Source organism: Vicia villosa, linkage group LG2 (assembly GCF_029867415.1).
Source record: "Vicia villosa cultivar HV-30 ecotype Madison, WI linkage group LG2, Vvil1.0, whole genome shotgun sequence".
Classification (NCBI taxonomy): domain Eukaryota; kingdom Viridiplantae; phylum Streptophyta; class Magnoliopsida; order Fabales; family Fabaceae; genus Vicia; species Vicia villosa.
In genome coordinates, this window is record NC_081181.1 from 152,888,032 (window position 1) to 152,960,120 (window position 72,089).

The window sequence follows — 72,089 nt, forward strand, 5'->3', positions numbered from 1 at the left end:
TCCCTTTGACTCCTTCTACATAAGCATTTATGTTTCCATAAAAGAGAAGACTTAAGGGTTTGTCATTATCTTTGATGGAATCCCCGCTAACTTCAGAACTATCACTGAGAACAACAAGGTTTGGAATGGAGTGGGCATCTGCCAAACAATCAACATTCAACATTTATGGGTCTACTATCCCAGTGTGAAACGAAGTGTCGCTTATATCATCGCCACCGGATATTTTTATGACATTCTCTAGTTCACCCCTACCATGGCCATGGTTAGAGTAAAGGAGGTAAAATGGAAATTGTAAATGACAGAGATAGAAGTGGTACTTGGAAAATTGGAAGTTTGAAGGGATAAACACGATGAAAGGTTGCTCTGAAAATTTAACTAACCAAGGATTTGCGGAATCCAAAGGAAGAAAGGAACAAGTAAAATGGGATTCGTTGAGACTCATGAAAGAAGAATCAGAAGTTTAAAAAGGGAAGAGAAAAAATAAAATTTACGCCAAGAGTGGAAATGTTCCCTAAAAGGTGAGATGAAATTTATATAGTAAAGTGAGATAGGTAAATCAATGGTTCAAAATAAAGCAAATCAGATAGATTAAAAGCAACAGTCAGATTCGTCTCAAAAGTATCACAGTACTCGAGTATACTTGACCACCCTAGAGGGGAGAGTCACACCTTACTCTAAGAGCATAAGACCGTGTGTAAGTATAATCATGTGAAGTGTCACAATAATAAGAGTAGCCTTTAATGTGCCTATTTTCATGGTCACTCTTTCTACTTCTGCAAACAAAGGACCCGCCTTGAGGGTTCCTACTAAGGTGACACTGGCCTGGTATTCTTGAAGACTTCCCATTACTAAGTTATGGCAAACCTTAAGGGAAACTATTCTGGAACAGACAAGTTAAGGGAAACTATTCTGGAACAGACATAGACCCAATAACATAAAGGCTCAATCATCGATCCAAAATCATAAGGTGTTGGAGGTACATGCATTCGCGACCTTCAAACTTGTGCATTGAACTGCTAACATTGCAAATCAATCTCTTATTTTTCGTGTTGGAAGCTTACTCAATTGCATTAAGACACCATTACTCATTTCCTCCATTCTTTTTCTCCGTTGTTTTCACTTCGCCTTCCTTCATTCTCCTCCTCCATCGATTCCACATTTTCTCTTCATTCTCTTTCTCCGTCAATTCCATATTTTTTTCTCTCTATATTTTTTTCTCTCTATCGTTGTTCACCCATACTCCGTTAATCATCGTCTACCACCAAAATTTACATATATGAATACATTTTAGTATTATATGTAATTTTACATATATATTTAAAATATTTTACATATGTTTATTGTTACGCTTAATTTTATTGAATAAAATTAATGTAAAAGACAATAAAATCGTGAAGTTATTAATTAATTACATAATATTCTTTATGCAATTTTACATTTATTAGTTATTAGAACAGTTAATTTACTTGATACTTCAAATTTTAGGCTCGGAACAGTTAATTTACTTAATACTTCAAATTTTAGGCTCTCACGAGTATATCAAAGTGGTTTTGATTTCTAATTGAATTGAAATTGAAGGAACGCATGTGAAGAATACCAGAAACTTGTATCGTGTTAGTCAGATTTTAATGTTGGGCAGCCAGGTACTTAACTGTGACTGAAGAAATCAATGTGACTGAAGAAATCAATGAAGGGGAAGAAAATGCATATAGGCCCTTGGAGGAAGAGCGGCTCCATGCAAATGAAGTGGTCAGGTTTCAATCCAACATAAACATATCATCACCATAGACAAGCAAGTAAATCTAAAACTAGCTTTTCAGAAGCTCTTACTGTTATGGTAGCAGTCAATTAAATTGTTTCTTTCATTCCAATTCTAATGGTAGATTTTGAAGGGGAATTTTAGACTGAAGACCTCTTCATCAGTACGTAGAAATCTATGCCTCAAGTATAGGAATATATTATAGAGCATAGTGTAGATTGTAGACCATTTGCAATTCATAGTAATTCCCTTTTTCCACATCTTCATACTTCGACCAAAAGTAAACTGTCTCATGTGAAGAAAAGTAGTCATTGTATTTCTGAAATTTCAAATGCTACTCGGAACTCTTGAAAGATTATTACAAAAGTAGTTATAGTTTGAAATTCATAAGAATGGTTCCCTTAAAGATGGTATGGTTTGAAAAACTGAAAATTCATGTGAAAGTTGGTGGAATTTCTATCACGATTTGACTTGCAATGGAATGCATACAAAGCCTCTCAGGTTGAGGCTACCATTGCATAGAAAGGGATTGAAAACTATCAACCCTAGATAAACCAACTAGTCCTTTATTTTATTTTTTTCCTTTCAGATATGTGCTTCTCATAAAGAAACTTCATGCAATCTATGCGGCTTGGATCGTTTTGGAGGCCACATCATGGAGCAGTCACTCATCACTGTGGTTGAGGTCTCTTGATTAGAGTATGAGCACGATTCTGCAGTCGACACAAAGTCTCTGACAGTGAAGGGAGAAACATAAATGGTGCATGTAATTCACCAATTTTACATTTTTGACATGTTTCCCCGCTTGCAGTTAGTTTTCGCTGGACGAAACATAGGTTAAGTTGCCCGACTTTGGTTGCAGGGGCGTGCAAACAGATAGCATTGATACACAGACGGGAAGAGGGAAGTCATGGAATTGTTACCATGCTAACTAATCCCGGTGTTATTTATTTTGTTGGATAACAGTACAAACAGACATAAGAACTTTATGGAAGCTACGTTCTTTATTAAATGACAAAATTTTCAGTAATTAATTTATATTTGCTTCAATAAAATTCACTAAAACTACATTAGAGGAATTCTTTATAAAAAAAAAACGAACATGAATTGACATTCGATGTGTATCGACTCCTCTAGATTCAGTGAAAACAGTTTACAGTGGAGGGAAAACTCATCTTCGAAAGTGAATATTTACAACCGAAGGCTGCAAGAACATAGTCTGCTGAATAGAGAGAGCAAAGGGCAAAAATGGATGAAAAAGAAACGAAGAGATCTTTTTTGCACGACCATCCATACTACCAGCTTCAGGACCTAAATTTGAAGCATAAAATAATGTGCCAAGTTAATCTTCAAAAAGCAGATCAAAGTTACATGGTTTACTGGTAAGATAACTAATAATATAAGAAAACCAGTACAATTTTACAATTCAATATCAAATAGAACATCGATAAGCATCAACCTAAGGTTGTACCCGTGTCCAGTGCACCACGGGGTCTTCCTGTTTGCACTGGATACTCAATTCTAACAGTAAGACCATGCCTTAAAAGAGTAAAGCATGCATCAATGAGAAAAATAACATGTTTACATAGATCTATAACTGGTATCCAAATATTTGCAAAATATATAAACACGAATAAAGCTATCAAACATATTTTTTTAACACATATTTGTTAACACTATTTTTATTGGCTAAAATCCATACAGATCCCACCAAATTTATGTGACCCGCGAGATTTGGTGGAGTCCGTATATATTTTAACCAATAAAAGAGTGTATTGAAAAGTGTGTATTCCATATATATTTTAACCAATAAAAGAGTGAGTATTGAACAACATGGGAAAAATGAGCACCTGGTTTAATCTTAAATTTGAGTGTGTGTGGAGAATTCCTTAAAATGAACTTGATTGGATGGTCAGTTGACTGCCTATGCCGATCAGTTGCAGAAATTAGCTGCAATATGGGAAGAATTAAAAAGAGGATAAGATGGTAAGCGAAAAATCTTGTAGTACTTTGTAAATATTATAAAGGGGATAGGGAAAGATAAATTAAATGTTCATGAACTTCCATTCGCTGTTCAACAGATCTTGCGAATACTTGTGCATAAGCAAAACCCTTTTATATTTGGGGGCATCAATAGACACGTCAGATAAAAATACTCCTTGGATTTTACCAATGAAAATAAAATGAAATTCAACCCTTTTCTGCATGAGTAACCTGAAGTGTAATGAAACTAGAGAAAATCATTCTTCAACTGTACTTAAAAAACACGACATCAAAGTCTGCCATGATTCCTTAAGCAATAAGCACAACAGAAATATGGCCTGTCTCCAAAGGATGTACAATTGGTTTCCCCATCGCCAGTCCCACTAAGAATTTTTTAACACTTATCTAACAGCTATAACTTCCCTTTAACCAGCCTATACCTAACTCTGAGCCAAATGATTTAAAAAAAAAAAAAAAAAACTTGGATCATTGCAAGGAAACTAGACAAGACAACAAGCATGTTGTATCAACCTTATCATCAAACCGGAAAAGAGATTGGTCGAAATAAGGAGAAGGACTCTGTGATTGACAGCTAAAAGGCAAAGAGGCGAGCATCTTCTTCACAAACTGCAAAACAACAAACAAATTGTATACAAAAAACACATTAGCATGCCATGTACATGATTTTTTTCTTTTTTCATGGAAAGAAAGGAGGGATCATGCAATTACAAGGTTACAACCAGTAACAACAATTCACCTGTGAAGAGTTGCTTGCTTTATCCTTTATGCTCCGTAGCTGTTCCAGTGCATGGATATTATTTGAATGAGAAGATATGAAATTCATATACATTAAATTCCTTGAGGTTACATGAAAGTGATCACAAAACTTCTCAAACAACAGATAAAGCTCGTCTGCTGAATTCTGAAATAATGTAAAGGCAAATCAGGGGAAAAACATAGGCACTGTAACACTGAAAATCCAAGAAAATGAAACACAGATGAAAAGTGAACTTACCTGATAAAAAGATACAATTTCAGTTGTATCCATGTTGTATACAGCAACAAAAGCTGGGTGGTGATCAGCATTTCTTGACACCTGAGGCTTCAAAACATGAATATCAGCACATCTGTCATATTATTATTACCTCAATAGAGCACATATTGATTTCATTCAAGTAACAGATTGAGCGCTAAACCCATTGTTAATAGCTAGATGAAATCATCAGAGATAAAATCTTTCTTGAGCCACCAATTAATAGTTATCAGCTTTTAAGAGTTGTTCCTAACAGGGTATAAGATATCTTGACCTAGTGATAAAAAATTCACCCCTTGTTGCCCCATTCTGATAATTAAATCTCAGTAACAAGTTGGTGAAATGAATCTGTGTTCTGACTCTGAGAGGGCTTTTAAAAGATAATTGTCACTTTAGCAACCAGCTCAAGATTTAAGAAAAGTTAATCCTTGACACTATTTGTTTTCTGTACCTCAGAACAGGGATAGTCATTTAGCAAGGAGCCTCCTACAGAGAGGCTAGAAGTCTACTTCAAGGAAGACTGCCCAATACTAAAGTTATAGCAAAGCACAAATACTATACTGTTCATTTTTAACATTTGGCCTTGGGCCCGCTCTCAAGTTCTTGCAAGTAATTTTCATTTACGTACTTAGGGTCTGTAAATGTTATTGCTACAACAACAACAACAAATATAAATAAAAACAAGTACACAGATAACTTACCCCTCCATCCACACTGCCAAACTTGATCAGCAAGTGGTGTCGGTCCAAAAACTGCACCTGCCCAGGAATAGATGCAACTGGTTACATTCCTCGTTTTATATTCAAATAAATAGTGAAATAATCTTGTCTGGTGATAATCCAGTGATCAAGAACCAGTTAAGATGTATAAAATGTCTTGACGACCTACCTTCCAGATAATTAAATCAACGTAATCTTGAAAATGGAAGTAAAACTTGTTCCTTAGTCTTTGGATCCTCTAGTGAACCGGAAAAAAACAGTATCACAATGATTCATTTACACGTTAAGAAAAGATACCACTTATAAGTGGAGAGTTACACAGCTATATAATACTTACACAACAATTCAGAAACACAGAAGCTAGACACGGCGAAAAAATGCAGAGCAATAATTAAGAGAAATTGCAAGGGTAAACAATTAACAAAGCACCAAGGAGTACTAATTGTCTTTACACTCAGCAACAACCACCAAACAATATTTCCGCTAGGTAGGGTAAGGAGCAATGATCAATTGATGCCATAAAGTCTATACAACAATATTAGGTCTAGAGGCTGACCATTTGCCTCTAAGTTGTAGATACACTCATATACCAAAAACCAATTTTGTTTCCCTACAAAATGAGTGGCTTCTACGGGTCTTTCATTTCAGATTTTAGAATGTTTCTTTTTCCACACAGTCATTCATGTTTAAGAATGTCATAGTAATCTAATAAAAAAAACAACGTCCTAATAATAATAACTTATAGAAAAGGGATTCTTGTTAAAATATTTCTAGTATAGGACTCTGTTGTCAAACTCGGCCGTTCCAGCCGAGATCTCGGCACAGAACGGAACAGTGGAGCAAACCGTGTCGGACCGAGCTGGAACAGAGCGAATGGTTTATTAAGTTAAGAAATGATCATTCAATAACCACCATTTGAATATGGTTAACCACTTAGTGGTTAATTTATCCTAAATTAGAAACATACATATTTAGCAAGAACTCTTTATGATAATTTCAGCTTCTAAATTAATTGCAAAAATGTGTGTACATACTACATAGCAATGGTAAAGCTGAACAACATGCGTATGCACTCACACACATGTATGCCTGTGGCGAAAGAGATATGGATGTACAACACCAAATAATGTCCATAAGAATGAGAGCATGAGACACAAGTTCTCAAAAAAAAAAACTGACGGGAAGAACAATAGAAAAGAAATTGATGCTTTCACCATATCAGAGATACTAGAAAAGAAACAGATATTTATGAATGTGCCTATATAGTATATCCTTCCAAGAGAATATATTATAAACTTCCTGTAACATGTTCGGCATATAAGCAAAGCCAAATAAAACATGGAAAAAGAATACTATTCAATAAGAAGCAAATTTATAAGACTAACCAATGTATCATCTGTTTCTTCATTCCATAATCCCTGGAATATGAATGAAAGCAATCGCTGCTTTATACCACTTAAAAAAGAATTCCCCATATTAGGCTGCCCTTGATGTATGTGATTTTCTACATGGTTCTCTGGTACTTGGTGCTGTTTATTTCTGTTAGACAATGCCATGCCCTGTCAGCAAATGATTGTCTTTTATGAGTTTATCTCTTTAATATTTCCACAAAACCATCAGAAATTTGGTTGGCAAACTATAAAGGTCTACCGTACATGTACACAGATGAAATCAGAGCACATATGGTCTCACAAATCACAAATGATAAAACTGTTAGTTTGAACCCACAATAGATTCAGAAAGCATTTGCAAGGTGTTACAAAAATTCAACTGTGAAGGGAGGACCCACCACTGATGTAAGCCAAGGGGGGAGCCCACATGAGACCATAAAGGGTAGGGGGGAGGGAATGGAAAAAGGGATGGAGTATACTGCATAGGTTTGAACCTGTGCACTCTCAATGCATGTCCCACAATTCAACTGAGCTAAATCAGAGGGGCTTCTAAAAGCATATTCAATTAGAAAAAATTGCAGGTTTTTCTGTCAAAATGCCACAACAATCTATATATCGAATGGAAGACTTAACAAGATGCTTGTAGACTAAAGCTTGCCAACCTGAGCATTTGAATTTAGAAAAAGTTCGTCATCTTCACGGCAGAACTCCCCAATAGCACGCACATGAACAAGGTTCCCAGAGTCCCTAATCTGAAGAATGTGTATAATTTGATAGCGAAGTGATACAATTGCCAATAGATCATCATACAAGAAGACACCCATATTATGAGTCAAATTGACAAAGTCATTACTGAAGACCTTCTTATCCAGGATCTCTCCATCTTCCATTCTAAATATAATGCGTGAGAATTGTCAGCATACGATTTTTCTTAAATGATTGAAGATAAAAAGACCAACTAAAAATATAAAGGAAGATAAGAAAGCACCTCAAAAGATGAAAAGTTATTTTTTCTATTGACGGAACACCCTGAACAGCTCCTCCAACAGCGGGTGCATCATGAATTTGAGCCGTAGAAGTAGCAAACAGTCCAAATTTATTACTCTCCATGTAAAGAAAGAAATCTTTACAGATAAGTTCATTACAAGAAACAAGTGGTACACAATATAATTGGGTGAAAAAACTGTCAAATCTCCTCGCTTTTGCCGGCAAATCATGTTTATCACAATCTTCGTCAGTGCATGAAAAAGAAAGCCATCTAGGTCTATAAACAATCAACTCCTGATGATTTCTGCTGAAACTTATAAGGTACTGACCATCATCTGTGATTTTACGAAATGAATGGTCAGGGAACTCAACCTCATATACTGTGTAACTAGGCACCAAATTTTCATAGAATCGCCGGACATGATGAACCTGCAAGAATTAAAGTACACCTGCAAAAATTATATTCAATTCAGGTTCCTTCAACAGAGGAACAATACAACAATTTTACAAATTTCAAGAAGAACCTACATTAGTGCCAGGAGCAGGAGTGCAAATTTGTCTATCGAAAATCCTAGACGCAATATTGCTGCTTCTGTAGTACATTAAAGCTCGTCCACAAACTCGAAAAAACCTCTTTACCCTAACAAAATTTTCACATCAGAAAAATAATCATTATTTTCAAATCAAAAGTTTCATAATCCAAATCATGAGCTAAATATGAAAATCAAGACAAATAATAACTTGGATCAATTTCCTTATGAAAATGTTAAACTCCAAAACTACATAAACTAAAAGAATACACAGCATGCAGTATGAAAATCAAAATAACTGAATTAAGTAAAAAATAAACTAAGATGAATTAAGATATTATTATTATACTAAACTAAATGAACTAATCATAGAGCATTTCACATTAATCAAACCTACAAAAACTAACATAACTGTAGATAGAAATGAGAACAAAAAAACCCTTGGATTAAGCATAATTTTTAATTATCGTTATTTTTTTATATAAAAGTAATAATTAATAAGAAAATGTTGTTGGAAGCGGAAAATTGGTTGCAGAGAGAATCGGAGAGATTACCGGTGGACACGGCGTTGACGACGACGACGGGAAGAGAAATGCGGTGGTGACCGGAAAGAGTGAGATTTGGGAATTTAATAGTAGAATAGAATGGAGAATAGATATGACACGTCAAGACTGGTGCCACAGAACATATGGCTATTCCCGCCCACCACTTCCAACTTGCTAGTTGCTATCAAACACCCCCACAAGGACACAACTACTATACTTTCCTTTATCTATAATATAAGAAAATGAATGGTTGTGTAAAAGTCCAAAATACCCTTATTTGATTTTTTGCCACCACATTAGAATTGTGGTTTTTTGATCTTCGTACCATAAATTTCTTACTTTTATTATTAAAATAATACAACTCTTATATTTTATTAAACTTATCAAATCTCTCTCTATTCTCTATTTTTTTTCTTTCATCACTTTCTCACTTCTTTCTTCAAAAAAAATCTATCAATATATAATATAAGAAAATTAATGATCGTAGAAAAGTCCAAAATAACCTTATTTTGGTAAATGATACTTAAATAAAAATGAAGTTTGTATACCGAAAAAAAAATATATTATTGACCTAAATATTTTTATATACGAAAAATTGTATTTATGATCAAATATTTTTGATCAAAAAATGGTATACGGGAAAAAATATATTATTGATCTAAATATTTTAATATACGAAATTTTAATATTTATCCAAATATTTTTTGAAATGATACCTAAACAAAAAAATATTTGTATATGGAAAAAATTTTATTATTTACGAAAAATGGTATTTATGACCCAAATATTTTTTATTTAAAAATTGTATACGGAAGAAAATTTATTACTGATCGAAATATTTTTTTATACGAAATTTACTATTGATCCAAATATTTTTGTAAATGATACCTAAACAAAAATGAAGTCTGAATACGGGAAAAAAATTATTATTGATTTAAATATTTTTATATACGAGAAATGATATTTATGATTAAATATTTTTAATAAAAAAATGGTAAACGGGGAAAAATTTATTATTGATCTAAATATTTTTATATATGAAATAATCATTTATTTATCTTTTTTTCTTTTTTAACATTTTTATTTAAAATAAATGATGTATCCAAATTCGCATAACCGAACAGAACCCGTGCGTATGCACGGGTTTGTTACTAGTTATATATTAAGATAAGGTCAGATTACAAAATCTCATATCTCAAATATAAACAACAAAATAAATATTCAAATGACTTCACTTTGTAAAAATATCATTTTATGATTTTTTTAATTTTATTACTATAATTTTTTTCTTCAGAAACAGATGTGAGTATCTAAAGTGAGGTCTTTTAAGTTGGTGAAAACATTGAAAGTTGTGTGTGGTGGTCTTTTTAAGAAATTACAAGACATAAAATATTTACTTTTTAGTAAAAGATCGATATGTCGTGCTTATCTTTTTTTTGGTATTTAACATTTTCAATTTGTTTATGATTGTATTAGTGTGTATTATATTGCATTTTTTATGTCATATTTGTTTAGGTTGTATTGCATCATATTTGTCTTTATTACATCGTATATCGTATTGTGTATGTCAATGTTAAATTAATTGTGTTAATATATATATATATATATATATATATATATATATATATATATATATATATATATATATATATTGTTCTAGACTGGGCCAAGATTCGGCCCAATCTAGCTTCGGCCCACTTGACCTTGGAGGCCCAAAACATCCCCGAACCCATAAAGAGCAAACAGTGCTCTTCTCCTCGAGGACCCAACGGCACTAAAGCAAGTTATCTGGTGCCCGGCATTAGTGCTCCCCGCGAGCACCCCACCTGACGTGGACTTACCTCCTCACCTAGACCCAAGCATGTCAAGCGTGCTCCCCGCGAGCACCTTCTCCGTCGATGACCATTTTCCTCGTAGGGTTCCTTCACATCCAACCCCCAAATAATACGGAGTCCACGTGGTCCCTAAAAGACCGCGTCTCCCTTGAACTTCGGAGTGGTTGACCAGGACGGAGAGCACTCACGCATCTCCGATATTTTCGCCTAGGAAACCTGGCAGTCTCCTAATTGGGACTAGGAATCCAGCCCAGTAGCGAGATCATGGCCCAGCGCTGGGGACTATAAATACCCTCTTTCACTAGAGGGTCAGGTATTCATTCTCTTCTAACCTTTAGCTCGTACTTGCACTCTGATTGTTCGTCTTCTCACTTTAGCATCGAATACCTTGCAGGCACACCCCCTCCACTTCTCAAAGATCCAGTTCCGTGCAGGCCTTAAAGATCCGTCTGATCAGGTATGATCATATATATATATATATATATATATATATATATATATATATATATATATATATATATATATATATATATATATATATATATTGAATCAATATAGTGTATGAATTTGATGGTGTTGCATGTATGTGTATGAAGTTGAATTATATTGTATGTGTGCACTATTGTATGTATATGGTAATGGTATGTACATTGTAATTTCATTTGTTTGCGGTACATAAATTTATTTAAGGTTGTTTTTTGTGCTAATAGTTATTTTGTCAAAGATACAAAATTAATTGACGAAGGTGATAAGTTGTGCGTCTATAATGATTAAGATTTTGACTTCTTATTTTATTTTGAGGCTCGTGACATAACTAAGGTTATGTTTGGGAGTTTGGAAGGGAAGGAAATGCTTCCAAACATAGCCTAAGGGAATGAATTCCAAATTTGAAGAAGATGCATTGAAACTATGGTGAAAACCTGAGAGTGAATCTTTGAATAAAGGCCTTAAATCATTCAAGAATGATATTGATGCACGTGAAATGTCAAAATATATTGAAGACAACAACTGTGATGTAGAACTATATATTGAATTGAAAGTATGCATAGGAAATTCAATATTTATTAATCATGTTACAAACAATAATAAGGAAAAGGGAATTGTTGTTCATGATGGTGATTACTTGAGTGACAGTACAAAAGAGATGATGATGGTTATTCAGTTATAGGTATATATTATGATGACAATGAAGAAGAGATGATGGTTGAAATTTATGAAGGATATGATGATGGTTTCACAGCTACTATCGGTGAAGATTATAGAAATAAATCACATAGTGTCACACCTAGTGGTGTTGAAAATGGTGCTAAGAATCCATTTCATGAAATCAACACTGAACCACTGGCACTTGGCTTTATTACACCAAAGATGGAAAAAGAACATGTGATATAAGATGAGTTGTTCACAAATGGATTTAAAAACCATCAGAGAATGACTGTGATGGTAAAGATAAACATAATGTAATTAAGTTCAAGGAAGAAGATGACTTGACTAAGAATGTCATATTCAATATTGAAATGGTGTTCTCGTTATTTAAGTAGTTCAAATATGCCATACTTAAGCAAACTACGTTGAATGGTGGAAAAGTCATGTTTGCCAAAAATGATGGAAAAATGTGTACGTTGCTATGCAAGCATAAAAAGAAATGTGACTACACTATGTTGATAGTAGAGTAGTAAGAACAACAACATTTAGGGTGAACATTATTTTTAAGCACAAATGTGAAAGAGTATTCCTTAATAAAAATGGATAAGCTTTCACTTATTGATACTGATCCTTTTTTGTTATCTAAAAATTTTGATGTGTACTAACTTACTTTTCATGATATGCAATGAATTCTACCATTAGTTAATCTTACTCATTCACTCAAGTCTACTGAAATTAATATAACTCTTCCAATCAAGCATGTTGTAATTATTCCCAATCCTTTAGTAAAGCCTACAAAATTTAAGCGTACTAGAGTAAAATCTACTTGTGTTGGAACTTTTGTTGTTGTTAGGCCCAAAGTTTCTAGTCATGGTTCATCCAAATTATCTGACCTTGTCAAATATCTCGTAAAAAATTCATGTGTCAGTGATCCAATTAGTTTTATTTCTTATCTTAAAGTTAATAACTATGTTTAATATGATATACATATTAATCTTGTTTTTTTATAGGGAAAGAGATAGAACTCAAAGAAACAAATCACAATTCAACTTAGAAAGAGTGAAAAACTAATGACATTCAATATTTGTGTCATTTTTTTCATTAAAAATATGCAAATCATTCAATTTTAATTGGAGAAAATGATGAAAAATATCTACTTGGAGTAGACCAAAACCAAGAGCCAAAGATTGTAACATGTGTGAATTTTATTAGAAAATTGAAGATTCGGTATGAGATATATAAAGGCTAAAGATGTTTGAGCTTGAATATATTCTTTAACAATTTGTAATATTTTATAATAGTTTGTAATCGTTTATGGATAAGTTGTGTACGATAGACAGTATTTTGGATTTGGTACAAAATTATGATTTTCATGGTCAAATTGTAAAACAATATTCTAGATTTGTAAGACAATATTATGATCAAGTTTATGGGCATAATATGTCTATAATGGTGGTCTAATTTAAGGTCGTGGTATTTTGGTTTTGTCATAAACAAATTAAATTGTTTATATGATTCAACATGTTATATGACAAGAATAAATTTAAGGTTAATTGTCCAATTTTTTTAGAAAAACTATATCAGAATTTAAATCAAATATGATAGGTTTAGGTCAAATTATGGTCATTTTTAGACCAAACTAAGGACAACACCGCCTAAATTCCTAAACCACCAGCCTGTCACGCTACACTTGGTATGAAAAGTTGGCTCAAGCTCTTCTCAAACTTGGTTCCTTGCATAGCATGTGTGAAATTTTTTTATTCATATACTCACATCAAGGAATTATCATGTATGCCTTAGTCTATGTAGATGATATATTGCTCACAGGTTCCTTTTCCACTTTAATACATAAACTAGTGACTCGCTTCATGCCACCTTTGCACTCAAGAAACTTGATTGACCCGAATACTTTTTTGATATTGAGGTAATGCATCTTTCCTTTTGCATCTCACTCGATCTAAGTACATTCGCGACTTACTAAATCGAATCACAATGTCCAATATGGATGGTGTAATTACACCTATGCTAAGTGAGCAAACATGAGTCGATTTTTCTCTCCAATCCTCATTAATACATGTCTCTTGTAGGTGTATTGTAGTATGTTACACTCATAAGGCTCGATATTGCCTTCAGTGTTAAAAAGGCTTGCCAATTCATGGCTTCACCATTTGAATCTCATCGGGAAGTCGTCAAGCGCATATTGTGATACCTTAGAGGAACAATCGCTTACAGTTTGCATCTTGCACCTGCTACGACCTCTCATAAGTTCTCTCTCAGGGCCTACAGCGATTTTGATAGAGTTAGTGACCCTAATGACCGGTGTTTAACCTCAGATTCTTGCGTTTATCTTGGGCTCAATCTTGTGTCATGGAGCTCGAAAAAGCAGCCTTTAGCTGCACATTTCAGCACTGAAGTGAAGTATGAAGCACTTACACACACAACTTCAAAACTTTTATGGATAGAATCGTTACTAGTTTAGCTTTCAATCTCTTTTCTTCCCCCTACTTTATTGTGTTACAACCTGGATGCAGTGTTTCTGTCTCACAATCCAATCCTACATGTTAGAACCAAACACAATGAATTGGATATCTACTTTGTTTGTGAAAGAGTCATTGCAAATAAACTAAAAATTCAGCATGTTTCAAGCAATGTGCAGGTTGCAGATACACTTACGTAACCTCTTGACACTTCAACGTTTCATGAGCTATGAACCAAACTCAAAGTCGTCGCTTACGATCCTCCTGGAGCTTGTGGGGGTATTAAGAGTAGATTATGTATAATATGTAAAAGAAGCCAGGCATATAGGTGCATTATGTAAAGCATGCAATGTATAATATGTTGAAGAAGCTAGCCATGTAGTAACATCATTATGTTAGTGTGCATGAGGACATATGCATGGCTATGAAGGTTATGCACCATCATCATCATGTATGAACATTGCTGATGGAATCAATCATTCAATCAAAGCTGAATATGATTCACTCAAATCTATTAGTGCCCCGGCTAAGTTAATGAATATTTTGATAACAGATTTTATTTTTGATCCCTGCCTAGAAAGCATATTTTATTTATAAAATTAACTTTGATTTCCCTTGTAACACCTACAACAATTGAAAATAAATTTTGAGTTTTGATGAATCAAATATACATCCTTATGAGATAAATTATTGTTTGATGAAGATATAGAGGAATGTTTTTAGTGTGGATAATGAAAAATTAATAATAAAACAATTTCAAGGTGTGAAGACATGTAGAACAAGTAGAATTGACCCATGCGAAAGTTTATTCAATTTTTTGAGTATATAACTAAATAGTATTTTTAATTTCCAAATTTTGGCTTAAAGATATTTTCAATGGGCAAATGTTTGTTTGAAGGGTTTGAGTCGTTTTGTACTTAATTGATATTATTATTTTACACAGCAAGGGGACATCGAAATGCAAGCCAATACGACAGGGGAAATCACACAGCTGGGACAGATTTCACCAGCTTCAATCTTTCTAATCTTATTAGAAAGATTGACTATTCAACTCGTTCATGATGCCTGCATATTAAACAAATTCTAAAGGCTGTGTTCCTGTAAACTAAGAAACCGTGTGCTTCTCAAAACCAAAGACATGATGTACCAACTAGTTGTGTTGGAGAGATTTAATAGAGCAAAGTATAATAGTATATACAGAAGTGATAACAGAATAAAAAACTGGAAAATAAATAAAAGAACATTTGATATAAAGAACAAAATAGAAAATACATAATTAGTAAAGTCACGCCTTATTTCCCTGGAAAGAGGATGACAGTATCCTGAAGAGTCCATCTGGGTTATCAGTATGTACCTGTTATGGACAAAGTTAAATCCTATTTCGAATAATGTCATAACTCATAAGCAAGTTGTGCAGAACAAATTTCATTCTCATTCCGTCCATATTCAATATGCATCCACTTATAAAAAATCCAAAGAATCTAACCACAAATCAAATTGCTACAAACATGAACATGCAAGTTTCCCTTATACATGCATATCCTCCTCTGTCAAATTAGGAGAGAGAATTTGCACTAGTATGTGTGTGTGTGGATGAGACAAAGCTAAGCTTTTAAGCTTTATTCCAACATTTGTTTGGAACTTTTTAACATTAAACCAAATAGCTTTAGACTTTGATTAGCCAATCCTGAAGAAAGAGATCTAGGTGATGGAGTCAATGTTGCCTGCGCCGGTGAATTCTGAGGAGGTCACCGGATCGACTCAAATTTTTTATAGCATATTAAAATTTTTAGATCCCAGTTTTGAGTATAAGATACTTCATAGACACAGATTTACAGAGAATGCAAAGATAGAGAACTGAATTTCTAACATGAGAATGGTCCGTGTAAGGTGAAAGGCATGCAAAGAAGGGGTCCATACTCTAAAAAGAATAACTATATAACATACCCAGTGGCCAGCATCTTCAAGGACATGCATTTCAACTCCACCTCCTTCCTCAGCAGCAAGCTCCTCCGCAACATGGATTCGCTGAAGATCTTCAAGAGCCCATCTGTGCAGGCTCCTCTCTGCTTTCAAAAAGTTTATATGCACACCACGAGGTACATCTTCAACAACTTTCCTATGAACAGAATCATAAGATATTAGAGGACCCATAAGAATCTTCTAGTGTGAAAATTTAACAATTCAAATTTGAAAGCGATTGCATCTATTGTTAACATTGGCATCAGTATATGCATAAACCGTGAAATTTATTTCTTCAGCAGTTCTTATTGAATATCAAATTAACAGCCATGAAGGACCTCCCACAATTATTCATTCATTTTAATTATACACTAAACAGGACCCTATTTTACCCGACTAGAGAAGGTTGATATAAATCAATACATTACTGCTAGTATTGTTAACACAGATCTCGGTAAGTACCACAAATTTGTTTCTTCATAGGATTGATACATTTCTGATATCCCCTTCAGGTCAAACACCCATGAGAGGCGTGAATTAGGAGAGCTGGTAGGTCGGAGGTTGGTCACAACCCACTACATGAAAAAAAGAGGGGAAAAGTTAAAAAAAATTATAGACAAATTGCCAATCAAAAGAACACGTCTATTTTTGGGCTTCGGCCCCTTCCATTATCAAAAGAAAAAGCACATCTAGTTTTTCTATCTTTGTTAGTTTTAAACTTTTAATGTGAATTGTCTTATTTGTAATCTCCAACATATTCATCAAGGAAGAAAAGCTCTAAAATATTTTAGTAGCTTAATTAATCAGCCATCTGAAAATGATTATATCATATATGACAATGTCAGAATTCAAATTCAAATAGACACGCAATCAGAACTTGCTTAAAGGGTAAACCACAGACAATTCACTAATATGATAGCTGAGTTCATTATTTACTGATTAGTCATACAGTAGGTTAAATTCTTCTAAAACTGATATCTGCTATTACCTGATGCCAACGGGATAGTATGGTATGATTGGGTAGGATAGTCATTGAAGGGAAGGGGATTAAATGGGATGGTATGACAAAATATGTCAACTTTAGGCTAAAGCTTCGTCTAACATGGCCTTATTAACATTATAGTTGAACCAAGAAAATTTATGCAGTACCCAATCATCAATAAACAAGAGAATTTTAAATACTACATAACCAAACAATAATACATGTACAATTTGAAAAGTGATAGTATCAAAGTAAGCTATTGTTCTGTACCTGTGCTACATCATTGGAAAATCCTTGTTGAATAAGAGCTTTGAGAACATCCTTCTTTGAAGAGACCTTCCTTAAGAAAAATACCATAACAAAATTAAAAAATTGCTCACAAACGGAACAGTAATAACAGATGAGACAATGCGAGAAAAATTAAGCGAGTGAAGTTTAATTTTTAAAAGCTTGATTTCATTCAACAGAGTTCATTACATCATTCTGTTTCTATAAGCATGCTAGTCTGTTTTGTTGTGCATGGGCTAAAGAACTGACAATAAATGTAGTATCTGAGAATGAGCAGACGGTTAGATAGCTGATATTTCAACAGCATGTAGATAGGCTGCAGGTAGTTCTAATGGTGTAGGTTTCGACTGATAACTCAAAAAAATTACGATGGCAGATAGCTCTAAAGGTGATCTGAAATGGGTTTGAATACAGAAGAGACCATACAACGGACAAGAGTGGAATCCAGATCAAAATCGACAGAAGCAAGCAACAGTCACTAGAAAAGAAGTTTCATAGTAGCCATAAATTGGGCTAATGACAAAAAATGGGGAAAGACACAATTTAAAGAAGACAAAAATTCCCCAATGCACCTTGGATCTACCAGACTTGTCTCTCATTGGAAGCTGAATATCATGTTGAAAGATAAGAGAAACAAAAGGTGTATAATGATATCCATGTACACTACATAATGGAGCTCAATTATATACTCAAATATGAACATGACTCTATTTACATGATATACAGTACAACCATAACTACCATATTTACATTCAGACACACTTCTTCAGAAGTCAGAATAAATACCAAATAATAGCAAAATGCAGCACATACAGATTTTACACAATTTAACATGGTTCAACTCAACATCCTTCATCCATAGATGAAAACGGAACAGATATTCTATAAAAATAACAAGAGTGTGCTAATGTTTATGGAATTCTCAATCTCCTTTTATCTAAAGACTGCCTGCCTTACCACAATACCACTAACCCTAGATGCTAGATCTAGGCAAAACCCTATGAGGGTTGTATAACCTTGCGAACAGTCTTTTTCACACTCTAATCCTCATTCACATATCTCTAACACTTCCCTCATGTGCAAATTCATAGCCCACGATACTTTGGTTGGCAGGCAACCACTTTTACACAATCTTTATGACTTTACTAGTCTCACCATACTAAAAGTAAATGATTCACGTATTAGTTACAATTTGAATGTACTGACAGAATAGGAAATTGTCAATACTTATCAAAACAAGAATTCAGGTTAAAACCAACAACTACACTTTAAAAACCCGAACCAAAAGCAACGTGTTAAATCAAATTAAGATCACCATTACATTCATTTACTCAAAAAACAAGTTTAGTGAGAAAAGCATTAGAAGAATCAACTAAAGACCTACCTCCTTTGGCAGTGTATTTAATAATGATATGAGTTCTTCTGGGTGGTCCTCTCCATCTCCACCTGCTCGAACTTTTCCGGGGGTTGCATCCAGAATCCAAGCCTTCAAATAGCATTAGAATATGAGAGTATAGTCTAGTATAGCAAATAAGAAGACATGAAAAATAATTGTAATCTGATAGAAAATGATACCAAGCAAAGAAATATAAAGGAAAATAGGAAATAACTGACTATTATTGAAATTTTCTGGTTAGTGTGGACAGATTTCGGATTGCAGCAGGAAATCAAGTTTACAGAACTGTAAGAAAGAAAACAAAGGAAGATTAAGAAAGGCACTTGCTATTCAAGAAATTTGAGATTTTTGGTCTCCCCTTCCAAAAATTCGAGAGCTTGGTCTCTACCAATCAATATCCAGCCCCGAAATTAAATTTCTGCCGACTTCTCCTTCCACTTCCCTAACTGCTTCCTAATAGATAATTGTCAACAACATAACTGATGCCTAATACATAACTCTTCCTAATAATACAATAACAATACTAATAAGAGGTCTAACATAATTTGACAACTATGAATTTTTAAGGGCTTTTTTGAACATTTGTAACTCATTCGGAAGTGCGGCGCAATAGTAGCTGTGACATCTGTTATTTTGGCTACTACACTAAACTGCTCCACTACTACAGGTCCTGTAGTGGGCAGAGGCTGCTCCACTTCCACTACATCGCCATAGCCCATTATTGGCAACACAGGTCAGAAACAACCTCATATTGGAAGAATCCTATGATCCACCTACCCCCAAGTCGTAAAACCTCCAACGTCAGCATGTGCCCCACCTCACGAGTGTGCATTCTACCTCGGGACATTTTCCACAAATCGGTGAGTGTACTATATGGTTCTTTCCAGCCACCATATTATTCAGGCACCTTCTCTGGCTATTTTATCATACTTTTCAGACCTTACTTCATACTGAAACTTAAACAGTAGTCCCTACGTCCCAAAATATATGTCATTCTAGCAAAAATATAATTGTCCAATTTATGTCATTTTACAATATTGATAAAATTTTAAACCATTATTCATTTTACCTCAGTATTTATTATTCTCTAATTTTTCAACTTTTATAATATCTCTTTCCAATATCACTAATAATTACTTCTATTTGTTTATTTTGCTATACCAAAGAATACAAGTGTTTGGATAACTCTCTGCACATGTTTTTCTCCGTATATTTGTGCTATTTCAATGAAACTATAACGTTATAAAGTGACATACGTTTCGGAAGTTGAATCATTTTTTATCATGAAGAATATTAAAAACTTAATAAGGGTACTTTTGGAAAGTAAAGCATAATTTTGACAAAAAATCAGTAAAATTGATTATATTTCTTAAGTATGTGCTTTGCTAGAATGACATATAATTTGGGGCAAAGGGAGTAATACTTTTGCACACTTTAAGCTTCCATCACACAAAGCAACCTCTAGAGTAGAAGGCATCACCTTCAGACACAATGCAGTAACCAGTCATTAATACAGTGTATTTGGTCCTTTTGCTACATTCGCTACAGAATCCTTGGGGTCTACTTGCCTACATTTTTACTTCTCAGGCATGTATTCTGAAGTATTAAGATGATAAAGGGCCACATACTCTCAGGCATATACTCCCTCCGGTCTCATATATAAGCAATTTTACAAAAAACCTCACCCTTTAAGAAAAATGTCTAAATGCATTTAAGTCTTACACTCTTTCTAGTTTTACCTCTACTATTTGCTTTGGAAATTGTTAAAGACATATAAATGTAAAAAAAAAAGTAGGGGTATATTTGGAATAATGACATTAAATATATTAATTATATATGTTTTTTTCTTATATTTAAGACCATTGAAATTTTTTTTTTTGCTTATATTTGAGACCGGAGAGAGTATTATGATGATTAAGGGAACTGTCTGACTAAATCTTGTAATGAGTACAGGTCTTTAATAGCCCACAAAAATATGTCCACCAAATCAGATATTTTTATCAAAAATATCCAAAAAGCTATATAAACTAAATAGGAATGTAACCCTATCATAATCATAAAGGATTCAAACAAATCATACTACCATAAATATCAATATCGCTACAATAAATATCAATATCTCAACAAGTTAATCCAAAATCAGGCCAGCAAAAGTAAATAGCAACTAAATATGGGCTTACTCTGACTGGTCGAGCAAGAGGTTTTGCAGCTTGGTCCACCATGCTCAAAACAACTGAACATACAAGACATTAAAAGTAAAAATGATGAACAAGCTATTGAAAAAGAAGAAAAAAAAGTAATATTTAATAACTAACCTTTTCCCCCAAAACTATGACCAACTAACACACGAGGTGTTATTCTTAGTTCCCGAACCTAACAATAGAGAGAATGACATTAAATGAAACAGAAAATAGTTTGTGTACATAAAAATATGAATTTATCAATTCTCTTTTAAAATCTATGAAGTAAAGAAAATAAGTTTGGTTAAGCATTACAGGTTTTGTACAATAAATCTAAAATGTGGAAAACATATTTGAAATGAGGAGAGAAAAAAATCAAAGGGTTCTCATTCTCACAAGTCACAATTGGTATCATTTAACATTTCATGTCAAAGAATGGATAATCTATTGCAACTAAAAATCAAGGGAAATAAAGTGATAAGTAAAAAATAATTGAGGTGTTCTGGGTTCACCCAAACTGGAAAGACATCCAAATGGTTAACCACCAGGTGTCCCATCTCAAAAATCAAGGTTTAAGTTAAATTAAGAGAGTGTAGCGTGAAAGCCATATAGACTAATGAATATTATTTGTGAAGCATGTTTAAAAAACACATACCAGTTTCAAAACATCAAGAGCAGCAGATGCAACAGTATGTGGACCTCTCTTCTTGATTGATGTTGAATCACCATGACATCGCAAATCTACCAAAAGAAACTGTCAACACAAACACGAGAAACAAACAGGATTAAGATTGATTTACATCTAGAATGTTCTTGCACTGCAATCCCAATCATCATAGTTTGTGAAACCTGGAAAAGAAAATATTGCCTAATAATAGTAGAGTTTAATAACGCAATCCATACTTATTATATTTATTCCATCATCAATAAACAAGAAGGTGATCGTTATTGTTGCAACTAAGGTTTTCACTTCATAAAATATTTTAAATTTTCAAAATCATGGAAATACATGGTTCATTAATAATGTGAATATCTATATAGTGTTAGTAGATGAATATTAAATCCATAGCCATCATGCGTACTAAAACCATTAAGTATTTATTTGGAAAGTAAATACTATAACAAAGCACAAAAATGTACATCAACATACCTGCCACATAGGAAACTCTCTTGCCAATCTCTTTGCAAAAGTACCTGAAATATCATTCTTCCAAAAATGAATTACAAAACAAACAGCTAATTCTTCGCTTTTAAATTTGCCTGACAAACTATGCAAAAATATCTAACGCATATATTTAATTTAACACCATATTAGAACTACAACAATAGAAGAAATTAAAAAAACAAAATTAAAGATTTAACATCATTGAGTTAGGAAGCCAGGGTTAAGTGACTAACTCATCCTTTTGATCAAAATACTACAAATGATTCCCTTTACAAAATTACACGGGGATGCTAGTAACACTACATGGTCATGCATAAAAGTGCAAGAATAAAATTCAACCGCATATATGAAGATTGAGAATGTCTCCTTCTTGAGGTGTTGGAGTATTATAAATACTTTCCATGTGTTCAAACGTTCCTCATTAGGTATCCAATAAAAAATAATTTCTTATCGGCTTGAACACTTACCAAACACGGCTGAGAAACCTCTTGGACGCTTAGGGGAAATCATTTTGTCCCCTTACATCCTATATTAACACCAACACTCGTTTATGTAGGAGGTGTATCAAGTGAGTGAATGGTAGGAGATAATATTCAACAATTCATAAAGAAGGGTAAGTTAAATTTAGGTAATTTATTTTATATAAAACATGAAACTTTGGCAATAGAAAAGCCCTAAATCAACTTACTGTGTTTTACGGAACTCCTTTTTTCACTAGAATCCCTATAATTTCAATTCCACAAATTACATTGTTCAATATTGCATTTTCAGGCAATGTCTTCAGAATCTTAAAGATGAATGGCCATACCAATAACAAAAACAAATATATAATTAACAAATAATAATAAAACTAAAACGATATGGTATCTGAACCATTCATATGGAACTGAAAGTATCGTATACAGACCAAAATGATTAAACTTTTATAAAGCAGCAAACACCGATAAATCTTCATCATTCAAACTCCAATAAAATCAGTAAAATATTGATCCATTTTTTCTCGAATAGAAAAGCAAGAGTTTTAAATGCCAGACCATACAGTAACTATGAATATTCCCACCAAGACCAAAGGTGTGAGTTTTGAGAGCACGTAAGAGAGGGGAGTAGTCTGATCAGGCTGAATATATTGCTGCAAAATGATAATATTGCACATTATACAGAAATAGTAGCACTCACCCCAGTTTTTCCTGCACCCAAGGATCCCGTGCAAAAAGACAGCTGTTGGTGGATCAGGTAAAGATCTATCCATAACAGAACTCCACCTCACCTGTATACCAAATATTTCTGTTTATTGGTCTATTGAAATGTTCATACAGTTCCAGGCCTTTAATTTGCAAACTTGTATCCCGCTCTCTACGTAATACAGTTTCAAATCTATTTGCCATGAAGCCTTTTGAACATGATGTTCAACAACTAATGATTAAGTGTATTTTAACAAATTTCTATTGTATACGTTTCAGTATTTAATATCAATAAACTGTTCAAGGCAACAACTTAATAGTAACATTTCTAATCAGTTGTCCACGGCGGAGAGCCAAAATCCCGCCATACCGGACGCTTTGCAGCGCCATTATAGCGGAAAAACCCGCAATATTTAGCCAATATTTACCATTGCGGTGAGTCCAAAAACCACCATGTATATCCGCCATAGCGCCGCCATTGCGGATATTTAATAACCCTGTTTCTAATTGAGACTCAGAGAAAAATGAAGAATAGTGAACTGTCCTCTTTCAAGGACTAGTACAGTGAACTCATTATTTTGGTTCTTTTTTCCATAAAGCACACACTTTAAGTTCTTCGAATACTCCCTCTCTAGTAGAAGAACTATTTTTACATAAGGGATGCTTATATAATGAATGTCTCAACTTTCTGCCAGAAACTACCCCAGCTTAAAAATCACACATCTCTTAGTTCATCCTAAACCAACAAGGTATGACTGAGTGACCTGAAGGCGAATGAGGGTAAATTTTCTTTGATTGTCAGCAAAGAGCAACTGAACAGGATATGAAAATTAAAAATGAATAGTCCTCTCACACACACACGCCATCACCCTAATGAACTGAATGGAACACAATAATACATCTAGAAACTGAGAAGATTAACTATCGTCTAAATTAGAAATAAATAACTGGAATGAAATGGAGAACTAAGAAATAAATAATACTCACAAGGGCCCCTTGAACCAAATCATATGCCTGAGACATAAAAAAAAATAACAAAAAAGCCATCAGTTGTAATAAACAAAGACAAAATCAGATAATCGTTCTCTACAACTACTAAGTAAAGAATCAAGCATTTCACAGTAAATAAACGAAACATAAAACTGCGCGCAACAAGCTATGAAGATTACCAAAATGCTAGAGGAGCTGGGCACATCCGCCTTTAGTTCAACAGTGTCGCGCACTAATGCCATTGATATTGTCCTAACTTTAACTGCACGGCTGGAGTGACTAAGAGCCAATCGAGAGACGTTGAATTTCTCATTCTAAATTAAAAAAAAAAAAAAAAAAACAGATCAATGCATAACTCGCAATGTTCAAATTCAAAGTAACAACGTTTAACAATATCACAATACTGTTACTGAATTTCAGTTACTAAACAGTAAACACAAAGTTCAAAGCCTCAAACGGAAAAATAGCAACATAATGGATTATATAAACCGATTCAAGCACTGAAATAGTTGAAACTACACAACCGAAACTCAAATGCGACTGCGATGTAAGTAGCGATGACGGATATACGAGAATTTAGCAGCATAGAAATTATCGAAGTTAATAGCGGATTAAGAATGGAGACCTGAGCGAAGCGAAGAATGCGAGGTGTTATAGCCTTGCGTGAATTGGAGGAAAACGTCGAATTCAGATCCAATGAGTTAACCGCGGTGGCGGCGGTGAAGCAGGTGGAAGAATTGGTTAATGGCGGCATAGTGAGCGTACTGGAAAATGGTGACACGGTGAATGCTGTGGTGTCACCGAACCTCCCTGACGGAGAAAGAGAGGAGCCGCCAAAATAGGCTCAACGCTTTTCTTCTTTTTCTGTACACGCGCTTTTTTTTCTTTAAATTAAATTCTTTCTTGTTTTGATTTTAATGGTTTGTTCTTCTTCTTCTTTTTCTTTTGTGCCAGCTGGTGTCTATCGGGAGAATCGAATCGCGTGCTGTAGCTGCTTCACGCAGTTTCAGAAGCAGACGATCTTGGTCATAGATATGATCCAACAGCTATGATTTATACACGTATTATTTGATCTTAACCGTTTATTTTTCATCAAACGCTTATCAGCGGTACTGCATGAAATCTAAATCGCTATCTTATGTAGAGTAGTAGTAAATCTTTCAAATTTTGAGTTAAATTAATTGAAAACGGAAAATGGGAAGCACCGTCCATTATGAATCGCAAATGCTCAACCGTATAAACTGTGAGCTGCTGCCACGTGATGTGATTCAAGTTTCATTGGATTTAGCTTTGAATGTGCTAGAGCATCTTCAATTGAAGGTTTTTCTTTTTCTTTTTTCAACAAAGGTTGTTTAATGTATGTTAGAATTCATAAGTTTCATAATTTAGCAATTGTATCATTGGAGTAGATATACGTAGAGTTATAGTTAATTAAATATTTGTGTAAGTTACATCATGAAACTATTCAAAAATAGATTGTTTAATATTAAATAATATTAATTTCGATAATTTATGGAGTCAAATATAAATTGATTTGGTCACATAATAGACTCCTTATTCAAATTACCATTGAAATAAAATTGGTTTAAATTGTTTCCATGATGCTTAAATGCAATGTGGCAATTAATCGCACAAAAAATAGCTCAAACAATCAAAAATAAGTTCTCCTATTAGAGATGCTCTTATAGTATTGATATTCATTTCAATTTTTTAAATGGACTTTATTTAATTTTTTATATGTATTTTATATTTCGCTATATTTTCAAATATTTATATAATATTTAATTTATTTAAAAAAATTAAAATGGATTTCACAAAATTTTCCAAATTTAATTGTATATATTTTTAATTTAATTCAATTAACAGTAGCAAAATTAATGAAATACACCGACTTTAAAATTTTTATAAAAGTTAAAGTTGTTTGTGGGCCGGTTTATTTCAGTTTCGAAAAAAATATAATCTTCAAGGTAATCAAAAATATATGGATTAATTATGATGATTTTCACATTTTTACGATAAAGTTAAAACCGAACTAAATTGAAAAATAACGGTTTGATATAAGTTTGATTGATCGAATATATTATAAACAAATGTGAAGAAAAAATGTAAACATCTAATTTACATCAACTAATTTTCCATGATAATATAAAAGCTCTGATTTTTTCATTTCTCCATATAAGTTATGAATATCACAAATGATTCTAAAAAAATGACAATTCAAATACTATAAGTTTGTTTAGATTTTGGTGTGCTCAAATTTGTCCGAACTAATGAACACTCTTAGACAAAATTACTTAAATATACATAGAATTTTAAATTAAAAAGTCGAGATACAGCGGGCGAGGATTTGGTGCATTTATGGCGCCAAAAATACCATTCTCTCATTTGTTTTATCTAATTTTTTATAAAACAGAAAGTGAAGAAAAAAATGAAAAGTAAGATAAAAAAAATGATGTAAAAAGAGATAGACTCAAAGACATTGTGACTTTGGCACCTTAAAAGTAACAAAACTCACAGATACAACACTGCTATTTTTAAACCACTTGAATTTGGACATGTAACTTGCTATTGTGTAGAATTTTTAGTGGATTTTAATTCAAGATTTTAAAAAATAATTATTAAAATATCTTAAAAATTACTAAGATTTAATAAATTTAAAATATTACTAAGATTTATTATTTAGATTTTAAATGATTGTATCATCAAAAGTTATAAACTTTAAAATAACTTTATGAATTTAGTATAATATTTCAAATGAGATAAAATAGTTATTATATTTAATCAGTAAATACATAGTAAACAACAAACAATTGAGATAAAATAGGGTTGAACAGTCAAAAAATAACTTTTTAAAAACCAATGAAATGTGATAATAGCTAGCAGCTGTATATCATATAGAGTACATTTGTTTAAAAATAAAATATAATATAATAAGAGAAAAAAGAATATGACAATCAATCACAATCATGTATCTAATTAAAACACAATTTTAATTTTAAAAAACTTATATGACATGGCAAATGTAGGAATTTTTTTTTTATTACAGCAAGTGTAAGGATTTTGATGGTTTGTATGTGTAAAGTTAATTTACACTGTCAGTGTACTACCTTTAAATTCATATAATAATTTTTTTATAAATAAATAAATAATAAATAATAACAATAATAGAAATTATAATAATTTTTTATATGTATAATATCTATATAATTTTTTATACAAATTCATATAATTATTCCGCTATCTGCTATCTCATTTTTACAGTCGGTCGCTCCGCCCTGCTATTCGAGATTAATAACTCCGATAAGAAGTACATATGATGCCAAGTCTTCATACCCATATTTTTCGGTGGCTTGGTTGAACGGTGCTTTATGTCACATACAAGAATATAATTGTGTACTCCATTTGGAACTCCATGTTCATGGTCAATTTTAGTATCAAAGTTGGGTTCCTCTTATGGTTCAGACACCACTCGCATATTGTTCATTGGCGGAGGATCAACATCCACCTAAATCACCTATATGTTGGAAGTTTCTCATTTAAATATAGACACATTTGTTGCAACTAACTACTTGAACTTAACTGTATATCAAAAACAACATATTTGCCTATCCATATTCTTGTATTAAAATTCCATAACTTTAACCCCTTCGTACCTTTTTTTCGTAACCGACAAAGACACACTTCTTTTACTTTAAATCAAGTTGGATCGATTTTTACTTGATATATTCACATAAGTTGTACACAAAAATAAAACTCTAAACTCTTAAGGATAATAGGATTACCTGTCCATACTTTCTCTGCAACTTTTCTTATGGTGACTTGTTGATAAGATATCACGTCATGTAAACTATCTCTTTCAATAAACTTTTGATAACTAGGTTATGACCCCGCTCGATGCGCGGGATTATTATTATACTTTAGAATTCATATTTATTTTTTTGATACTTCAGAAATATTAAATCACAATTAAAAAATCAGAAAACATGTTATTTAAAATATAAGTACAATTGAATTTCAATTATTTGGCTCTCTACTAATTGATTTTATTCAATCACATAATAAACTTGTAAATAAATAAAAATAAAATATTTTTATAGAGCACAAAGGTTACGATGGTCTTGATTAAAATTTTAGATGTTGTAAAGGTTATCTTAAAGAACAAATATTATCAGTTATAAAGTCTTAAACGAATGATAGGAGACATAGTCTTGAATGAATGATAAGAATTAAAAAACTATCACCTTAAAAAATTAACTAAAATAATATAAAAAATAAATTAATTGAATATAATCCCTCTAACCCTTGATTGAACTAAGAAATTCATTTTGCTTATATGCAATCAGACAAATCAAATGTCTGCAAAATTTATAAAAAAAAAAAAAGTATTTTAGTTTTCAAAATTGATAACATAAGTGCAATTATAAGTTGAAGACTAAAATACAAAAAGAAAGTAACTATTATTAAGTTAAATATCATAAAGATAATATCAGTAGTCGAGGCAAAGTGATAAAACATGAAACAATTTCTTCAGCACATCTACATAGACACCTGACAAAATATTAATATTAATAATATAAAACATAAATAAATTAAATATAATTTTCAATAAATCAATTGAACAAACAAATTCATTTGCAATTCATGCAATCAAACACATGAAGACTTGTAAAACTGTAAAAAAAAAATATAATTTAATTTCCAAAATTGAAATTTAAAAATGTAATTAGAAGTTTGGAGACGAAAAATATAAAATATAAAGTGAATTAAATCTGACATTATCCGAAAAAAATAACACTGAATACTTATCTGTGGAAGCCAAAAAATCCATGTGATTCATTGGTAAAAATTAACCAATAGATAGAAGGCTCTATTGTTGAAAAGTTAGAATGTTTACTTAATGTATGAAATGAAGAAAGGGTGTAATTTTCTATACAAATGAGACTCTATGTAGAAACGTAACAGAATGATTTATTGAGTTTGAATTATCATAATTAATATTTATCATTTTTTTTTTGATAGAAATAATTGGTTAGGATGCAAAACTGTAAATATTGAAGAAATCATAACTGAATAATTTATTAAGTAATTATTATCATAATTTATTGACATTCATTTAACGGAAATAATATGTGCGGGCATCCGAAAGTGAAAAGTATTAGATAGTAGTATAGAAGAAGAAAAAAGAAGGGAGTGAAGCATTTGAGTGACGAAAAATACTTGCATGAACACAAACATAACAAGTGGTTTTACAAACAACCAATTACAAATTTTTATTAATTAAAAAACAAAAATATTTTTTTTTCTCTCCTACTCAATCACAACCACCCCATGAATCCAATTAAAAAAGAAGTTAAATTTTAAATAAATTTAAAAATTTCTCTTTTCTTATTGGTTGTTCCTAACACTAGTGATTTATGTTCGTTTCCATGCAAGTTTTTCTCTTGAGTGACACCTAAAATTTTTATGTGATGTGTAAATATTATGTTACAATATTATTAAAAAATAATGTATTTACCAAATAAGTTTATAATATGATATTTTTTTAATGTATGAACTATTTCTTTTTTCATAATAAGAATTGAATTAATTTTTTTTTTGGGATATACATATATATTATATTAATTATTATTAATATTGTTTTTGTTATGATTATTGTTATTTTAATTATTATTACAATTGTTGTTGTTATGATTATTATTTTAATTACTAATATTGTGTCAATTTAGTAATTAATTAGTAGATTTAAGATTGTGACAATAAATATATATTATTTATTATTTATATTATTATTATTAATATTATTATTATTGGTTTAATATTATTATTATATTTATTCTTAATGTAGGGTTAAATTAGTAAAATTAAAATTAAAGTGTAAGGTCAAATTAGTAAAATTTGAATAATGTATGGTTAAATTAGTAAAATTAAAATTAAAGTGTAAGGTCAAATTAGTAAAATTTGAATTAGGGTTTGTGTTTAGAGTTGCTATCAGGTTAACATGTGGCTAGGGTTGCCATCATGACAACCTTAGATTTATAGATATTAAGATTCATCATTTAATAAGAGACATCTTACCCTTTTAGTTAAAGATCTATTTACTCTATCTATTCCGTGATTTGAGTGTGATGTCTTACAAATTGAGAAATACCTTTAATAATGTGTTATTCACATAACCTCTTCAAATTTTAATTATTGTACCCTGTTCCAAATACTTGATTTCTGTTTGTTTAATTCTTCACCATTTTTTTCATAACTTAAATTCAATAAAAACTTTAAATTTCTACTTCAAAAAATTCACCAAAATCTAATTTAATGAATTTGATATATAGGATTTGAAAAAAAGAAATTAAATGTAATTTTCAATTAAAAAAATACACTAATAATATAAAATATTTTTACATTACTAATCAATCAATCAATCAATGACGTGTATCTAATTAAATGATACTTTTAAGGGTTAAATATACTAACCCCCCTGTAATGTTAGCGAGATTAGGTTTTAGCCCCTGGTAAAGTTTTTTTTTTCATCACCCCCTTAACTTGCAAAGATTCCACGCCAAAACACCCCCCAATGCCACTTGTTAAATCAGATTTATTAAAATTAAATTAAAATGTCCATGTGGCATTAACATGTTACATACGTGGCAAAATGAGTAAAATTTACATGCCATGCTGTTGTAAAGAGTTAAAAAGTCATTTGGTTTTACCCCCTTGTAAAAATTAGGTTTAGTTACGTTTTCAGACATTCTCAAGTTAGCAACAACAGTGACGACGGCGACGGCGCATAAGGGTGTGGTGGACGACGGCGCATAAGGGTTTGGTGGACGACGGCGCAATGTCAGAGGTTAGTGTTGTTATGGTTATTCTTCTTCTCCATTTCGTGTTTCTTCTCTGTTGGGGTTTTTATTTCGATTTGCATGATTAAACGCAGGATATGCAACATTTCAACGTTACTTTCCACCACGGGGGTGAGTTTATTAGGGTAAACAAAGATGAGATAATCTATAGAGGGGGGGGTAGATTCTACTATTTCTGGGTTACACATAGAATCATGGACCATGGAAACTGTCGAGAACCTAGTGAATAAGTGGGGGTACAAGAAAGGGAGCTATAGGGTATGGGCGAAGATATTGGAAATAGACGAGGGTTATATCCCGATTAGAAATGATGATGATGCATATGATTTTGCTTCTTATTTTTGTGCAAATGGTACTGAGGGAGACTTATATCTGGAACATGATGCTGAAAACATAGAACAATATGTGAGGGAACTTGCATGTGTTAATGGAGACACTGATCTAGATGACTTAGGAGATGAAGTGGTTGAGGGTTTGGATGATAGTGAGGACGACAGAGCCACTGCCTTGTTAGATGGTTTTGAGGGTATTGATGTAACTTTGCCACTAAGGGAAGAGGGGGTAGTTGCTGGATTGTTGACTAGGCCCAATAAGAAATGTGAAGAAGATGCATATGTTAGTGATGAGCTCAACTCATCAGATCCAGATGAGTCTTGTGATGAGGATAAGCCCAAGTATGAGAAATTTAGGAAAGAGCACCTAAATAAGGACTTCAAGTTTAAGTGGGGTATGGAATTTAATACACTTGTTGACTTCAAAGAGGCAATACGTGAGTGGTCAGTCCTCAATGGTAGGGAAATTAATTTTGTGAAAAATGAAAGTTATAGAGTAAGGGTAGAGTGTAAGGCTAAATGTGGTTTTTTGGTCTTATGTTCCAAAGTGGGCCACAAGCATACTTATGCTATAAAAACACTTGTAGACACCCACACATGTGCTAGGGTTTTAAACAACAGATCTGCAAACTCAAGATGGGTGGCTAAGCATGTGGTCAAGAAAATGCAATCAAGTGAAAATGTGAGAATCAGGGACATAATGCAAGATGTAAGGCAAAAATTTTCAGTGGGTATTACTGTTGCTCGGGCATGGAAGGCTAAGTTGATGGCAAAAAAAATAGTGGAGGGAGATGCTGATATGCAATATGCTGCTCTATGGAGGTATGCATCTGAATTAAAAAGAGTTAATAGTGGCAATACTGTGAAAATTAATGTTGAGAGACCAAGCCCAACTATCCAACCTAGATTTGGAAGTTTCTACTTCTCTTTTGATGGCTGCAAGAAAGGGTTTATCAATGGATGTAGGCCCTTTATAGGGGTTGATGGATGTCACCTAAAAACCAAGTATGGTGGTCAACTTCTGATTGCAGTTGGAAGGGATCCAAATGATCAATACTTCCCATTGGCTTTTGGAGTGGTAGAAACTGAGACCAAGGAGAGTTGGAGATGGTTTATCCAACTTTTGATGGAGGATATTGGACATGACAAAAGAATTGTTTTTATCTCTGATCAACAAAAGGTAAAGTTTTTGTACTTATATCTAATTGCTCTAACTGCATATCTATTATTGAAATATAATGTAATTGCTATAATTGTATTGAGCAGGGACTGGTAGCTGTTTTTGATGAGATGTTTGAGAGGATTGAACATAGGTTTTGCCTCAGACATCTATATGCCAATTTCAAGAAAAAGTTTGGTGGAGGAACCCTAATAAGGGATTTGATGATGGGAGCTGCTAAGTCTACATATCATCAAGCTTGGATGCAGAAGATGAATGAGCTAAAGAATGTTGATTTCAATGCTTGGACTTGGTTGATGGCTGTACCTACCAAGAGCTGGTGTAAGCATGCTTTTAGTTTCTACCCAAAGTGTGATGTGTTGATGAACAATATATATGAGTCTTTCAATGCTACAATTTTAGTTGCTAGGGACAAACCAATCCTTACTATGTGTGAGTGAATTAGGAAGTATTTAATGAATAGGGTAGCTACCTCTGTACATAAACTTGAAAAATGGCAACATAGAGTTATGCCTATACCTAGGAGAAGGTTGGACAATGAAGTTTTTCATAGTGGTCATTGGCTACCAACTTGGTCTGTGGATGAGAAGTTCTAAGTGACTCACAGTTTCAACAACCAAGAATTCATAGTGGACATAGCAAAAAAATCATGTAGCTGTAATTTTTGGGAATTGGTTGGGATTCCTTGTAGGCATGTTGTATCTGCTTTGAGCTATAGAAAACAAACACCTGAGGATTTTGTTGATGAATGCTACACAAGGGAGAAATATGCTAAGTGTTATGGATTCTCTGTGTCACCTATAAATGGCCAAGACATGTGGCCAGAAACTGAGATTGAAGACATGCTACCACCAGCTTACAAACAAGGGCCTGGTAGACCTAGAAAGGTGAGGATTCGAGAAAGTGGTGAAGAGGGTGCTAGGAAAAGAAGGACTGGGGTTGCATACAAATGTACAAAATGTGACCAGTTTGGTCATAATGCTTTGACCTGTAAGAGCCCCACACAGGACCCTGTTGCACTCAAAGAAAGGTAAGACATGTTATATGTTCTTCATAAATATTTCTGTTGCACTCAATGTATTAATTTGTACTGTTTGTTTGTGGCTGTGATGTAGAGAAAAGTCAAAGCTAAAGTGACTGAGGTTGTTCAGAATGATGTTCAGAATGATGTTCAGGCTGAGAATGAGGAGCAAAATAATGTGGAGACTGAGGTAGTTCAGAATGATGTTCAGGCTGCTGTCCAAAATGATGTAGAGGCTGAGAATGTTCATGATGATGTGCCAAATGATGTGCAGAGTCAGACCCAGTCGTGTGTTGTAGACAATAGTCAACCACAACCCAAGAAAAAGAAGACAATCAAACCTCACCATGGTTTAAAGATAAGGAGGAGTGAAAGAGTCAAATTAAGTTGGTTCAAGAAACCAATTATTGGTCCAGGTTCATCTGAGCAACCAATCACAATTGAAGACCCTGCAGAGACATCATCAAGCCTTGGAGTGTCAACTAGGTCTTTGAAGAAATGGAAGAAACAAAATAGCAGTTGATTATTTTGTGTATTTTGTACCAATTGACATTAAGTTAACTTGTAATGGTCTAGTAATGGTACTATGTCCTATGATATTTTGTGTGGTGGTATTTTGTTTTGTGGCCATTTGTAATGGTTTTTTGGGTAATGATCTACCTGACTTTTAGGGTAATGACCTATAACATTTGTAATTGTTTTTTGGATCAATTTCCTCAAATGTTATCTAATCTCATAATTACTTCATATTATTTGCAAATCTTTATAGAAAACTGATAATAGACTCATTCATTCCATTCAAGCTCAAATTGTTACATACCACAAAAGTGATACAACAAAAGTTATACAAGTGATAGAAGTGATACAAGTGATACAAGTTATACAAAAGTTACATACCACAAACAACATACACTTCCCTAAACTAAATTACAGAAACATATAAAATGCTGCAAAAAACATCCAAGACATAAAAAGTGCAACCATCATGTTATGGTTCTTCTTCTTCTCCATTGCAACTTTTTTCTTCAACCTCAAAATCTTCTCATTACTTGTGTCTGCTCCCAAATTGTCAGTGGCAATGTCCTTCAAAATCTCTTTCAACGCATCTTTTGTCATTTCAGTGCATTTACATTGAATCACCTCGACATTATTGAATTCACCCAGCTCATCATCCCATATGAACATACCGCATCCATTCTGCAAATTACAAGCAACCTTTATCGCACAACAAACAGAGCAAATAAAAAAAACGTGAATGAACTTACCAGTACATTTATGCATTTCCAGAATTTGCGTTTAGGGTTATCAATGGTGTTTGATACCCACATCTTCATGGTTATGTTACAACTACAGTGAGGTGGAGCTTGGGAACGATGAAGCAGCGAAGGAGATTTGCAACCGGAGTTTCCTACGGAGGAAGATTTGCTACCCATGTTGTGAGATTAACGGTGAAGCAGCGACGGAGGAATGATACGAGGAGAGGAACAATGGAGGAACCCTAGTTTCTTCGTTTACAGATATAATGTAATTTGAGAAGATGATGAAATGCCATGGTGGATATTAAGAAGACAAAAATTCCACGTGTGATACAATATAGAATCTTAGGGGAATCTGAGTGCAACCGTGGCAATTAGGGGGGTCTGGGGATGGAATCTACAGATGTTAAGGGGGGATCAAAATTTTTTTTTTTACGGGGGCTAAAACCTAATCTCGCTAACATTACAGGGGGAGTTTGTATATTTAACCCTACTTTTAATTTAAAAATATTGATACCACTTAGCAAAATATTATAGTTATAATATGCTATCTCTAATCTCTTTTCAATATTTATAAACAAAATATTAATATATTTTAATCTAGAGCTTAAAGGTAGTGCACATTTTTTTACACGGTCAGTGCATCACAACCCTTAAAAATAAATATTGTATATATAATTTTAAAAAAAAGTCAAACATTTATAAAAATTAACGGTTTGAATTTTACTGACAGTACAAAAGTATACCGTTGATGTATTTTCATTAAATCTTTTAATCTATTTCAAATTAAAACCTCTAAGATTATGTTAGGATTAATGGAACATAACAAAGCGGAGTGGAATACGACGAAGCGGAATGGAATGGAATATAGGTCACATTCTATTGTTTGGTTAACTTTTTAAAAATCTTTCATTCCATCTCATACACCCAAAATTGGATGGAACAAAAAATAGAGAATTGGATAAAATAGGATGGAATTGATTCCATCATGTTTCATTCCATTGGATCGATTATTTGTAAAACCAAACAAGAAAACCTCATTAATTACCGCTCAATTCCATTCCATCATATACCACCAATCCAAAGATACCCAAAAACTAATAATATCCAAATAATTTCATTTCATAATCACTTTCACTTCTATCACGCCGTCACTGTACAAAACCGAACCCCGCCGCTCCGCCGCGTGCCCGCCGCAGCGTCCGGGCACTCCCCTCTACACCACCCACCGATGCTCCTTTGATGCGTAGTTCTTCTGGACCTAAAAACCTGTTCTTGTCTAAACTTCAGAACTGTATTCCAAACTCATGGAAACAACAACAACCTACAAAGCCCTTTCACAAACCACTCGTTTCTTTTGATTCATCATCTTCCTCTATGGTTCCTGTTCTCATTGCATCCCTCAAGGATTTCGTCACTCATGGCCATTTATCAAATGCATTCAAAACCTTCATTCACATACAACACCATGCATCATCATCATCATCATCATCATCATCATCATCTTCTAATGCTTCTTTTGACCTAATTTTTCAACCAATTAAACATCTTCTATTGGCTTGCACCAATCTCAAGTCTCTTCCACAGGGTAAACAGCTTCATTCTCATACTATTTCAATGGGTATCGATCAAAATTGCATTTTGGTTTCTAAGCTTATTAGTTTCTATGCTAGTGTTAATTTACTGGACGATGCTCGAATTGTTACTGAGAGTTCAAATAGTTTGGGTCCTTTGCATTGGAACATGGTTATCTCTTTGTATGTTAAAAATAGTTTCTTTGAGGAGGCAATTTCTGTATATAAGAAAATGTTGAGTAAGAATGTTGAACCAGATGATTTTACTTATCCATCTGTCCTAAAGGCTTGTGGGGAGTTATTAGATTGTGATACCGGGGTGGAGGTTCATAAGTCTATTCGAGATAGTTCTATTAAGTGGAGTTTGTTTGTGCATAATGCGTTGGTGTTTATGTATGGTAGGTTTGGGAAGCTAGATGTTGCTCGTCACTTGTTTGATAATATGCCTGTTAGAGATGATGTTTCTTGGAATACTATAATAAGTTGTTATGCTTCTAGGGGTATGTGGGAGGAAGCGTTTCGGTTATTTGGACGTATGCAAGAGGAGGGTATTGAAATGAATGTTATTATATGGAATACCATTGCAGGGGGGTGTTTGCATACGGGAAATTTTAAAGGGGCGCTTAAGTTGTTTTCTCAAATGAGAATGGTGATTCATTTGGACTCTGTTGCTATGGTTGTTGGATTAAATGCATGTTCTCATATTGGGGCCCTTAAATTGGGAAAGGAGATTCATGGTCATGCTATAAGAACTTACTTTGATGTATTTGACAATGTAAAAAATTCATTAATTACAATGTATTCAAGGTGTGGGAATCTCAATCATGCATATATGTTGTTTCGAAAAATGGAGGAGAAAAGTTTGATCACATGGAATGCCATGCTTTCTGGATATGCTCACATGGATCGAGCTGAGGAAGTCTCCTTCATTTTCAGAGAAATGCTACGTGAAGGCGTTGAGCCTAATTTTGTGACCATTGCAAGCGTCCTTCCCCTTTGTGCTCGAATAGCAAATCTACAACATGGTAAAGAGTTTCATTGCTATATGGTGAAGCGTGAAGAGCAGTTTAATGGCTATTTATTATTGTGGAACTCACTGGTGGAGATGTATTCAAAGTCCGGCAAAGTTTTAGAAGCCAGGAAGGTCTTTGATTCATTAAGCAGGAGAGATGAAGTCACATATACTTCCATGATTATGGGATATGGTATGAGGGGTGATGGAGAAACTGCTCTGAAACTATTTGAAGAGATGCGCAGGTTAAATATTAAACCAGATCATGTGACAATGGTTGCAGTTCTAATAGCTTGTAGTCATTCTGGCCTTGTAGAACAAGGGCAATCGCTATTTAGAAAGATGATAGAAGTCTATAGAATAAATCCAAGGATTGAGCATTATTCATGTATGGTTGATCTCTTTGGAAGGGCTGGTCTTCTTGACAAAGCAAAGGAGGTTATCACAGGGATGCCATGCAAACCGACTTCAGCAATGTGGGCCACTCTAATAGGAGCTTGTCGAATCCATGGAAATACAGTGATTGGGGAATGGGCTGCAGGAAAGTTGTTGGACATGAAACCTGATCATTCAGGTTATTATGTGTTGATTGCAAATATGTATGCAGCTGCTGGTTGTTGGAGCCAACTAGCAAAAGTGAGGACTTGTATGAGGGATTTGGGTGTGAGAAAGGCTCCTGGTTGTGCGTGGGTTGATGTTGGCAGAGAGCTTTCTCCCTTTTTAGTTGGGGACACTTCGAACCCTCATTCAGACGAGATTTACCCTCTGATGGATGGGTTGAATGAACTCATGAAAGATGCTGGTTATGTACCTAGTGAAGGGTATATCTCAACTGAGGAAGATTTTGAGGAGATGAATATTGCAGGGAATGTATGCTGAATACAAGTTAAACATATTTTTAGATGGCTATTCCTGTACTAAAAACACGAGGTAGATTTTTAGTACAAGTTACAATTACAGAGTCAAATCCCTCATGCACGACCAACAGAGCAGAAATTGCTTGATCAGTTGCTAGATCTGGCAACATAATTGAAGAGTACACAGGTAATAATGATTATTTTTTCACTTAATTGCATTTGATTTTTATTTAACAGTTGCGTGCTGTCACAATCAATGATGTTAATGCAACAAGCTACAAAAGTAAGAATTAATAAATACCTTCCTCTTCTATTCCTTTTCCACTCTATAAGGAATGCCGTTTATTATTATAAATCTTCAAATAGTGACGTGAAAGCTCTTTTTTTCATTGCTTAATTACTTCATCTCCCTGATCATATCAATGTAAATGCATCCTTTTTTTTAATGTATTTGTTCTTGCATCCTTTTGTGGCGTGGTTGCAAAAGAGTGGACTTGGTCTTCCTGCCTTGCATCTCTCCGCTAAGTGCATTTCTAAAATTTATCTTACTACTCTAATATAATGATTAACTTTTACTTTGTGTTTACTTGCATATGGAGCTAGCACCGAGATGAAGGGAATTTTTTTACTTTATATTGCTCAAGATGAAGGGAACATTTTATCGGACTGCAGTAAAACTTGCGATGCTGTATGGGACGGAAAGTTTGACGGTTAAGAATCAACATGAGAATAAAGTAAGTGTAGCAAAGATGAAGATATTGTGTTGGATGTGTGGTAAGATTAGAGATGATAAAATTAGAAATGACAATATTAGAGTGTTGGGGTAACACCTATAATAGAAAGGATGGTGAAAAATAGACTTAGGTAGTTTGAGCATGTAGAGAGAAGACATGTAGATTCTTTAGAAAGGAGTGTAGATCAGATGGAGAGGGGTCAAACAGCTACAAGTAGATGATGACCTAGAAAAACTATACGAGAAGTTATTAAAAAAGATCTCGAGATTAACGATTTGGATAGAAACATGGTTATGGATAAAACATTATGGCAGAAGTTGATTCATATAGACGACCCCATTTAGTGAGATAAGACTTGGCTGTTGTTGTTTATTTGCATATGGAATTTCATGAAATTGAACCATTTGCATCTTCCTATTACATAAGGCAGAGAATAGAGCAATGTAATGATATTATAGGTGATAGTCTTGGGGCGCCTACATAGTTGGGATCCTATTGCTACCATATGATTCTTTTGCACTCTAGTTTTAATGTATAAAAAAGATGTAAAGATACTCCATGTTTTCTTAAAAAATTGAGATCACCGAGTTTATCCCGTCTTTTTATAGATGAAAAGAATGTGGTTGTTCTATCATGTGTATAACTCTAGTCTATAACTTCACAAAGCACTTAATCTGCTATCTGGATGAAAGATTGCACTTAAAATTGTCGGTTGCTACTTGCTATTTTATTAATACTTTCCTGATTGGTATTGATTTGGTTGAAGTTTTGGCTTGACGGGAAGTAGGGTCATTGACGATTTGGTATGCAAGTTGAGCAACATAGAGGTAAAGTTTCCACCACATGAAAGGCGAGTTATGTTATTTTGGAGTGCCCCACATACTTTTCTTTCGCATGGGTTAGTAGTAGACTAAGCAATCATGTATGCTTACCGAGTAATTGTCTTAAAGCACATCGCAAGGCATACTTTAGATAAGATAAAAAAAGTGAGTACAGTTTGTAATTGACCAAGTTCTGTTTGTTGAAACTGAACTATTTAAGTGAGAGCAACAGTTGGTTCGATTTTTGTAGTTCAGTTTCGATTAGTGAGCTATGTTTAAAACACTAGTTTGGTTTGTGAACTCAGAGAACAGTTTGGTTCTCTTCAGTGTAGTATTTGGTTTTACAGCTGGCTTCTGTTTCAGTTTTTTGTACATTCCTAACTGCTAAGACAGTTTCTTGAATTCCTAGACCCAAAGCATTTTCTTAGTCTTTGCGATTGTTGTACTCTAATGTTTTTTTTTTTTATGCAAAACAAGTTCGGGCCTTTATATTATGAAATAGGGTAAGAATGCTTCTGTTGATAATTTTCATTTGTCTTTCTTGAATAATCAGCTTTCACTCTATCATTTGAAATATAAAGTCAGCCATAGATACTAACCTAAACATAATATTTTAAAGTCTTTCCTACCTGATTTTTTCAACATTCTTTTCTTCCAAAAATAAATTGTTCTTTTTTGTTGGATATATAGGAGAGGTGACATGTATACGCAGTGCCTTAAAATTTTGGATGGAGAATGGTGTCAAGGTCTCTTATGGGTATGGACATTTAGTCCATTGATGATGTTATTGGTGCTCTCGGCCCTCTTTAACAAGTGGTATCAAAGTTATGATTCGGCTTAATGGGGAACGACAGTGGGATCCTCGTATGGATCAAGTCTAGTGATGCGGGTGACTCACTTGAAGGAGAGATTACTGAAATTCAAGTGTGAGTGGTTAATCCCACATGGACTAAAAATGAAAAAAAATGTTGGATATACAAGAGAGGTAACCCATATATCTAATATCTTAAGGTTTTTGATAAAAATATAGCTTATTATCAGTTATAATGTCTTTTTTGCTCCAAAAATTTGAGAATCTTTATACTCGTCTTGGTTTTGGTTATGCAATCTTATGATATAACTTCATTAAGCAAAACACTTTGGTAAATTTTTGTAGGATCAGTGGTACCTGTCCTTAATATTGGAGAGAAGAAGGTTGTTAATTGTACAAGGAATTGATTGCATGGCTTAAAGGATCAAAGGTTACATTGAAGAGAGGAAGGTTGTTAACGGTTCAGTTCTTCACAAAGATCTTGCTGAATTGGTTTCACCATTTTTATTGACTGAGTTCAAATCATCCTCAACCATCATTTACTATTTGTGCTTTATGTTTTTATGTTGTCCTTGTTTTCCAGAAGATTGGAATGAGTTATTCAGATTTGTATTTTTTGTATAGCAGGTAATCTTAAAGTGATTTCACAGCTATAAGTTTGGGAATGGGAGAATGAATTTGGGTTAATATCTACTGTATGCTTCTTTGGGGGCTTGAATAGAATTATATTTTTTCTATTTAAGTTTTTTAAAGTGAAATTTAGATACCTCTAGTGATTTTACTGTTATTTGGTGTATTATGTTGTAGGTGGAGACCATTTGGATATTTTGATAATTTCACTTGGGAGCAACTTCTCAATAAGGATGGAAGAGTTCAAGAATGCAAAGCTTTTAATACTCGCCATTTAATTTGTAATTAACATGTCTTTAGATATTTTGCTTTAGCTTTATCATAGTACTACTCAACATTTCATACATTGTATATTGATGTCTTCAGATGTTTTGAACAAAGAGATCGACAGTCTTATGTCAAGAGAAGGATTCAAATCCTCTGGGAGTGAATCTTACATAGCCATTCTTAAAATTTGGGTTGGATCTAATTCATCTCTACAAACCGGTTTTATGAGGTGAGAATTGCTCCCATTTATAAACACAACAAATATCACATCTCTAAACAATGTGAGACTAAATACACCCCTTCAAAGCCAACACAATGAAAGTGTTGGAGGCTGCAATTAAGGCAAGTCAAAGTGCCGCAATTAAAACGACTAGAGACATGCCACACAATTAAGGTGGAAATTTCAAAATCTATCAATTAAAAAAAGAAAAAGAAAGAGAAGAATACTATTTAGTTTGCTAGTTTTCAAGTATTATTCTTGTAAAAGTCAATCGGGTGCTATATTTGGTCAAACAACATTTTGAAATTTTGTTACTTTAGGGAGAGAAAGATAAGTTGATTTTAGTACACCGGAGAGTTTTTTATGAAAAAAATTAATAGTTAAAATGACGGAACAACTTAAGTTATAAATAGACCTGCCACAAAAAAGATGGTCAATTCAGATTTGAATCATGAACTCATATCCTAACCATTCATCTACATAACTTTTTTTACATAAATTTTTCTTTCCAAAACAATTTCATTTTTATTAAATTAATAAGCCATTTAGGTAGGTGGTCTTTTTTCGGCTAATTTCCACTTTTTTTCCAATCTTTTTATTAAGTAGCATACATAAACATCTCTCCATCAACCTAGGATCTTATAAGCTTCTTCTCATCTCCATTCAAGTTAAGCACAAACAAGTCTCACATTCCGTAAGTTTTTCATTTTTTTTTGGTGATGCACGCTATTCATTAATAAGTTAAGTTTATGCTACATTAAGGTACATTCCATAGAAATGCATTATTTTTTTGTTCTAAATAATATTTGGTGTGAATTTAAGTCATTTGAGGTTAGGGTATGTTCAAGAGCACAATCTGAATTTTAATATGGATAACAAAGTCTGAATTTTTCTATTATTCATTCTTTTTTTTTAGCTTTGTTTGTTGATACATTGTTTTTTTTAATTCTATAGAAAAAATGGCTAATTAACAACAGATATACAAACATCATCGAGTGACCCAACATGCTTTAGTATTCGGGGAGAAAGCTAGACTATCTCGACCCGCAATTGGAGAATCATCACGTACTGCTGAGGAATCCTCTTCTCGGGACCATGTATATTCGGCTCATGACGAAGCACATACTGCTTCTTTTCATGGAGCTGGACCTGATGTTGCCGCACAAGCCATTTTTCTAGGAGGCGTCGAAGACACTTTACTAATTCCTCTATTTGCACACCACACTGCAATTCACGCGTGGGAGGGAGAGGTAGTATAAATATTTTATTATTCTTTTAAACATTTGTTTGATACTAATTTAACTGTTTAACATTGATGTATTTAATTTGTATTATTGTGACACGTTGACATGTATAAACCAGCCTAAGAAGATATCAAAGCTTCCACAATCATATGAACCTAAGTTTTAGGACGTATTGGAGTTGTTTGGGATAGAGGACTTTAGTAGGTCTGAATATGGTTGTTTTGGCTATGACCAATTGTCAACATTTATTTAGAGATGGAATGTAGAAACTATCTTCATTTTGTGCTCAATTTAGAGAGATGACTATCGCGCTAGATGATGTACCATGATTATCTTCACTTCACAATACTTTTTTTTTTGAAATAAAAGATAATATATTACCAAAAAAACAGTAATTACACGCGATCACAAAGGATCCAACTTCCTACCCCAAGAAACACACAAACTAACACCTAAGCCAATAATAGGCTAGCTACATGCTGCCGGATTTTAGGTCTCATCCATAATCTATAAGCAAGTATATCTATTATCTTTTGTCCTATGTGTATGCCATTTGCAATATTCCCATGAACCATATCATTTCTATATTTCCAAAAAATATACACAACTTTAGTAAATGTTGCCCTCAGCATTCTAGCCTGCCAATGCCTACTTTTGCTTTGTTGAATAACCCACTCAAGCTCCTGATGCCACATACCAGGTTCATGCTCCATCTGCAATCTATTAAGGACATACTTCCAGACTTTGTTCATTATATCACATTGGAACAAAAGGTTATCTAAGGTTTCAATAGCATTACAGAACACACAGTTATTATGATTAATTATCCCAAATCTCATTAACCTTTCCCTTGTTGCTAGCCTGTCATGACAGACCAACCATAATATAAAATTCTCCCTAGGCCTGACCATGTTATCATAGAAAAGTTTATGCCAGAAAACCTGTTGTTCATGTGTAAGCAGGCCATAGTAGAAATTTCTAGTTTGGAACTTCTTCCCCTGATTTACCTGCTGCCATTCCAACATTCCTTGGACTGTCTCCCTTTGCTGCAATATTCTTTTGAGAATCCAAGAACAAGTGGGTTTAATGGGCACAGTCATGATGGTGTCTTATTTCACATAGTAGGTATTAACTCATTTTATCCTTAAATTGTCCTTCTTCAAGCTCAGATGCCACAACAATTTTGTCAAAAGGGCTTGATTTCACTCTTCAACAGCTAACAAATCTAACACTCCTTGCTTCTTAGGTGTGCAAATCTTTTTTCGAGCTATGGGAGCTTTCTTCTGCACAATACCTTTACCAGTACACAAATAAGATCGCATGATTGCCTCCACTTTTTTAGTCACTCCTTTAGGAAGTGGTATGCACTGCAACCAGTAGTTAAGACAGGCAAAGCTGACACTCTTAATCAACTGGAGCCTCCCTGCATATGTTAGGAGGTGAGCACTCCAATGCTGAATCCTTCCTACAATTTTCTCAACCAATCTCCCACATTGATTGTTTGTTAGCCTCTTACATGTCAAAGGTATCTCCAAATACATAGGGTAATTTACCTTCAGCAAACTTGGTCCAGTTCAACATCTCTTTTTTGGTGCACTTCACAATACTTTTGCTACACACTTAGTGATGTTTCATCTAAATCATTTTCATGTATGTCTCCTTCAACATTTTTTGGTCCCATCTTTAGATGACACCAAAGCCAGAAAGAGACCCCCTAAGCTAACTCAACGGGAGTTACTAGAAGAAGAACAAGCGAGAGTGATCATGTTGTGAATGCACTGTCGATATGATACCATATTATTGCTATTGAAAGAGAACTCGTAGCCAAAGAAGAGTTTCAAGAAGATACTCTTAAGAGAATCATTCTACAGACAATCTTGACAAAAACACAACATGTTTTGCAGTAAAGGAAGCAGAGGCACAACATACACAATAGTAGTTTTATTTTTATTTGTATTTTATAGACAATTATTCTAATTTGGGTTGAATGACTTGATGTATGATTTCTAAATGAGTTGATGAAAAAAGTTTTCATTAGCACTCTAAGAGCACCATTATCGGTGTCACGTCAGCGTTCCTTCACGTTTTTCTAAGCCACATTTCCATAAACCAAGATATTTAGCTTTTCTTCTCGTTCTTTAATTGGTGAACGCTTGTCCGCGCCACATTTTCATAAACCAATTGAAATTTAGCTTTTCTTCTCGTTCTTTAATTGGTTCGTTCTTTAATTGGTGAACGTTTGTCTGCAAAACAACGTTCTTTAACTTATCAATTGAATTAAAAAATAGTATATAATTAATTTAGGGTATTTTGTAATATCTAATGTGATTCACTTTAAACTTTTTAATGAGTTATATGAATATTTAAAAATGTAAATGAGTTGATTAAATAATTGAGAAGCATAAAATAATATAAAAAAATTAAATGAGACCCATTTAAAGAACCCAAATGAGTTTAATAGATAATGATGCTCTAAGAGAAGAGATTCATAATTCTGGCTAGGGATGTGTCTAGATTTTGAAATCAAAATCCACCTCATTATTATTATGAAATAAAGAACCCAGAAAATTCAAATTCACTCAAACAAAACATACAAGCAATATTGTGAGTCAAAAGGTTAAAATAAGACTAATTTTTACTCAAAGGAAAGTGTCTTTCTAATGAAGAGAAATGTTGTAGTTGGTCGTCCGAATACAATGCAAAAGTTATATTCGGTTTCCATGAGTTACTAATCACCAGGATTTCCATAGAGTTGCTAATCACTACCCATTAATTATTGACATTGCTAATCACTACCCATTAATTATTGACATCCCTCGCTCACTCCTCTGTTAGAAAAACAAACGAAGGTTGTTCAATGTGAGACTTTATAACTATGTTTGGGAGTTTGGAGGGGAATTCAATGTGAGACTTTATGACTATGTCTGGGAGTTTGGAGGGGAGGGGAAGGAAAGGCTTCTGAAAACGAATTTTTAAAAAAATATAAAAAAATATTTGACATTTTTTGAAAAAATAATTTTGTTTAGAATGATAAAAGAGTCATTATCATTACAAAATTCTTAATTTTCAAAATAGTATAACAACCTAAAAGATATTTGGATAATTTATGTAAGCCCTCCAAAATCCTTATTCAATACAATTTTTGAGTTCCTCCATTTTATAGAGTTTTTGGTGTTATAAATAAAACCAAACCCTCCAAAACCCTCATACCCAAAATCCTTTTTTTATTTTCACCCAATTCTTCCTATTTTCCAAAGTCTTCCCCTCCCTTCCCCTCCAAACTCCCAAACATAGCCTATATAGGTTTTTCCAACATACTACCCACATTTAAACTTCATTTCAAGCTCTCGCAATTGTTCCAACATTAAATAACCCAACATCAAAATATTCCAACACAATCCTACAATAAAATGTGTATGAAACAAGGTGAATTGTAAAAATTGAATGGAGCGATGAGTAAAACTGAACATAAGAGACATTTTGGTAAAGAATGATTTAAGCATAACAATGTCAAAATTTGAACACTTGAAAAAGTCTTCAAGTCTTGCCAATGTTTAATTGATTATAACGCCGCACTCAACCCTATTAAAGGTTAAAACATCGCGGGCGAGGATTTCTTCTTCAAAAATACCTCGAAAATTTTCCGCGTGCATCAAAACGAGATTTAAAAATCCTTCAATTTTATACCTAAATGTAAATCATCCATATATCTGATATAAAGTCTCCATCAAATTCACACTCCGGATAACCAACAACATTGTACGGATGAAGAAAAGCAAATTGTAACTATAATTTCCTACAAAACTTCAGCTCTAACCTCTTGCATACTCGAGAGGTAAAAACCAATTCCAAAAAATGGCAAATGAATGATGGGCATTAACATTTTTCTCACCCTGATAAGACCAGAACATAACAAATCTGAAGCAGTATGACTGCAGAATTTTTGAAGTTAGTTGCCGCCAACACCAACCAACTCAACATCAAATACAAGCCAAGAATTTTGTGGTATTGCCCCAACGCGCTTGTCTCCGTATCTGCATAACAATGAACAAAACATGAGAATAAACTAATCAAACTCATCCATAGAACACGTGATGGCATCATAGACATTGGGCCAATTTCATACCCCATAGATGGTGGAATTGTAATTCTTCTTTTGTCACCAATCCTCATCCCTGAAGAAAATAAAGAGAAATGCAAATAAGTAACAAGAATAACATCAAATTATATAGCTGTAAAAAAACACAAACTAAATATAATTTATTACTATGAATTACCATTGACTCCAACATCCCACCCCTTGATGACTTGTCCTACACCTGCAAACAATAAAAATAGATAAAGGCACATGAGAAAACAAAAATGCATCAACAGTCAACACAGTATATAAATACATACCAAGGCGAAATTTAAAAGATGCTTTTCCGACACATGAGTCAAATATTTTCCCATCTTTTTTCAGTTTGCCAATATATTTAACACTGACCTGAAAATAGAACAAGGAGTTAAGAAATTGTGTTATAAAATAGGTCAAACAAAATTACTCATCAGTAAGTTATGTCAAATTCAATCATCAAAATATCCGTATGTGAGGTGTGTATGATACTTAACCTTCTTTCCAAGTTCGGCTCTTCTGCCATCTGGTTTACCCATAGATATGTCCTCTATAACCAACCCATTTGCATATGTTCTCACGTTAGATGGCTTGGCTTCAGCTTGACCTTTCCCTTTTTCCTCAGAGGTAGACAACTTCTGATTTTCAACAGTTGTAGCGATTTCATTCCCAGAAGCTACTCCTTCAGTCTCTTTGTTCTTTTTCTTCTTTTTCTTCTTGTTTTTCTTCTCAACAAGGACTCTGCTCCAAAACAGCATAAACTCAAATAGTTAGCAATACAGTATGTAATGGGTAGAACACAAAACAGAGAAGAGGGAGCAAATCCATCCTCAATTGAAAAGAGAGAGAAAAAAAAAGTTGGCTTTACATATCAATAATTAAAAAGTTGAAATACTTTCAATTGAACATTAAACATTTCAATCAACTATCCATATCCAACCAAAGCCCCCGTGCAATGCAATTGACAATATAGTTCCTCAATGAAAGCACTTACTCATCATTGGATAGTTTTCCATCATGTTCGTCCTTTGCATGGGAAACATCATTCTGATTAGTTGTAGTTTTAATCTCCTCGCCTTCAGAATGCTTTTCATCTACCACAGTAACATTAGTCTCGGGTACATGAGCAATTTCCTCATCTTTCGACTTATTCTTCTTCTTCTTTTTCCTAAAATCATTATCAAAAACATTAAATGCAACACATCCCAACACAAATAGAGACAACATATATGAACTTTTTCTTTTCCATTTTTCTTTTTCTTTTCTAGAAAAAAGGGTCAATTGGGAAAAATGGCAGATTTTAATTCATTTTCATGAGTTATTGCGGTTAGGCCATCTCACCCATCTTGCAGCTGCTCGTCCTCATCAGCCCTTCCACCTTTTCGCTTTAAGCCAGCAGAATGTTCAGCTTCTTTTGCCTTCTTATTGGACTTCCCGGTTTTTTTGACCGTTTGTTCTTTTGCCGCTGCTTCTCTTTTCTGAGACTCAGATTTAGCTTGCTTTGAAGTGGAAATTGGGAAACCATCTTCATCTTCACTTTCCAGAACAAGATCTGGCTCACTTTCTTTTTTGCTGGGTTTCTCTTTCAAGAGAGCTGGTTGTTCCTTTTTCTTCAATTGCTTTGCTGAATTATCTCCATTTTCAGGCTCAATGTCGTCGTGTATTTCCTCAATCACAACTACAAAAAAGGTCAACAAACAAAATTTCTTATACTGCGTCTGTGTTTCATGATGATTTCAGTTTGAAATATCTTGAAAACTATGAAGCAGTAGAGTTTTAAACAATATTTTCCTTTTAATTTTCAGTTCTTTCCTATTTTCATCCATCACGTATGAGTGGAAGTAAACCACGGGCATATTGATAAAACCTATAGCATTCTAATTTGAGTGAAAAATGTATGATGCGTATAATATGAACATAACACAGCAAGATCATTCTGGACCATTCTATTGGAAAAACAAAATCACATATTCAAGTATTGTATGATATTAGACAAAGTTAATATTTATGCTTCTATAAATATAAAAGACATATCACATGAGCATTAGTTTGAAAGCTACATAATATTAAGAAAAAGAACTATAAGAAAAGAGCGGAACATGCGTATAATCATTTGATGGCTTCAAGAAAACACAAATGTAAAATCAAAATACCTCCACTATTTGGGACTGGCGAAGCTGTGTACGTGTCCATATCACTATCGTCAAAAAAGTGTTCATCATATCCATTTTCACTATCATATTCAGATGACTCCTCTGAATCAGTTCCCACGTCCTCTCCCATTGAATCACTGTAGCATTGTAGTAGGAATTCAAAAAGTTAACACGTATGGCAAACAATATGTCTAATCCAAAGCCATGTGAAAATTATTTGAAAATCATGTCAAATCAAAATAAACCAACAGAAACTAGTTCTTCAAAACAATACTCACTACTCATAGTCATCCCTCAGGTCGTCGCCATCATCTGCTACAAAATAACCGGAAAGATGGATGCTCCGTGAACCGATGACTGAGAATGCCACCAAGTCCTCATCATCAAACTCAAGATTCAGAGGGCACGACTCAACCTTATTTGGTAGCAACGTACACAAAAAAACTGAACTTTTGTGTCCAGAAGAGCACTGAAGAATGCTTTTCTCGGTTGATGAACCATTGCCTAAAGTAGCCTGAAATTTTAGAAGGCAAGAAGAAGAGAAGCATCAGAGTGGTTATTCGTAATTCTAAAATCATATAAGACTTGAATGATATCAAAAACCAATGCACTAGATTCCAGAACCGTCGAGGCCATTGCAATTAAATGCATATTATATAGGAATGACAATATTATATTGTAATTCAACAAAGCCAAACAAGTGTTACCACTAGAAAAAGAGGTATAAGTCAATATCTAAGAAATAAAACTAGACTAGAACGACTCATTTAAAACACTAAGAAAATTCATAACGATTCTACAATCACAACCCAAGTACCAAATAACCTTCAAACCAACTAAGGGCAATTATAACCAAAAAGACGGCAAACTCATTTACAAGACCAGAATGAAAGTGTTGAAACTACGAATAAAACCTTTTCTGACATAAAAAATATCAACTAATTGAACAGAGTTCAAACCCCTCAAGTGGCATAGCAAGTAAATGCATACAATTATATAGGACAACAAATATCATATCAAAGTCCAACAATGCTTAACTAGGTCAGTGCTAGTATCATACTGTCATTTCGAACCCTGATAAACATATAACATCAAGAAAATTCATACAGATTCCTTGCAAACAACCCCGAGAAAAATACTTCAAACACAAATGGCAGTCAACACAAAATACAACAGCAAATATTATCATCATTTCAGATACTCTGAAAATCATTTACACGACAATAACTAAAGTTGCAAGAGTTAATGCATGAAAAAACAACCAGAGTAAGCTAAATTATTATTCATCAGCTAAAATTCATACCAGAAAAAAGGTATAACTCAATATCTAATTCTAAAACATAAACCCTGATTCCATGATTAAATCCCAACGACAAGAAGAATAATAGAAAAATGAAAAATGCCTAGAACCTGAGTGACATGAAGCTTTCCTTGCACATTGTCAGCATGATAAGGAACCGGTTTGCCAGGTTTCACTTCAATCCCTAAAATGAAGAATGATTCACAAGTTCAAGTAAATACTACAGTATAGAAAATACTACAATATAGAAAAACTAAAATGAACAGGTAAAATAAAACATCAATGAAATCGCAAATTTCACAGCTAGTATTGAAGAAGTAAGTGTTGAACGCTACAAATTTTCAGAGCTAAAGAAAACGATAATGGAGGAGAAAGATGATGACTAACCCCAGAATCCCATTGTAGTGTCAACGATGAAATGAAAATCAGTGTGAGGTTCTAACCAACTTTAAACCCTAACAAATAGAAGGTCGTTTTGGGATTAGACGTGTCGTTTACATTTCACAGACTAACCCTGACCGGTAGGATGGGCTTCGGCCCAATTGGAAGTTGCTATCCGTTTTCTTTCTTCTTTCTTTGTGGGAATTTTTTTTCAAAATAGCCACTTTTTTCAAAAAAAAAAAAAAACTCAAATAATCATATTTTCAACAACAACACGATAAACAAATAAAGTAATTAAACACATCAACATATCTAGGAGATTACAACCATCAAGATTCAAGACAATATCAGCTGATCCATACATCATAACACTGACATCCTTATCGGTTTTAACAAGATCCCATAAACGAATTTCTCCATTTTGGATGATCATTGTAACGAGCCTATCAACTCTTCTAATCTTTTCACTGTCAGGAATATCTCCATCTAACCAACAGATTAAGCTCCTCTAAAAATACTCGAAAGTCTCAATGTTCCAAAGTCAGATCTTCATCGGAGGCTTTGTTGGCGGAAAACAAATTAAGCATTTCTTTTGATAATGTAAGACATTTTTTTAAGAAATGTTTAAGAGTGAAATGAGAATATGGATGATAAATGATAAAAATGAATGACCTATTTATAAAAATAACAAAACAACATAGAAGCCAACATGTGTGACACAAGCTTCTAATAATATAGTGCATGCGCCACTCTCTATTGCATGACATAGGTGCATGTGCCACGTGCAGTGACGCATCCTCTTAGGTTCGAATTTTTTTTGTTTAAAAAGTGGTTAGTTTGGTATATTTGTTGAAATGTGGTTATTTGTGTTTTTTTTTAAATAATGGCTACTTTGGAAAAAAATCTCTTTGTGATATATTCATTAGGGGATTTCTTTTCCCACCTTTGCATGATCTCCCAAGCCCGAGGAGAAAAGTAAAAAATGTCGCTATTTTCGAAGATGCATCTTCAGACGTACCATTTTTAACATAACATATGTGCAAATTATTGAGCTCTCCTCACTATGCCAAAATTTATTTCGGAGATGCATCTCTGAATGTGTTTAAGGGTTTGTTCACAAATGCATCTTTGAATTAACCCTTGTTTTCAAATTAAGAGAAATTTTCATAGATACATCTTCGAAAATTTTTAATGTATATATAATATGTGCATACCCCCCTATTCTCCTTCTTCATTTTGCTGAATATTTTTCTTCCCCCATTGGAGCCTGTGAGCAATATTATTCCAATCTATTTTTCAAGCAACAGAAGAACATGTTCTTCAATCTTATCAATCTTAGAAAAGAGGAAAATATATTGGGCTCAAATGTGTTAGAAAGTCTTATAAGTCCAAAGCTCTTCAAGCTAAAGAGATTGAGTATTATGAAGAAGCTTCTGATGAAGTCGAAAATGAATTATCTCCGCTATCTATAAGGGTCAACTGTCTCTAGAAGAGACATCAAGGTGACAAATTCAGAAGTAATAGAAGGACTGATGGTCGCTTCGAATCTACTTCTAATCAACAGAAGTCCAATGGCAAAGAAGTCATTTGTTATGAATGCAATGAGCTAGGACATCTCAAGTACGATTTTCCAGAACTTTAGAAGGATAAGTCCAAAAAGAAAGCTCTCAAAACGAAGAAGAAAGGGTTGATGGCAACTTGGGAAGATTCTGATTCTTCAGAAGATGAGTCAGAAGAAGATCAGGCTAACGTGGCGCTAATAGGGACCTCAAATGCAGGGATCTCTTCATAAGGCAATGCAGGCTCATAATCAGACGAAAATGAGGTAATCACCAAAGAGTTATTTTCTGACCTTTCGCACTTAGAATTGTCTACTTCCTTGATTTAAAATCTGGAAAGACATGAGTTACTCAAGATTGATTTCAAGGCACTTAAAAAGTCCCATGAATCTATATATTCTGAAAACAATAAGCTTAAGGAACATCTCTTTATTTTAAATGAAGATAGTTTTTCTTAAAGATGAGAACTTCGGCCTCAAAGGCACGAGAGCTCTTCCAAAACCTTATGAGAGTACTGATGATGTCATAAAGAAATATGACAAAGCTTTTTAGAAGTTCTTATCTAGAAGCACGATGGCTTCTATGATCTATGGCGTAAGCAAAAATGGGGTTGATGGTGTTGGCTATAACTCCTATGACAAATCCAATTGTGATAAGGAAAACAAACCTAATACATTTCATTCCCATTTTTTCTTTGTTGGGTTTGTCCCTAAAGATAAAGGAAAATAAAAAGAGAAATCTGATTCTAAACCCAAGGCAAAACCTTTGGATAAACCTTTCTGTTTTAAATCCTATAAATATGATTATTGTGTTGTCAAACCCAAAGTTGTAAAGAACTTTGGGAAAACTAATAAGAAAAGACCCTAGAAACTATGGGTACCCAAGATATAGATAATTTGTGTTGCATATATTCTTAGTAGCTCGGTTGACACACCTATCATGGTACCTTGACTCTGGCTTCTTGCAACACATGGCGGGAAGAAGACATATGTTCCAAAGCATGGAACTTAAGCCTGAAGGCATTGTGAAGTTTTAGAGTTGATCAAAGAGAAAAGATCTTAAGCTTTGAGACTATGATGAAATAAGATATGAGATCATTCTTTCTCAATATCCTAATAGGCCACGAGTGAGAAGGATGACTCTATATTATTAAATGGCAAAAGGAATAACAACAATTAAGCTTCCTCTGAAGTATGTCAGAAGGGATTGCTTTCAAAACTTTGAAAAATACAACATGTTGGTTCTACCTCCATACCTTTGAAGCTTTACATATTGAGTTTTTTAGACCATAAAAGATTGTATAAAATCGATGCGAAGAAGTATAGTTAAGTCACTACTAATGATTACAACAGATGGACTTGAGTAAAGATTCTTTGACACAAGAATGAGCCACATTCTATGTTCACCACCTTCTGTAACTAAGTATGAATTGAGACCAGTCTCAAATTTGTCAATATTAGAAGTGATCATTTTGATAACAAACACCTTGAAAAGATGTTTGATGATATTGGCATTTCCAGTGGTTTCTTCTGCCCTAGAACTCCACGGGAAAATGGAGCAATAGAAAGGATGAATATAACTGTGCTTGAATTTGCCAAGATCGTAATCAATGAAATCTACATGGCTAAGCACTTATAAGCAAAGCTTGCAAACACTGCGTGTTTCATTCAGAACAAAGTCTTGATAAGACCTATTCTAGGTAAAATATCATAAGAGTTATGGAAGAATAAAGAGCACAATCCTCTTTACTTTGATTCATTTGGAAGCTCTTGATCTATCTTAAAATGATAAAAAAATCTCAACAAAATTTATTCTAATAAACTCGTGTTAGTGATGTGTTAGGATATTCTGAATGTTTGAGGGGCCACAAAATATACAACATTGAGACACTTGGTGTTCTAGAATCAATCCATGTTTGATATAATGATAAGCTTAACCTTGAAGAGTCAAAGTTAGTTGTATACTTGCAAATCCAAAGATTGTTCTTTTTTAGAACTGAAAGACTTCATTGCTGCTTAAATGGATTAAAAAGTCAAAGACTAAGAAGATTATTCAATCAGAAGCTGTTTAAGCACAGAAAATGATCTTTATATACTACGAGATTACCTTTGAACTTAGTATCTCTGAAAGAGGTTATCTTATGAAAAAGCTTATGAACCAAGATTGAATTCAAGGTACAAGATGAACTCAATCTCTTTTTAAAAATGGATGACGCATATGAATTTTTTTAAGATACACATTTTCTTTCGTTTGGATATGATGCTTTAAAGTAGTGAAGCTCTCATACATCAGAATTATCCATAGTCAAAGATTTCTATGACTTTTGGAAATTGAAGAGTCCACCTCATCAAACATATGTTGAAACTCTATGTATGTTGTGCATTTGTCTGACTAATGAATTTAAGTCATTATATAGTTAAACATGTCGAGTAAAAGTTTTTACTGGAAATAATGATATTTAGAGTGTCTTATCCATTCCCTATTCACTCTATCTAAATCAGTTCATTATCACCTTTCTCGAAAACGGTAGTTGTAATTAATATGTTCAACCCTCTATCATTAAGTATTATGTGTGTCTCGAGATTGATTCATCTCTAAAACTGAACTCTCTCTTGTGTCAGCTCGTTTTCCTAACCCCAGAGTTTCAGTGTAGTGTCAACAATGAAATGAAAATCAACGTGAGGTTCTAACAACCTAAACCCTAAAAAATTGATTGTCGTTTTGGGATTAGACATGTCGTTTACACTTTGTGACTAGACCTCTGATTTCTGGTACATGTCTTCTATGGGATATATTAATTTTCTTAAAATAAAACTAATTTTGAGAAGTATATCGAATGTATCTGTTGAAAAAATTAAATTTTAAAATAAATAAATTTATCTTTCACAATTTTAATTTTTGAAAGAAAATAAGTTTGAAAAAAGTGACAATGGACACAAACTCATATATTAAGAGTATTTATAGATTAAATGGGTACAAATGTAATTAACTATACACTTTCTGCAATTCTTTTATATTATAAATTGAGTATGTTCTACGCTTAATTAAAATACTATAATTACTCACAAAATTCATCTTTCAACAAAAATACTACAATTCACGGCAAAATTCTTTTTCAAAATTTTTCTATTACGTGTTCAAAATATAGTCAAACTTAAAATTTATTATAAAACTTGAATAAATCTCATCTCATCTCATCTCATCCCATCCAAGTGATTTTTGATACTCTAACTAATCAATTAGCACAGCAGACTTAGGTCTTAAATCATTGCGATGCAAATTGAAATATTGATTAAACTTTTGAATGAGGCGTTGTATTGCACATTAATTTAAGAGCTTACATTAATATAAAATAACAACAATTGTGGAACTCCAATCTACCACATAAACATAAAATGAATCTATAAGAATTCAGCTATTCCAATAAAAATTAACCTGCCTTGAATGTTCTTGTATTAAGGGCAAAATTAAGTACTAGAAAAAAACTGCATGAAAATTTGATTTGTTAGGGTCCGGGTTTGATCCCACAACTCTTTACTTTCCATACAACTTCCCAGCATCATCTCAATAATGAATATTTCACTTGCTAGCTAGTGTCACACAAGAATTTCATTTGACTCATTAAATTAGCTTTCTGCTCAAGAGCTGTACCCCATTTTCTGATAGCATCCCCAACTTGCTACTGTTGTAATGCCTGCACCGTGACTCACATCCTTCTTCCTTTTTTCGCATTTCCAGAAGTGAATAACCATTAACCACCCATTACCTCTACTGACATCTTCCTACATAACCGTTCCAGCTTCCTTAGGCGAGCGTATATCTTTCCAACAATCACGTCCGCTTGAAATCAACCATGTTCAAATGAAAGAGAGAGAAGGCAAATGAAGTTGATCAATGCAACTGTCTAAGGCTGTCTTTCCTTCCACAGTGACACCCGAAAGTAGCAGTGCATTCAATGCTAAATAAAGCTGCTATTGCAGTGTAATACTACCAATAGTCTTTGCACGAGCATTGCAGTGTAATACTACCAATAGTCTTTGCACGAGCATCTTCCGTTCTCAAAACAATGAAACCTATTTGAATCTCTCACTATTATTTTTCTTTGAACAATCTTTGATATGTATTTCATTGCAGTGTGACAGTCTACACAAGTTCTTAAATTTTTATAAACTTTGATTGCAGTTCCTGGTGGAGTTGACATTATTCCAAAGGCAACAGCAAGCCTCTCACTGTGGTAAGAAATGTTTTGCTCTTTCTGCTCCTCCTCCACATCATGTAGCACAAAGTTTGTGTCTGGAACGTAGCCTTCTTCCTTCATTTTCTTTGAGAGCTCTCCTAAGAAGTCATGTATATCACTTATTTTGGGGTGAGATGTATCGCCTACTAAGAACACATGCACTTGCCTTTTAATTTCAATCCAGCTCTTCCCTGGCTTCTTTACTATTCCCCTATTGTCCATATCCTTTCGAACCTTGGCTACCTCAGTCCACATACCAGCATTAGCATAAATATTAGCCAGGGTGATATAGGTAGCTGGATTCTTTGGTTCTATCTCAAATAATGCTTTTGCTGCTCTTTCAGCTAGTTCAAGGTTCCCATGTATTCTACATCCCCCAAGTAAGGATGCCCAAAGGAATTTATCAGGCTTCATGGGCATGCTATCAATAATATTCTCTGCCTCATTGAATCGTCCAGATCGTGCCAATAAATCAATAACACAAGCATAATGATCTGCAGTATGCTTCAATCCATGTTTCTCTTTCACTGAATGGAAATACTCCAACCCTTTATCTACTAATCCAGCATGAGTGCATGCAGAAAGAACCCCAACAAAGGTAATTTCGTCAGGCTTTGTACCTGATTGAAGTAGCATTTCAAAATAATGAAGAGCCATGTCGGGTTGACCGTTCTGAGCATACCCAACAATTAGAGAAGTCCATGACACCAAATCTGGGCGAGGCATCTGGTTAAACACCCTTCTTGCAATTTCAGTGTTCCCACACTTAGAGTACACATGGACAAGAGCACTCGCAGCAAACGAACACAGGTCATACCCTATCCGCGTCATGTACCCGTGAACCTCCTTTCCCACGCGTTCAGCAGCAAGATCGGCACATGCATTTAAAACACCAGCAAATGTATATTCATTTGGTCTAACACCTGAACCCATCAAATCTCTGAACAATGAAAATCCCTCTTTCTTTCTTCCATCTTCTAAGCATCTATGAATCATGGTAGTCCATGAAACAACATCTCTATCAGCCATCTGATCAAAAATACCCCTAGCTTCATCTAAGCTCCCGCACTTACCATACAAATCCAAAAGAGCAGTCCAAACCACCTCATCCAAGTTCAACTCAGTCCTTATCAAGTAACCATGAATTTCCTTCCCAAGACGCAAACTATGTATAGCAGCCGCCGCCGTCAAAGCACTAGACAAAGTAAACATATTAGAGCTGGAACTCTCATTCACCTGCATTATTCTAAACAAATCCAAAGCTTCCCTATGTCGATGACGGCTAACATAACCAGAAATAACAGCATTCCAAGAGAAGTTATCTCTTTGAGGCATTTCATCAAACAGTTTCCTAGCTTGTTCAAGACGACCGATGTTAGCGTAACCAGATATCATGGTATTCCAAGAACACAAATCCTTTTGTGGCATTCCATCAAACACCATCTGGGCATCAATAAGACTCCCACATTTGGAATACATATGAAGCAAACGATTGGAGATGACAATGCCAGGAATGAAGTTAGAAGCTTTGGTGTGTGCATGGACCTTTTTACCCAATTCAAGTGATCGATGGCGGACACAAGCAGCAATGAGAGTGGAGTAGATACGAGGGGAGGGTTGGTGAATGCGATGGAGGGAATCGACGGCCTCCTTGAGGCGCTTCTGTTGACATAAAACTTCAATGAGCTCTTCGGATTTGCGGTGTTCGGGAAGGTGAGAGAGGGTAGAGTCTTTGGCGTTGAGATTGAGATTTTTAGGAGAGGCATGGCGGAATTGAGAAGAAGAGGAAAAAAATCTCCGGAATGCCATTACTTGAGTCGCGCTATGAGAAACCTGAGTTTTTTTTCGATTTTTTTGAACTTAGGAATCGAGTAATGTCATTTAAATTAGCCGACAATTATATCCGCATACATATGACTAGACATATTAGTCTCCAACAACTTGCTTTAAGTCATATGGGAACTAGAATTATGTGTGAACTCTTGAAAGGGTGATGCAAGTCTTTGGGGGAGGTAGAACACGCATATTCAAGTACGTGTGGTAAAACAGGCAGAAACAGTTGGCTATATCCGTTTTGCGGTATTTTAGTGTGGAATGGGCAAGAGTTTTGACCTGCATTTTTTAATGTGTTTTCACCCCTTCCGTTACTTTTTGGCAATTTCTCTTTACCCCTTTATAGAGTGTGACACACCTCTTGAAAATTGCAAAATACTCTTGAGTTTATTTAAAGATATATCTCCGAATGCAGTAAATTTCATTTTTGCTAAAATTTAGTTCGGAAATACATATTCAAATTTTTTAAAGGTTAATTCGGAGATGTGTGTCCGAAAATACACATGAACCGGAAAAACAAATAGTTTCAAATACCATATTTGTTTCAATTATCATCATTTTCTAAATAAAATAAAATAAAATAGTTCCAATTCTATAAATTATTATTTTTTATTTCACATTATTTGTCATTATTACTATTCCTATTTTTTTTTAAGAAAATGATGGTAGTTAGAATAAATATGGTAATTGTAACGATTTGTATGTCTGGTTCATGTGTATTTTCGGATATACGTCTTCGAATTAACTTCTAAAAAATTTGGAGATGCATCTCCAAATTTAATTTAGTAAAAAATGAGTTTTGGTGCGTCCGGAGATATATCTCTAAAAATAGGGAGCATTTTTGACATTTCGCTAGGGACGTTGAAGAAGGTATAAGGGTGTAAAGAGAAATTATTTTTTTTGCGGACTTTTGTGGGCACGTGCACTTATATGATTTGTTGTATTTTTAGGCCTATAATGTGCAGTGCCCGCAAATCCACCCTATCACGCCCTCACTTTTAGTGCGGGGTAGACTAACACTTTAGGCACACGCCCTCAAGTATGTTTGTCCCACTCACACCATTTTTTGTGGGCTTTTGCGGGACGGACATACCCGTTTTCCATCCTTAGGTTAAGTGAATGAGTCTAAAAAGGATAGAGTAAAATGTAAAAAGTGTGTGTATTTTAAATCTTATACATGTAGTAGGATATATACACCTGGGTCAAGTAGTTACTAGGCCTTGCTTCAGAGCAACAAATGAGTTTTCTTTGTTTGGGTCTTTGGCTAGACCAAAATAGTTGCCCTTAAGAATTGTCGTGACATGTCAAACAGGAGGTAGATGTGTTGATGGCAATCCTTCGTAATATGTGGGGGCAAAAACCCCAAATGTCTCGAACACTACTTCTCCAACATATATTCGCTTTGATTTGGGTCCTATGATTATTTCTGACAGTTTTGGATCCAATGGTACTTCTAATACATCTTTTTTCGATGGAGCCTTTCTGATGAATCTTCTAGCATTTTTTTTGACAATAGCACTGGGAAATCTATTGGTGATGTTCGACTAGATAACATTATTTTTGCTTCCTATGGGGTCACTGGAGACTCCCTCCCCTATGTCAGTCCCTTATCCTATGTAGAGATGGTCACCCGAGATAAGCAGATACTTCAGAATTTTTTCAAATCATAAGGTCAGGATCCCAACGAGGCCGTGATTAAGGGTCAAAACGAACTTTAAAATATGACGATCATGTTTGAATGGAATTTCCCGCTGATTGATGGTCAAGCGAGTCTTCCATCTATGGAGCCGTATGATGCGAATCAGAACCATTGGGTAAGCCACACATTACTAACGACTGTCTCTGTTTTTGACAGCGCAACCAAAATGAAGAAATGCTCTCACAAAATTAGGCTCACCTCTTGATTGGGAGGCCATCCATGGAAGATATGATAAAAGGATCTATAGTTACTTTGACGGGTGTTCCATCCCTTTTAAGAGTGTCTATTTACTCGTCTAAATTTTAGACTATCTTTCAATGAATTTGAGGTAGGAGTGTTAAGACATCTGAAGATCGCACCCTTTCAACTATACCCAATGCCTAGGCTTTTGTGAAAGTGTTCCAGTTTTGGTGCGAATACCGAGGTTGAAAGCCGTCTCTGAACCTTTTCTTCCACCTTTTTGCTGTGGGGGCATACCTCATAAAGAGCCTTTGAAATTAGAGGCTGACTCGTTGCAGCATGAGATCCAACAATTTTGTGACTACTCCGAGAATTAGAAAGACTTTAAAGATAATTTCTTCTTGGTGCACCATCAAACTCTAGAGGCTCACCTTTTTTTTTTCAGGATCTTTAGGGGAAATCTTTGGTACCTAACTTTTCCCAGATAAGAATGATAGTTGTGGTGATCGAATTCAAAAAAGTTGGGTCTAGAACCACTTTAATTGAGAATCCCATACCTATATTATTTTTTGGATTCTCTGACCCAGAGGAAATGTTAATGAAGGAAAACCTGACAACCTTCAAGGAGAGGCTAAGCTATGAGGAAGGGGTTAACCCTTTATATGTGGGACCATCTATGTAGAAGAAATGGTCTATTGGCACTCGAGTTATACTAGATGTTATCGATGTTCACAAGATAAGAGAGCTCTTTAGTAAGGATAGAAAATTGACATTGATGTGTATTTACTTATTGTGTTCTTAACCGATAAATACAAACTTTATTGATTTTCCTTTTGCAAATAAAATGGCTTTAGGTGGTATGGCTGTGGCATAAGGTCTCTTTGACAAAAAGAAAGCTCGGTTGAGAGTTGGGGCGACCACCTCTTTAACCTAACAAATATTTTCAATGGTTAATCTCAAGAACCAAACTAGAATCTTCAAGATTATCACACTCTTGAAATAAAATGAATGGCACGACACTAGTACAACACTTTCCTCGTTAGTAGTTTTCACTCATAAGGCACTAAGGCACATTTGGTGAAAGATAATATTTAAAGAGAGAGGAAGAGAGTGATAAAATAGTAAGAAATAGGAAATCTCAGAATTGTGGTGTATTTTCAAATGAAGAGAGGTCTCTTTTATATAGGAGAAAATGAGGTTCTAAAAGGAAACAAACCATGGTTCGAATCAATGGCATAATCAACTAGGCTAATCGATTATTGACCTTCAGCAATTGATTTTTCAAGCCACAAATGAAAGATTTTGATATTTAGTCATTACCAATCATTAAGAGATTGTCTCGATCAATTTTAAAATCAACTTAGACAAAATAATTGATTAGGTCATTGGCCTAATCGATTATTCAATTAGAAAAAGTCCTGCAATCATTCTCACACACCCTTAATCAACTAGTTAGGTCCTAAAAACAATTTTAGGATATTTTATAAAATATAGAAAGACCTTAAAAATATTTTAGGTGTGTGTGTGCGCGTTGTCTTAGTATCTTAGGAGTTACTCTTCTACTTTCACAAGCTCTTGGTCACTCAAACAGACACGACCAGACGATCTTTCACATTTCCTCTCTTTCACAACTCTGACGCTTTCAAGTTCTTTTTCCAGATATACCAATCATATAAGCATTTCACCAAAACCTTGAATCTTCTACTTGATGAGGCTTTATATATCTTCAAGTTTAATCACCATCACATAAGAGTTTAAAATCTATCACCACCAATTTCAACAAGCATCAACGTTGTTGTCGTCAAAACGCTAAGAAGGTCACCAACATCGGGATCATTAGCTCCATACCTTCAAGCACATAGATCCACAATTAGGTCCTCTGAATCCTTACAAGGAGATACGTTGGAAAATGAAACATTTGAGCTCAAAAGATTTTTCTTTTTGTTAGTCCTAAATCTTCGTGCTCGGAAAACTTACAAACCACCTAAGGTAGGATAGCTAAATCAAGTATAGAAAAAGGTTATTGATACTAAAAGTGTTAAGTTTCCTAGAGATTCATACATTAATATCGGGGGACAAGGTCATGTAAACCATTATAGCTCATAGAAAACCGATCTTACAAAATATGGAGGAGAAACATATTCCTAAAGGAAAAACAAGGGTAGCCAAGGGTACCATGGAAGAATGCTTGGCATATTTCAAGATTATTGTCAAGGAAAATAATTCGTTGGCAGATCAAAGAATAGTGAAATCCCTAACCATCACACATGATGGGTAGTCAACACTGAATTAGAATACTAACAACATTATGACGCTCAAGGAAACTAAAAAGGGAATTAAGAAGTTGACAACTCCACTGAAAAAGGATTTCAAATGAAGGCTTAAGATGAACTACAACCTTTTGGCAAAATTCTACTTGATTATTTCATTACTAGAGCTAAGAGACTTACTAGGTTGGCCTGAGACATGATGACTCCCCGTTATAGCAGTAAATGAGTATCCTTACAATAATGTTTTTTACCATTAAACTTAGTCATATTTAATACTAGTTAGTTGAGTTTTTGCAGGAAGTTGGAGATTTATATTTGTTGATAAGTACACCTTTGGATCATGTCAAGTTGTCATAACCAAGCTTGATTTACCAGTTGATGACATTGGAGTTAAAGCCGCTGTGGAAGTCATGGTGATGAAAAATGGTGTAAAATACGAAGAAACTATGTGAAAATCAATTATGCTTATGTGTCTCACGCATGAAGATGTGTTCCAGACACATATTACTAGGTAGGCAAGATTTTTGGCCATTGTGTTTTATGCCTCACGTAAATTCTCACATGCCTCATGCGGATTTCCTTTTGTGCCTTGCGCAAAAAGAGTTATGCCTACTCATGAGCTTTTATTGCTCGCGTTCTAGGCATACGAAGGATATGCCTCACACAAGAGCTTTTTTGTCGACGTGCTAGGCTCATGATGACGTGCTAGGTACACAATCCAAAAAAAATAATCATATCTTTATATAAGCCAAACACTAAATTAATTTTTGGGTTGGACGTTTTACATGAGAACAAATTTTAGGAGAATCCCTGAAGATTGATGTCGCTACCGCGAAAATTAACAGAGTCGCCACTAACATATTTATCCTGAAAAGGAAGGGAATGTCAACAAACCACAAAACAAAACAACGGTCTCACGACCAGAGAAAAAGGGTAAGGGAGTCGGTTACGCGAGGGGAAGGTGCTAGCACCCCTCGCGCCCATCGTACTCGATGGTATCCACGCCTGTGTCTAAAACTATGGGTGTGTAACAAATCTATGCTAATCTGGACTAAAATGAATGCAGAATGTAGGGAAAAGAAAGAGTTATGCTCGCACGGGCCCTACCCCGCTGCCTACGTATCTGTTTTGCAGAATCAGAGCTACCGTAGCTCGGCTAACTAGTTTCTGTTTGTTTTGTGTTTTTTAGGTGAACAAGTTACATTCACACTCCGCTGCTCGACCTTTGGAGGCTTATGCTTGGGAATGGAGCGGAAATAACAAGTTCTTAAGAAAAGAAAATCAAAGAGTGTGGTTTGTGTTTTAAAGAATGCATGAGGAAAACCTAACCTAAGGGGAAAGCTTGCTACCTAATGTTATCATACAAAGGGTATAAGTCTAAGCTAAGCTATCAACCTACGAGGGAAAAGGGGAAGCACACAAGAATATCACACAAACGAGCATCCACTCGTAAAGCAAACAAACCAACGGTACTGACCGAGTGGTAGAAAAGCGGTCCCGCCATAGCCAAGGGGAGCAGCTCAACCCAAGTCAACCAAGCATCAGACCTCGCGAAAATGATCGGGCCATAGACAAGAAGGCGGACCCTTCTCAGCAACCAAGCCGTCACGGATCATAAAGGAAAACGGTGCGTGCGTACACCGAGCATCAACGTCGAGTGACATGAGCTATAGGAAAGGCGGGGGTCCGACTGCATGAACCCTTTACCTGACATACTCGATAACAAGATCTTTTGCACGTTCGGAAGCAAACAACGCGAGGCGTGCGCATACCAAACAGACTCGATGAGACTAGGCGGGGGTTGATTACGAACCCTTGACCGCATGCCTTCCATGAGGACTTAACGGAGTGCCATATAGGACTTATTACACCGTGACTCCCTGCCGCAAAGCACAAATGTAAACACACCAACAAAAACAGAGCCTCTTTCGAGGGCTTGGCCAGATGCATGTCTAGGTGCTACTTCTCATGTTAAAGGATGATGCGAGAAAGCGATAAAGTGCAAGAGAAATAAAATGAAACGGGAGACAATACCGAACGGATAGCAAATCCGCAATGAGCTAGCAAGCGTAAGCAGAGAAGAAACTTCACGTAATCTAACATCCATCAAAGCCAGGAGTCCAGCATAAGCGTCAAAGCGATGCGGTGTGAAAATAAATCACAACCGCTATGTAGTGCGTATCAAACACAACCACATAAGCAACCTGCAAGAGAAACACAATCCAGACAATACAGGAATATACATCTCAATGAATGAGAGATCAGGTGACTCGCACTGGAAATAGGTTCGTGTCCCACAAATAAAGTGGAACACGACGCAAATCAATCGCACCGGAAGCGAACTCGTATCCCACAAGTAAAGTGGAACACGAAGCAAGTCGAATCGCAATCAAAGGCTCTCTCGAAGTACCTCGCACATCTCAACACCCAAATCAGTAATAACAAGGAGGCATGCACCCGCCATAGAAAATAATAGAAATTAAATTCTAAGTAAATTCTAAAACAACATCTAAAAGGAGAAAATTGTTTTTATGGCGTTTTATCTAAAAATTAGAACTAACTATGTAAGAAAACAATTAAAGTCTAACAAGCAAAAGATTACATGTTTTTTTATTATTTAAAATCAATGCAAGGAATCTAATCAAACATAATATTTTTCATGGCATTTTATCAAAGAGTTAAAACTAAACAATATAACAAAACATTTAATTCTAACTAGAAAATATTACATGTTTTTTATTCATTCTTCTATCAAGCAAAAACTAACAAAACTACTTGATTTTTAGGTTTTTTATTACATGAAAGAAATAGGAAACAAAACTAGTTAAAACAACTAATTCTAATATGAATTAAAAATGTACACATGGGGTGAAAAGCTGAAAACAGAGTATATTGACAGTAATTGGGCGCTGCAGCCCAAGGGGATGGCCCAACAGAGGTTTTTATTCAGTTTTTTGTAGCAATAACCAAAAACAAAAGTGATATGGGCTTCCAGGGGGGTGTACGGCAGTAATTCGGTGGTGGCCCAATGTATTGCATCAGAATCCAGTTTTTGTTTCAAATTTTAGATCCAATTCAGATTTTCTTATTATCAGATTCAGTTAATCTCTAATCTCAATTAAACCAGTAATTATGCTAATTAATTCTAATTAAAACAGATTATATTCACTGTTAATCAAATAAAATGCTAAAAGGGATTAGGGTTAGGAATTTCAAACATTAGCCTCTTCTCTCTCACGAAACGCCGACGGCGGCGGCGGTGACCTCAACCTTCTCCTCCGGTCAGATTCTCGCTTCGTCTCATCTCTCATTTCTCTCGGACTCACTCTCTTCGTCTTCGTCTCTCAACATCTCGATCTCATGTCTCGTATCTCTCCGTTTTTCTGTGGTGTTGTCTTTGTATGAAGATGATGAGCGTTGTTATTGATGTTCTACAGATGTGAATTTCAGATCGGTGAAGATTGAAGATCATTGATGATGGACTATGCAGAGTGCTGATTGAAGTTATGGTGATTGAATACGATTGAAGAAGATGACCGATGTTGTTGTGGATGAAACCGCGACGTTACTGTTGATTCTCTGCAGTCGCGACGAGGAACGAATTGCAATGGTGATGTTGATTCGGTAACGAGGAGGCTACGCGGAGAAGATTGTTGATACGTGAGGATGATGATGAACGCGGATGAAATCTCGGTTCTGTTTCCTTACTGGTTTCTGGATTTTCTTGCAGGTTGCATATTGGTGATTGAAGCAGAATATGAAGATGATTATGGTGGTGATTCACGGTTGAGAATCAAGAGAGAAAGTTCAAGATTGAAGGTGATTGATGAACGAAGTTGTTGAAGTCGATGATTAAAGGTGATGAAGATTGTATTGAAGAATTGGTGCGATGGAGAATTGGGAGAAGAAGATTGAACAACCACCATGATGAAGGTGTGAAGTTCTGATTATCTTGATTGAATTGAAGCGTGTCAAGATTTCTTGTTGAATCGAATCTGAGAAGGTTGAAGAGTGTTATGAAGGTTGGAGCGTTGAATCCAGGATCGAGAGAGAAAGATGAAGAAGTTTGTTACGGTTTCGTTTCCATTCTGTTACAGCTATTTTCCTCCCCCCCAATTTCTGTTATGATTCTCTGGTTCTCATTATCTACTGAAGTTATGAACCGGTTTCTCTTTTGCTCAGTCATCACGGTTTGAATGGATGCAAGATTGAGATGCGGCTGCGGTTTTTTTCCGGTTCTCTTGCAAGTGGTTTCTTTTGATGCAGCAAGTGTTTGGGCATTAGAACCATAGGCGCCTTTTTGTTGTAATTTCTTTGTAATGGTTTTTGAACTTTGCAGTGAATTTTGTGTAGTGAATTTAATTGGTAATGGATGGACTTGAAATGTATATTTGAATATTTCTTGTAATGGATATAGGAGATTTTGGTTTTGGAATAACAATGAACAAGAATTCTTTTTTCTCTAAATGAATTTCGAATGAACATTTTCCTCCAGGGCCTCACTTGCACTTCCAAGTCTTCACATTGCAAATTTTGAATCAATAGTAAATTTCGGCATATGGTTTTCCAACCTTGAAATGATGCACCGAAACTCCATATAAACTTCATTCCTTGCATAAAATCCCAAGGCCTTATAACACAAGTAATCATATGAATCTAAACCTTGAATGATGATAAATCAGAAAAACCTTTGATCGTGAGCACCACATTATATGAAAGTCAAGGCAAAACTCGCACTAGACTAGTAAACACAAGCACCATAAAATGAATTCCATGTCCATGATCTATGAGAGCTTTTTATTATTTTTCTTTGATTTTTGAGTGACGAAATAAACGTCATTTGATAACTTATAACACAGTGAAGAGGGCAAATTTTGGGGTGCAACAGCTGCCCCTATTCAAACTTCTTGAACCTGACGAGTGAGAAATGAAAGTTTCGAATCGTCGAGGTGGAAGGAGATTGAATACCAGAATGAACTCGAAAATTTGCGCTCTTGATCAATAGAAGATTCCATCTTGCAATAAGAAGGAATGTACCACCCCGCAAGCAGGGAGAAAAAACTTCAATCGATCTAGATAATAAATATGTTCCAACTTGTGATAAGAAGGAACGGGCACCCACAGGCAGGGGAAACACTTCAATTGATCTGGGCATCAAGAGAAGGAACATCTCGGCTGATCTGAGTATCAGGCGTAGCAGATGTCTCCGAACTTGCATCGGGATAGATGTCTTAGGTCGATCTGGGAATCGAGGGAGATACATCGGTTGAATCGGGCATCAACGGGTAATAGGTATCTCTGATCTGGGAATCATGATCTGGGAATCTGGGCAGACATCTCTTCTGATGCAATTAAATCATCAGGTAGATATTCCTACTAATCTGGGAATTAGCGGCTAGCTCCTTCGTAAGACCACGGGGATCCGGAGGCGGTTCCTTCAACTGAACTGGTAATCAGGATAGGAACAATATCTCTTCCGAACTGTGTACGCCGGGAAAAGAATGCCTTTAAACTGATCTGGACATGATGCCAGAAAATAAGTAGGACAATCTTCATCTGAATGAAAAAGTCAATCAGGCAAACATCTCCATCTGATCTGATGATATCAGTGGCTTGCTCCTTCGGAAGATCTTGGGAGATCCGGAGGCGGTTCCTTCAACTAATCTGAATCTGAATATTAGGATAGGAACAGATGTTTCTTCCGAACTGTGTACGCCGGGTAAAGAAAACGTCCTCAACTGATAGTAAGGTATCAGGACTGGGCAAACGAGTTTCTTCTTCTGAACGAACTAAATCGTCAGGGAGTAGATATTTCCAACTGATCTGATGTATCAGAGGGCTTGCTCCTTCGGAAGATCTTGGGAGATCCGGAGGCGGTTCCTTCAACTGAAAGTCTGATTTATCAGGAATAGGAACAAATATCTTCCACCGATCTGGGGGCATCGGGAATAGGAATGTCTTTGAACTGATCTGAGCTATGCCAGAAAATAAGTAGAACAATCCTCTTCTGATTCAAAACATCAGGATAAGCGCCTGTAATGACTAGGCGAATATTGCTCTCTAGGGAGCATTTGAATCTCGATAACTTTCCTGTAGAAAGAAACAACAGATATGATATGGTTTATGCATGATGCATGTATGAATGTGTATGGAATAACGTTTCCGAGGAGGAAGACGCTACACGCTTAGAGAATGCAATGCGAATGATGCATGATTCGGACGTTGCTTAAGGAAACAACGGATGAGCACTGAATTGCTGAAGAAGTCCTGAATAGAGTATAGAACTCTGCGGGGAGGACAAGATGAGTGACCAGAAGTCACAAACTGCGAGCTGACAAAGATGGATCGGAAATCTGCTGGAGATGATCAAATCTAGACGTGAGCTCTGATTGGGGAATAAATCCTGCTTGGGGATAAGAACATCCCACTTACTTGCTTGGGGAAGACCCTTACAACTTCATTGGAGAAGCAAATTCTCGACATTCTGGGGATGTGGAGATAAGAGCAAGTCATGGAGATAACTCTGATGGGGAGTGGCCAACTTGCTTATATAGGATGCATTCCGCTGGGGAATAAGGATTCTGAAGCACGAAAATTGCATTGAGACGTGCTTTACTGAGGATATGAGAATCTTGGAACAAAGAAAGTCTCATCTGAATGTACTCAGCTGGGGAGTGAGAATCTATCATTAGGAAGCACTCAGCTAGGGAGTGAGAATCTCTCACTTGGCTAGATTTGCCAACACGCTGACATGGTGTACTCGAAAGGATGTACCTGCGAGATAAACAGATGAAAATGCCCCAGGATATAGCATGACGTCTTTGAGGTTTCCTCACATGGAAGAGGATAATGATGCTCACTCACAATGGGCAAATGCAAGAGCAAACAGGTTATCAGACATCTCGGCTTTGAAACTTTCCAAACAGGCAATGGATTCAATGAGTTGGCAAGCGAGCAGTGACTAGAATACCAAACAAGTACTGACCGGGGTATCAAACAAGAATTAGTCCTTCAAGGGAACACCACCAACAAGTGGGATTAATGGGTCAAGCAAGTGTTGACTTCAAAGGGACCAAACAGACATTGGCTTACATAGTTCTGCATATTCGTGTTGATTGTAAAGATGCCAATCAAGTAATGGACTTTCAGCTTCTGACTGCTGAGGATGACGCCCTGATGCTTCTCAAGTTAATAAGTTGTTTAGCTCACACCTGAACTTTAAACTGAATACCTCCTGATGAGGATAAAATGCCAATGCATAGTGTCTTTGCCCCAGCCTGTAGGGACTTTGAAGAAATTAGTCTCGTAAGGGCCTTCTGATATTCGTGCTATCGTTGCCAACTTGCCCCAGTATTATGAACTTTGGAACCATGCCCCTGGACGGCCTATATTGGAGGTAGCTTCGATTGTGCTTGAGTGAATGCCCCTGATCACTCAACACTTTGAGAGATTCTTCGAATCTTGACCTGATTGCCTCAGATTGAGTGAAAACTTGCTCGACAAAGTATTCAAATGCTTTTATGCCCCTGAGGGTGATCAGACTTTGAAATATTGCTGCCTCTGGTCAACGGAGTTCGGAAGACAACCTGTCCTCCGGGAGGAATAAAATTTTCATCTGAAGTTCATGATAGAAACTTTCTTAATGTCGAGCACTTGTTTATATGCAAAGAATGTTTATTATGAGAAATATAATTCTAATGCAAAGAGTATGTTTATCTTGAAGTTTAAAGAAACTTTATGAAAGGATGTCGTAACATCGATTTTTTTATGAAAGAAAGATGGTGCGATACCAACTCAAGCGCTTAGCGGATCTCCTAGGAGTCAGCTTACCGTATTCTCGTGTATAGTTTGCTTTCGAATTAACCCTGCTTCAATTAGGACTTTCAAGGGTTGTAACGTGGCCAAGTTCACGGTTTTTTTGAAAAAAAGGATTTTTTAGGCTCAAAGTTATTTGGTGCCCACCCCCTTCATGATGTTCTCCAGTCCTAAGTTCAGCTAACTTGACATGAGCATTCATCTTTCAAGAGGAGTTCGAAAATGATTGAGGAGTCAAAGAGGTCTTCTGGATATGGCAGTCACTTTACCTTTCGTTTTTGGTGTCTGATCACACGACTTTGTTCTTTTGATGAGGATTCTTATTTTGTAATCCTTGTTTTTCGCTTTAGCTTTGCTTTTTTTTTTTCCGTTTCCCTAAATTTTGCCTGGACAAATTCTTTTGAATTTTGATTTGGATGTCCAGCGGGATGCCCTAACTTTTGCCTAAGTCACGTGCTTTCAAGTTGTTGACTTAGCGGGCTTTTCTTCTTTTTTTCTTCATTCTTCTTTTTTTTTTCCTCTTTTTTTTTTTTTTGAATAAGTCGTGTGACCCTGAATCTCAGATTTGTTGGAGGTGATTGTGACTGCCTGAGTCCTTGATTGATGAAGAATTACCATTGTGGTATCGTCATATTTTGACCTCCTGATGTGAGGGATAAACCACAACGGCTTTAATGTTGGTCTCGACCTCCTGACGTAAGGGATAATCATGATGTCTTAACTTCTTGAGGTGAGGAATAACCGTTGTGGATTTGACTTTCCTCAATCTTTTGAAAGATAGCCATTGTTGTATCCTTAGATGCATGCTCCTGATGAATTTTGAATGCTCAATCAGGTTAACTGAATACTACCCGCCCCTGGGTTAAAATAGGGGTTTTTTATAGAGAAAAGAAACTCCTACTTCGAAGGCTCAGAAGGGTTAACGAAGGTTTCACTCCCTTATATCTCCAGTGTTTGGGAATTTGAAACAATGCCTGTACATCATCAACAGGGTTCTACTCAAAAGCATACCATTTGAGGTTATTGGTATTATGTTCATCATTCTCCCTACGGAGTTATCATGCTTTGTTAACAAGAGTTGAGTATCACAAAAAGCATAGAAAAACATACAAGAGCAAAAGCGAATGGATTTTTTCAAGACAAACATATCCAATGCATTATGATTATAGTTTAAAAATAAACA

General features: G+C 34.7%; 6 protein-coding genes across 20 annotated transcripts; 1 reads left to right on the forward strand and 5 right to left on the reverse strand.

Moving 5' to 3' along the window:
* Positions 1-1,489: 1,489 nt before the first annotated feature.
* Positions 1,490-9,146, reverse strand: LOC131652516 (light-mediated development protein DET1). Of its 2 annotated transcripts, none has more exons than XM_058922377.1 (12): positions 8,957-9,146; positions 8,401-8,512; positions 7,874-8,301; positions 7,548-7,776; positions 6,880-7,053; positions 5,664-5,732; positions 5,477-5,533; positions 4,758-4,844; positions 4,500-4,664; positions 4,274-4,369; positions 3,610-3,709; positions 1,490-3,070 (listed from the first exon to the last, which is right to left on the reverse strand). In XM_058922377.1, the coding sequence occupies exons 2-12, from the start codon at positions 8,473-8,475 to the stop codon at positions 2,931-2,933; spliced, it is 1,620 nt and encodes a 539-aa protein (XP_058778360.1). In that variant the 5' UTR covers positions 8,476-8,512; positions 8,957-9,146; the 3' UTR covers positions 1,490-2,930. The 2 variants fall into 2 exon arrangements, with proteins under 2 accessions (XP_058778360.1, XP_058778361.1); XM_058922378.1 differs by having other exon boundaries at positions 1,491-3,070; positions 4,758-4,838.
* A 6,331-nt stretch (positions 9,147-15,477) lies between these two features.
* LOC131652517 (abhydrolase domain-containing protein C22H12.03) lies at positions 15,478-25,470 on the reverse strand. The gene is made up of 13 exons (XM_058922380.1): positions 25,175-25,470; positions 24,729-24,863; positions 24,547-24,573; positions 23,555-23,645; positions 22,364-22,407; positions 21,869-21,967; positions 21,349-21,406; positions 21,214-21,266; positions 19,022-19,123; positions 17,620-17,685; positions 16,830-16,942; positions 16,353-16,524; positions 15,478-15,759 (listed from the first exon to the last, which is right to left on the reverse strand). The coding sequence occupies exons 1-13, from the start codon at positions 25,301-25,303 to the stop codon at positions 15,691-15,693; spliced, it is 1,158 nt and encodes a 385-aa protein (XP_058778363.1). The 5' UTR covers positions 25,304-25,470; the 3' UTR covers positions 15,478-15,690.
* Positions 25,471-36,217: 10,747 nt separating this feature from the next.
* LOC131652518 (pentatricopeptide repeat-containing protein At1g71490) lies at positions 36,218-42,087 on the forward strand. 14 transcript variants are annotated; one of them, XM_058922389.1, is made up of 5 exons: positions 36,218-38,825; positions 39,242-41,178; positions 41,350-41,631; positions 41,812-41,915; positions 42,001-42,087. In XM_058922389.1, the coding sequence occupies exon 1, from the start codon at positions 36,438-36,440 to the stop codon at positions 38,658-38,660; it is 2,223 nt and encodes a 740-aa protein (XP_058778372.1). In that variant the 5' UTR covers positions 36,218-36,437; the 3' UTR covers positions 38,661-38,825; positions 39,242-41,178; positions 41,350-41,631; positions 41,812-41,915; positions 42,001-42,087. The 14 variants fall into 14 exon arrangements, with proteins under 14 accessions (XP_058778372.1, XP_058778374.1, XP_058778369.1 ...); XM_058922391.1 differs by adding an exon at positions 41,632-41,699 and having other exon boundaries at positions 41,350-41,454; positions 41,812-42,087; XM_058922386.1 differs by having other exon boundaries at positions 39,242-39,372; positions 40,139-40,199; positions 40,884-41,178; positions 41,350-42,087.
* Positions 42,088-43,817: 1,730 nt separating this feature from the next.
* On the reverse strand, positions 43,818-44,465 carry LOC131650366 (uncharacterized). Its single transcript, XM_058920080.1, has one exon. It carries the CDS (start codon positions 44,463-44,465, stop codon positions 43,818-43,820), a length of 648 nt encoding a protein of 215 aa, XP_058776063.1.
* A 2,588-nt stretch (positions 44,466-47,053) lies between these two features.
* On the reverse strand, positions 47,054-51,404 carry LOC131652519 (peptidyl-prolyl cis-trans isomerase FKBP53-like). The gene is made up of 11 exons (XM_058922395.1): positions 51,320-51,404; positions 51,043-51,116; positions 49,911-50,146; positions 49,633-49,769; positions 48,821-49,157; positions 48,474-48,647; positions 47,977-48,220; positions 47,764-47,851; positions 47,643-47,684; positions 47,492-47,540; positions 47,054-47,399 (listed from the first exon to the last, which is right to left on the reverse strand). Exons 1-11 carry the CDS (start codon positions 51,330-51,332, stop codon positions 47,315-47,317), a joined length of 1,479 nt encoding a protein of 492 aa, XP_058778378.1. The 5' UTR covers positions 51,333-51,404; the 3' UTR covers positions 47,054-47,314.
* Positions 51,405-56,067: 4,663 nt separating this feature from the next.
* Positions 56,068-59,187, reverse strand: LOC131652520 (pentatricopeptide repeat-containing protein At4g37170). The gene has a single exon (XM_058922396.1). The coding sequence runs from the start codon at positions 58,916-58,918 to the stop codon at positions 56,897-56,899; it is 2,022 nt and encodes a 673-aa protein (XP_058778379.1). The 5' UTR covers positions 58,919-59,187; the 3' UTR covers positions 56,068-56,896.
* Positions 59,188-72,089: the final 12,902 nt, after the last annotated feature.

Coding starts and splice junctions, on each gene's coding strand:
- LOC131652516 (XM_058922377.1), bottom strand. CDS start 8,475: ATGTACTACAGAAGCAGCAATATTGCGTCTAGGATTTTCGATAGACAA. Junction 7,777..7,873: donor ATAACTTTTCATCTTTTGAG/GTGCTTTCTTAT, acceptor CATTATATTTAG/AATGGAAGATGGAGAGATCC. Junction 7,054..7,547: donor TTCTAAATTCAAATGCTCAG/GTTGGCAAGCTT, acceptor ATTTGCTGACAG/GGCATGGCATTGTCTAACAG.
- LOC131652517 (XM_058922380.1), bottom strand. CDS start 25,303: ATGCCGCCATTAACCAATTCTTCCACCTGCTTCACCGCCGCCACCGCG. Junction 19,124..21,213: donor CTCTTGCTCGACCAGTCAGA/GTAAGCCCATAT, acceptor TGCTATTTGAAG/GCTTGGATTCTGGATGCAAC. Junction 16,525..16,829: donor TATGAAGAAACAAATTTGTG/GTACTTACCGAG, acceptor TTCTGTTCATAG/GAAAGTTGTTGAAGATGTAC.
- LOC131652518 (XM_058922381.1), top strand. CDS start 36,438: ATGCGTAGTTCTTCTGGACCTAAAAACCTGTTCTTGTCTAAACTTCAG.
- LOC131650366 (XM_058920080.1), bottom strand. CDS start 44,465: ATGACTGTGCCCATTAAACCCACTTGTTCTTGGATTCTCAAAAGAATA.
- LOC131652519 (XM_058922395.1), bottom strand. Junction 49,158..49,632: donor GCCAGTCCCAAATAGTGGAG/GTATTTTGATTT, acceptor CCTTTTTTGTAG/TTGTGATTGAGGAAATACAC. Junction 47,400..47,491: donor ACAATTCCACCATCTATGGG/GTATGAAATTGG, acceptor ATTGTTATGCAG/ATACGGAGACAAGCGCGTTG.
- LOC131652520 (XM_058922396.1), bottom strand. CDS start 58,918: ATGGCATTCCGGAGATTTTTTTCCTCTTCTTCTCAATTCCGCCATGCC.